The following is a 72,089-nucleotide window of genomic DNA, read 5'->3' on the forward strand; positions in this document are numbered from 1 at the left end:
GTACTTTTAATGACAAATTTATGGATATAGTATAGCAAATTTTTTTCATTAGTATTTTAACAATAAATTCATTGATTAATCCACCAATGCTCATCTAAAATATTTATACTATTTAATTGATAAATTTTGCTAATGATGATTGGTCTAAATATTACTTAATTATCTTAAACAATGTTTGCTTAAATAAAGTAAACTATTAGATTTTGTGAAAATTTTATTAGTATTTTCTCTGTTTTCATTTTAAATTTTATTTAACTACTTATTACTTCACTACATCAACATTTTTACTTGATCTATTATTATTTTAATATTGAGTTCTTCTCTACTTAACTAATTTGCTATTCGAAAGGTTTTAAATTATTTTAATCATAAAATCTTCTCTACTTGATTGATTTGTTACATTATTATGTTTTGCTATTATTTTAATCATAGGTTATTTTTTTAATTATTTATTTATAAAAGAAAAGCAATAAGTACCATTATTGGTCAATGATGGCCCCTAGTGGTTGAAGGATGTGTGATGCCCAATCACTTCCTTGGCAACATTTCTAAGAAGGGAAAATGAAGGGTTAGAAGAGAGAAAAAAAATGGATTTCCTTTGTGTGCATGTTGGGGGTGTCTCCTCATTGCTCGATTGACCAAACCTCTCTCTCTCTCTCTCTCTCTCTATATATATATATATATATATATATATATATATATTGGCACCTCTTCTTGAGGAAGGATGGGGATATACATATATATATAGTGTGTGTGTGTGTGTGTGTGTGTGTGTTGGGGTGGTTTTTTTTCTTTTGGAGGGGGCTCAACATTATCTCCCATGGGGTCTTAAAGACCCTAAAGAGTTGGAATCTGCAGTCCAAATCATACCCGAAAAAAGTAAATGATCATGATTGTTAGTTTTTAAAAAAGTAAACCTAGCCCAATAAGTAAACCCAATCAAATGTGTAAACCTAACTCACCAAAAAGTGATTACCAGGAAATTGTTGCCACGAAATGGCCCACCAAAAAGATAGCTGCTTCAAAATACCTTAAAACTCATCACTTCAAATATGTATATAGTATATGGAGTAATGGTGGAAAGCTCAACTCTTATGTATGATGTTATGGGTTCAAACCCTTCAAACTTTTCTCTTTTTTTTGTTCAAACTCTTTAGAGAAATATACATATTTGAAGTTTAAACCTTTAATTTTGTTCAAACCTTTAGAAGTTTACCTTTTTGGCTTGAAGTCCCCTTCTAAACTTTCAAAGCCTAAACCTATTCTTAAAAATTAAATATTTCTTTAAAAACAATTTATTTCTTACCATTATAAATTCTAGGGAGAAATAAAAACTTAAGGAGACAAAAAAATGAAAGAGAGAAAACTTCAAGGGTTTGAACTAATGACCTCATATGTAAGTGATAAGCTTACCACCATTACTCTATATTCTACACACATGTTTAAAGTAAGGAGTTTTAAGGTATTTCATTGATTGTAAGGTGTACTATTATAAATCCTTGAGGTGCACTCTTGATTATAGCACTTGAATTCTTTGAAGCTAACTAAAGCCCACATGAAAGGGGTTGATTATGCATTGTTGAATTTCTTTTTCCACAAATTGGTTGTTTTCTCTTACTCTCTTCTCTTCTTCTTGTTTTCTTTTCAAGAAAGCACATGCACGCGCGCGTGCATGCACACGCACACACACACACACACACACACTCTCTCTCTCTCTCTCTCAAAACCTCTAATGTGGGGATGTTTCTTAAGGTAACTTGGGATTGTTCTCACCTATTAAAAAACTCTTCTTCTTCTTCTTCTTCTTCTTCTTCTTCTTCTTGTCATGATCTTTTCTTAATGATATTCAACTCAGGACCTCTTGGCCACCATGGATTCAACCCAACAATTAAGCAACGTTTGTTTGGTCACACGTGCACGTGCACACATAGACACACACAATTAGTAATTTTGATTAATTATGAAAAAGAAGATCTAGAGAGGTCGCTTGACCTAGTAAGAGGAATTTACGAGAAAGGAACTAAAGCAAGAGCGACAACCCAAGGATTGGCATGCTCCTTGGTCAAAAGAGATTGGGAGTGAGATATAAAGAGGCGTGCCAACGTAGCATACTCTGCAAGCGGGGAATCTATCTATCTATCTAGGTTTTGTGTGCATGGTATGTATGTGTTGTATAATGTACATGTGATGTGATGTGATGTTGTATTATGTAATGTTGTGTGTGTGTGGTGGGGTTGTTCCTTCGAGGCAATGCAAGCACACTTTGCCATCGGTGGGGATATTTCTCCAAAACCCACACGGCAATCACAAAGCGCGCCTGGCCGCTGACCAGCGGCAGCGGCCTCACCTTTTCGGCTAAGTGGAGGATCTCGCATTGTGAGAGAGGTCCTTCTCAAATCTTTCACAACAGACATTTTTTAAAAATCCCCTTCATTATTCTTCACTTTTTACATACATACTAAAGCACTGGGTTGGTGTCTTTGATCCTCTGAACTGTTGCATATCCTGTCATGCGCACCATGCCTGCATCTTCCCCTAATTATCACTATCCCCATCATGCTCAGACAGCCATTGAGCAGAGCCACCAGCTTGCACATGAATTGCCCCAAAGCCCCTATCTCCACAACCACCATTTCCTCATTGATCACAAGCAGGAGCGGAATGGACTGCTCTCTATGCAAGAATTGCTGCTCCAGCAGCAACAGCACAATTATGCACAAGAGCAGCAGCAACCATATCATCATAGTGAGCAGCAAGAGCATCAGAAGAACAAAAGCCATCCTAGCCAATTGCCTGTAGAGGCAATTGCAGGTTCTGACATACATCCAAAAAGCATTATGACCTCCCATGGTGTAACCGTATGTAATGCGAATTCAGGAAGCATGGTGGCCTCACATAGCATGAGTGGTTGTGATGCAAATCAGTTAAGTAGGATGGCTTGCTATGGCAATGCCAATACTGGGAACATAATTATGCCTTCTCATTTGCTTGCTCCCCTTGGAATGCCTTCATTGAAGAGAGGCAACCCTATCTCTGAGAAAGCACTCTCCCCTAATAAGAAGGCTTGCAGTGAGTATGCTGGCCAGCATGGTAGCAACTCCAGTTTGGGCAATCCTGGATGTGAACAACTTCAAAGTGAACTCCGCCATCAACATTGCAAACAAAAGCAACAGCTGCAACAGAAAGAAGGGGAGAAATCAGGGAAGAAGCAGATCAAATCAACCTGTTCATTTCCAAAAGCCAATTCTCAGCAGCAGCTTCTTGTTTCCACTTCAAAGCGTGGTGCAAGGAGGCTTGACATTAGTACTCATTTCGTGACTGAACGACAGAGAAGGGAATTCCTCAACGAGAAGTATCAGAGCTTGAGGTCCTTGATTCCATGCCCTACAAAGGTAAATGCTTGGATGTTTTGTTTCAATTCTGTACTGTTGTGGCTTGAAAGGTGCTCACTTGTATAATCTAGGCAGTCAAGCTCTACCTATAGCTGCTCTATTTTTCTGCCCTTTACATTGGCAGACTTGAGTGTGCTTCGTGTTAAGAAATTTGAAGGATATTGTTTGCTTGGGATGATCATGTCTTATATGGCCTGTCAAGCTGTTGCAGAATCAATTGGCCTTACCCAAGCTTTATTGATTGATCCTGGCCATTAAGTGTGTTAGTTCTGCCCATTTTTTACAGGAGAATTTCATCTCTATGAGAAGTTATCACAAGAAGTTTTTGACATTTTCCCATGTAGGAAAAGGGCCCTTTTCCCTGGTTTTTACCTCTAGTGTTCAACATTATGAGCTTCTGCTTGGAAGGCACCACATACCTAGCTAGGTGCCGTTGTGGTGGGAATAACTTCTTGTGTACGTAAGCTGCTATGGTGGCATTATTGACAGTCTCACTGTGGTGTGGTGTTTCAGATGGATCGAGCCTCTATTGTGCAAGATGCAATTGATCATGTGAAGGAATTGAAAAAGAGGGTTCAACATTTACTGCATATCAAAGCATTAGGAAAGGCAGTTGCCTCAAAAAGGAGAAGTGTGTGTGTTGATTTTGCATTATCGGACATGCCAAAAAATGAAGATGGGCGACTAGATTTTCCTGAAACAGAGAAGTTTATTACTGAGATTGAATGCATAGACTCCAAACTAAGCTCATCATCAGTGAGAAGCTCAGACCATGGGACACTTGTGGATGTTCGGATCATGGGAGATGAGGCAACCATTAAACTGACCCAGCATCAGGTACCTAACAGTCTTCTTAATGCTGTCTTGGTCTTGCATCAGCTTCAAGTGGAGCTCCTCCATGCCAGTGGTGCAAAGATGGAGGATTATAATGTGTACATTCTCTATGCCAAGGTGAGTCAACGATGTACAAGTTTGCTTTGATATGTTAAGAACATGCTTTATAAGACATAAGTAGCTTACATGCTTGCATTATCTTACGTAGTTTGTACATGCTTGGTTGTGATGTGTTAAGAACATGAATTATAAGACAGGCATCCATAGTAGGCACAACTTTGAGGAAATTGGGTGCATGCTGTTCTTATTCTCCAGCAGACTTGAGGGATAAAATGATTTGAAGGACATGGGGTTGCGATTTTGCAATACTCTGATTCATTTGATAAGCTCCATCAGTGAAGTTGCAACAAATCATATGCAGAGGATGTAGATGATAGCTGCTATTGTTGTAGCGAGCCATGTCAGTATCATTGGACATAATCATCTCGATCTCACCATCCTTGTTTTTGATACACTCGAAATGGGAGAAGAGCTGGAAGACATATTTTAGGAGAAAGGTGAGAGTACATTGCATAAGACTCGCAGCTTGATTATGATGACTTAGGCTGTTTACATTGAGATGTTTAAGCTTCAACAGCTAGATCCTGCTTGGTTTTGGGAAATGAGATCACACATGGCTTGATACTTTGGTTTGTAAATTAGGAAATGGGTACAATTGGGGGTCCAAAACCAGTCTCTCCTCTTTATCTTCTTGTAAGAGTGCTCTGTTTTTTCAAGATTGAGGCAAGGAGAGACTGTTCAAGAGCAAAAAGAAACAGCTTTTGATGTACATACATGGGAAATGTATTGGAAATTCAGCAGGTTGTTTGGTGGTCCATCCATCCACTCTTGCTACTTACTCTAAATATAGGCCTCTACTCTAGGTCACCACCATTACTGCATTGCCTGTTTTGCGTTCATGTTACAGAAGATGGAAACCAGAGCTTACTCTCACATGACATCATACTAGCAGAACCAGTGCCTCCTCAATTCACCAGACTTCAACTCTTGATGCTTCTTACATTCCATGACTCTTTTTGTCCCAACTCATCACAGACCTGAAAAGTTACACCACCTCCTTGGAAAATTTGCAGGCTGCTGCTCTAGATTAATGCCCAAAAGTACGGGACACACTTGGTGTTTCATGTGTGTTGGAGCACCCCTAAAATTTGCAGGCTGCTGCTCTAGATTAATGCCCAAAAGTACGGGACACACTTGGTGTTTCATGTGTGTTGGAGCACCCCTAGCCTTATTGGCTGTTTAATCTTCCTGCATCTGGTTTCCTCTCAACTGGTCGAAAAAACCATGGCTGAAAATTACCTAGCAACTTCTCTAATGCTCAGAGGTCGCATAATTTTGGGCACAAAACATGCGTTCCTGCCGTACCTGCAATAAAACTGCATGTGTCCCTAGATGCATTGCCTTCTGTACCAAGCTTGCAATTGCAGGCAGGAAAGCTTGATGCGTTGGGGGCTAGACAGTGTATCAAGTTGCATTGATGTTGCTCTGGAATGAATATGAATGTGCCCATTCCGGCAAAGTACAAGATAGAATGACACCTTTGAGATTGCTTCAACCTTTGCTTCTTTTCGCTCCCTTCCTCTTCTTGGCTGAGCAAGCTTGCAGTTTCCTTGTCCCCCACAGCGACCTTCCCTCACGGACACACTTCCACTGCTCGCAATGGTAACCTCTGGTGCGCCACTGGTGCAACCATACATTGCACCCTAATAACATCTTTGTGCGTTATTGTTATTTTGGGAGACAATATTGAGAACAGTCTACGGACACTATAAAACTTTTCGCATTTCCCATGTGGGATAAGGGGCTCTTTTCCCCGGTTTTTCCCTACAGTGTTCGACATCATGAGCTTCTCCTGGGGAGGCGCCAGCCATATACCTAGCTAGGTGCAATTAGGAGCAAGGCTGTCGGCCCTCGCCCAATAGAAGCTCATGATGTTTCCATAATTCACAATGCGAGTATGATTGCAGGCTCTCCTGTCCATCCTCGGGTCATTTCAGCCTCCTCATTGGTATATTGCAGATTGCCAAGACCATAGGATATGCTCAGATGTATGGCATGAAAATGAATAAGTGCACAAGAGAGGTACAATAAAAGCGATGATGAAGGGGGCCAATTTTGAAATGTAGAAGCTCATAGGCCTCTCAAACTTAGGTCCATGTTATTGTTGCCATAAGACTATAATTAAATTAATTTCCAATGCTTAATAAGTCATTAAATGTGAAATGATTTTGTATCAATTGAGTATCAAGGCTTACATTGATACCTTTAATCAAGGGGCACCCAAACCTTTGACTACCAACTCAACATGTGGTCCCATTATAACATCCACCTTGGTCACCAAACCAAGTGGAGCCTTAATCACGCTTTATAACATACAGGGTGCCCTTACCACTACTTGTGAGAATGGAGCCCTTCACATTGGGTTTAACACACCATCTCACTACCACTTAAGCTAATGCATCTTGGCAATGGTCAACAAGTTATTGTTACTAGGCAACCAAAGCAACGCCTTCCTTGCTATGATATTGGCCATTAATCAATGAAGTGTACTTAGTTTGTGCAAAATTCTTCAAAGCAAGAGACCACCCATGGATAGACAAAGCCCACCCTTGTGAGTCATGACAAATGACAATGAGCTAGTTGATGATACATATTGGTACGTCCCCACCACTCATAACAAGTTGAACTCGTTCTCGGTGCAAAAGGGGCCCATAATAAAAAACCCCTCCCCCCATAGGAGCCCTATGGATCAATAGCAATTGACTAGACCCACTAGCTCCCCTCTCCCCCACACACCATCATCATTGGTCCCACCTAGTAGAGGTGGCATCACATTGATAACTTCACCTAGATACTAATGCAATTCAAGTCAATGGGCAACTTTGCCTCATCTTTGGTTGCTATGGGCTTCCCTAATAGAACACTTATCTTGCCATAGGAGTTCTTTGTTTAAAGATAGGGATCTTTGTCACTTGCTCAAATAGAGCCTTGGAGATTCCTTTGGAGGTGAGGATCTTTATCGCATGCAAAGCTAGGGACAACAAGGTATGTCTTTTAACTCCCCTCACTAGGTTTCTTTGGGCCAAGCACTCCAACATTTGGTTTGAAAATTTTTGAAGGAAACCATCAAGAGCCATGTGGATGAGCACACATCTAGTGGGTTGGGCACAAAGATTTAGAGCTACTCTCAAAGTAGTGGTCGTCAACATGTATGATTCATCTATCCTCACCTTAGCATCATCATTTTCACCACACACCACAAACAAGTTTCCATGGATATGGCTGAGTGCATGTTACCATAGGTATAGGCCATATGGCATGATAGCAACTCACCTTATGGTGTATGGGCAAACATCGCCCCTTCCGATGCCCTCCTCTTCCTCATCTTCAATCATGGTGATCTAGTTCAACTCACTCAATAATCATCATGACTATTCATTGAGCATCTTAGAACATCAACCTTCACTTTAATGTAGTGTGTGGACGAGCAAGGTGATAGTTTGGCAAGAGCTACAACCAGCCTTGGTGGTGGATGGATTGATCTTAGTTTATTGTGCAAAATGAAATCTCTTACTTGCAAGCCATTCATATTGAGCAATTAATCCTAGGCACATCCTTCGCTTCCTAGGAGTACTTGATTGATACCCATGGCAAAAGTGAAGGATGTACGTCAAGTGGACAATGCCTCATTTGTTGTGTGAGACACCATGAGCCCATAATCAAAATACAAGCTTTTTGGGTTAGGTTACAATTGGAGGTTCTTACATAGGGATCGTCAATATTTATGTGCCAACTGAGGCTAAAACTAAAGTTGCTCTCTAGATTGATATGGTTGCAAACAATGATTGCTTTTTGCATGTGACTTTGTGAGGTACCTCCTCCAACAGACTTGGAAGAGTCCTCTTAGTAGTCGACTAAAATTCATATACATGCACATCACCATCCCGTCTCCCCATGGAAAGCCCTGGACTTAGTTAAACATGGAAATCTCAGTTCTACTTCATAGGGGAATCATGGACAAGTCACCCCTAATAGCAATCTAATGCCCACCTAAGAAAGACCACTTTGTAATCAATAAAAGGCAGGAGTGAGATTAACACCGCACTTGGTTCAAAGAGAGTGAGAGACAAGGGAGAGTGTGACTCAATCCCCCTACCCATAAGCTAAAATCTTAGCTCCAGCCCCCTACAACGTTGTTAAACCTGGTAACGAATCCTACTGGTATTGGAAGGGTCACGATTTAATCAGCTCTATCTAGTGTTGGAAAGTTACCTGACTTATTGGGTCCACCCAGCCATAGGCATCCAATCGTCAGGATCGAAGCCTCCCACTTTCCTCGATGTGTTTGCTTAGTTTTCTAATTAACAAAGCATACTATCACACTGTTTGGACATATAAAATCAGCTTCATTTTATTACACCATTAAACTAGGTTCATTAAACTCAATCTTTAGCAAATAACAAACAATTCAAAAGATCATATACTTTATTTCATAATAGCATCCAAAATCATCACTCCGCGGAGTGGTACAAAACTGTCTTTCTGCAAAAAGACACCGGCCACCTAAGATAGGACCTTCCAATCCCTTGGGAGATTGGGCTGTATGTAATCACATTCCATCTGCGGTCATCAAGGAATTTATTGGCTCCGAGCCCCTCTAAGCTTCCTTGAGCCTCCAGAGCCGTCCTACATAACAGGGGCACTTACCACTCGGTCATTTGCCCTCTCAAGTGCTGGAGGATCAAAAAGCAAAAATACCTATCTCCCTCGGGAGCATAAGACCCCCACCTGTAGGTGAGTTTTTCCAAACTCCGTAAAGTGTTAGGAAGCATTGGGTTGGGGACCCCAATATCCCGAACCACCACAATCCACAACTCATTTGGCCGGTCAAGCTCGGAATGACAAGAACCATAATTCATCATTCACAAATCCAAAAAGCAATCATAACCATAAAACTGTTTTAACGCACTTGTATGCAATGTATAGCATCTATCCTCTTTGTCAGTTTCTGTGTTCCTTCCTAAAAAGCAATTGATAATATTAACATGCTTTTATAAGTTTAAGTAAGTTTTAACTAATTATGATCCTTTTCTTATGTACTAACCTGATTATCTCCGTTCTACCATCCATCGTGATTATGGTTTATGGCCGCAACCATGGTTTGTTGTGAAATAACTAGTCCTTTGGGTTGAATGGGTTTGGGGTTAACTTCCACTTGCACTTCAGTATCATATTGAGTTCCCTCAGCAACGGCCACTTCCTTGCGTTGGGGAGCTCTCTGAGCGTGATCTCGCTCAGCATCTCGACATCTCTTGGGAGCCATGGAAGAAGCTGATGGATTCGAGCAGTACTCCCGCGTAAGTGTGGAGAGAGAGAGAGAGAGAGGTTCGGCTGGTTGCAGCATAGCTTTGTCGTGTTAACCAGCAGAGAGACTTATGCACGGGTTGTTGTTGTATCTGTGTGTGTTCATGACGTGATGCTCTACCCCTATTTATATAGTAATGAGGGGGGAGGGTAAAAAGGAGGATGTTTGCTTTTTAGTGTTTTTGATGGCGTCATCAATGATAAAGAAGGAACACTTTCTTTTAGCATTTTTTGACGACGTCGAGGAGGGGCTCCATTTTCAAGCGCGAGGATACCAATTTAATTTATATACGGGCGAGCACCGCACGTCTTATCATCGGGCGGCGTCACTCCAAGGCTCACGACCAAGGCATAGACCTTGGCATCTTGGCCTTGGCATACTTGGCAACGGGCTATGAAGGCTTCGTTGGTGCCGTTGGCTGCGCATGAGAAGCTTTCACTAGCTTGTAGGAAAATCTCTCGAGACGTCACCCATCTCGACAGTGTCGTCACCCAAGTACACTTAACTGCCAAGTGACTATCCACTAGGCTAGTTCTTTTTGTTGTTCTATACTACAAACATAGTCTTAATAAGCTAGTCCTGGGAGGGTCCCCCAAGTCTTCCTTTCATGAACTAGCATATAATACCTCATTGATAATAACAATTATCTTCATAATGAGAGTCAGTTTCATACTTAGAGTTAGTTTTTAAAAATGTGCAACATAAATCAATTTTCTTTGGAATGTATATGCACATTAAAATAAACTAAGTAATGGGGACATTACAGACTTCAACAATCTAGAAACTTGGAGAATTAGCAAGGAAAATAATAGAGTTTCAAGGTATTTTGGATGGGACTAAGAAGCCAAGAGAGCCTTTCTCTTCACTATCCTTCCACAAGAGAGGATTATTTTGGAGTATTCTTGGGGTGACAAATGTTTGGGATGCAACCTCCTAGAGCACCTTTATAGGTTCTATGTGAGATATTGTACCACTCCATGAGGTGGATAGGTTGGGTAGTTAGCAAGAACCACTCTTGCAGATTCTGCTTCTATTAGTGTAGTTTTTTGTTGGCATAGCTAGATTTGCTTAAGGTGATTGCAAAAGATCTTACTAAATGTTGGCATATAGGCTCATGAACTTCTCTTCTAGTGTAACGTTTGTTGAGAAGCCAAGGGTAATTGGTGCTAGGATCCATAGTAAAATATTGTTTGTTCAACATTAGTCTAACACATGGTAGCTAGATATGATCTAGTCATCCCTAGCATAGTTGGAGAGATCCAATTCAGTTAGAACTCTATGAAGAAAAGGAGGTGGAGTGAATCTAATCAATCTCCCACAATTAGGAGGCAACTATGACCTAGGGTTTGCCAATGAGAGTTTACAAAACCTACAACTCATGTATGTAATGCCTATTGAGAAGAGGCCTTGATTCATGATTAATGTGACTAGAGTGTTCTCTTGTTTAAGCTTTTAGTATCTTCCTTATATATCACTTGCTTCTTGATCATGATCAAGGTTCACACTTTCATCATGGTTTCAAAGCAATATAGATGCTCCTCTAGCCTCTACTATTAAACCCTCTACAAGCTTACATTCAATTTCTAAAATCATCCCTCACAACGAACTTGCAACATAATCTCATTTTCATCTATCTATTATTTCCTCAAGGCAAACCTATCCTTCAAACAATTGTGTTGACATTAAAACCTTTGCACATCAAAATTACCATAAATACTCTAGCAAATTTCATCAACCTATCATCTCATTTACTCTCCAAGACAAATCAATCCTATTGTAGTAGTCATAGTTGTTTGAAGTGAAGCTATGAGAAATAAAGGCTATCCTACTTCACAATGCATCGTATTTAGAGCTTAGTGGCTTAGTATGAGAGATTTATTCATCCCATGGATGGCATTGTCAAGCTACTATTCTACTATTAATTCTCTCAGGCACAATTACACATTTCTTGTCAGTTTGAACATTTTCTAGTAGTCGCCAGCTGCAAGCACTTTATTTCGAGCATGCATAGTGCCACATGGTAAATGGCAGATTTTTTGCATATTATATTGTGCAATCAACTTGATTTAGCTAGCCAACCTGGTCATTTTATTGGCCTATTTTATGTTATTTGTTGGTAGCCTTCAATTATCCCACCTCACTTGTCAATTTGCAGGTGGAGAGAGAGATCGGCTCACAGAGATACTTCCATAACCCATTTGTATATCTGCCTTTTTCATTTCAACATTCATCTATTGCAAATTTCTATGCTCCACTATCTCTTTTCTCTCCCTCTGCTCTTGTGTTCATTTTTTTAAGTCTTGTTCATATGCTTCCACAATTGCTACACTCTAACATGGTATTAGAGCATAGTGAAAGGGTTGATTGATCATGGGTAGACATAAACGAGAAAATTCAAGCAACAAAAGTTAGTGTTTTCAATGTTCCAAGGCTAAGGTAAAGAGGTGAAGCATAAGAAAGGAGGGAAATTGCTATTTTTTCTAGGTTTTTGTTCTTCTTGAAGAAGAAAAGGCTATGTTTTTGGCATTTTGGAGTAAATTTTGAGTTTTGAAACTTGACTAGAAAGGACAAGAAAAGCCAGGAAGAAGGCAACTAAGCATGTCAAGAAGCTGTAGAATGTGGTAAGAAAAGTAGTACTTGAAGAGTTTGAAGATCAGGAGTGGCAAGATAGCCCAAGTCCTGATCAGAAAATTAAGCAACCTGAAGATAGAACTTTAGGAAAGTTGCAAGGAGGAGGTTTCAATGATTTATTTCAAGCTCTAGCAAGATTTTCTCTACAGTTGACCTTGGATGAAATCTTGGGGTTGATCCTTGGGCTCAAGGAAAGGCTTCTCTTGACAATTAAACAGAAGCAACATGAAGTTCTTGAAGGAAAATCCTTGCAGGTGCAAGAAACTCCTAAATGTTAGGCAGTCATACCGACACAAATGGATGTGGTAGATTATGAGGTTTCGACAATTCAAGTTGAATATGCTAGAGAAAAGTTTGATGATGTCCTTCTTGATGGTTGCTCTACAATGAATATTTTGACGGAGGAGACATATTTGGCTAAGAAGCTAGAAAGTCTATGACCTGCACCATTTCAAGTGAAATGGCGAATCAAAGTTGATTACAACCCTTATAAGGCAAAAATTAAGGGACCCCCATGATTTTTAGTTTGTAGATAGGTGGGTAAATGTTTGGTTGATCAATGGTGAAGAGTTTAGAAAATTGGGTGAATGTGGTGAGAAAACCCTATTTTAAAGCTATTCTTGGGTGAATTTTGAGCCAAAATATGTAGTTTTTTATATGTATGGGCTATTTTTTGAGTTTTCAAGATAAAAAATCAGTCCAATGACCAAAAAAACCTCCAAAAAATAGCATTGGGCTAAAATTTTCCCCCTATTTTTTACCTTGAACCCTTTGGAATTTTGAAGAATCAACTAATCAAAGTGGCAGGCGTGAAATTCAAAGTCAGTTTTGTGGTGTTAAGGATGTTAGAAGTTCATGAAGCTTATAGCATGCTGTTGGGAAACAAGCCCTAGTTTAAATTAGCCAGATTAAAGTAAGACTAGGAATGGTATTATGTGTGCATTCCCAAAGGGTCAAAGGAGATCAAGTTGTCTACCGTCAACAAGGTGATCCTGAAGAGCATTGCTAGACCTGTGATGGCTCAAACCATCAACTTGGTAGAAGAAATTAAGGATAATGAGAAAGAACTATTCCTTCAAGAAAATCCATTTGTGGTACTTGTATTTGAGATTGATGTGGAAAGCATCATGGAAGGGTATCAAGAGCACTTTGGATTGGTTGGAAATGCACTTCCTGAACAACAAATTGTCCAACTTACTGATCAAAGCCAGTCAAGAGTACCACATCCTAAAGGTTCTTTTGTAAGACATGAGCAATTAGATTTTCATGGGATAGGTCAAAAAGTGAGAAGTTTAAGATTAATCAAGACCTTGGAACCAGCCATCTTGAATCTGGGCAACAAGGGAAAATTGAAAATCAATAAACTAACCATGAGCAACTTTACAAGGGTAGTTGAAGATGAAGTGCAAGAAGTTAACCTAAATGAGGATAAGGAGGCTAAACCTATCAAGATTGGTATCTATGTGGAGGACAACTTCAAGCAGGATCTCATTAAGCTATGCAAGGAGTTTCAGGATATCTTTGCTTGGGACTATATTGATATGAAGGGGTTTGATCCAGCAGTATGTCAGCACATAATCAACTTGAAAAAGGATGTTAAGCCAATCATTTAGGAGAGGTATAGAATGAACATGAATTATTCTAAGCAGGTCAAAGAAGAGATTGGCATATTGTTGAGGGTTGGTTTCATCAAGCTAGTTAATGAAGTGACCTGGTTATCACCAATTGTGGTAGTACATAAGAAGAATGGGAAGATCAAACTATACAGCTTGGTCTGGGGACAAAAGGGTGATAAAAGGGAAATTATGCAATCATATGCTTGACACAAATGTAAAAGGAAACATTTATTCATATTGTCCTAGTTGTAGGTGCACATGATCTTAGGTGACTCCTCTTGAAGTTTCAACGTAGAATAGTAGCAACTAGAAGCTATCATTCCTCCACCATTGAAGTGCAATCTCCATTTACATCATTGAAGCTAAGAAATATTGTGAAGCTCATGCACAAGCTTAAGGACTATTCATCATAGGACATCAGCAAAATGAAAAGCATTATGCAAGGATTTGATAAACTTGAGAGAATGATGGATCTAGAATGTTAATTGCAAGTCTACCACATGTAATCACAAGGTCTATTACTCAAAATTTTCCAATATAACGTATGAAGTGATGGATCACTCTTGTAGCTAATAAGCTTGGATTAAGAGGGGGACATCATCCAAAGATCAATATACTCATGTAAAACAAGTCACCCTTGTGGGGGGGGAGGGGGGAGGGGAATTGAGAAGCCAAAGTTAAACTATGCTAAATTGGAGAATCCCAATTTGTTCATGCGTCTATAATGAATATCCCACAAACTTAGGAGACAATCACAACCAAGGGTTTGTCCATTAGGGTTTTTGAAGCCTACAATTCATGTATTTGATGCTATTTAATGCCTTGATTAATGTTTGATTGTGGCATTTAGCTTTGATTGTCTTATTTAAGTTCGTGTTCTCTTCACAATGAAGCACTAGCATGTCAACACTTTGATCAATGTTGAGATGAGAGTTATACTAGTTTGTGCCTTTTTACTATTCTTTGCTCCTCACATCGTCTTAGTGCCCCTTGCCAAGTACTATTTATAAGTATATTCAATTGAATTTTTTGGAGTGTTGGAGTTGGTGACCATGTTGTCGCAGAATCTTGATGTATCAATAAATTTAGTTTGGATTTTGTAAGAAATTTTTCAATGAGGCAGATATGGTTGATGGTAAAGAGTAAGGATCCTTGTTCAAAGTCGCTCGGTAGTATAGCAAGTATTAGATTATTGTATAATTGAAGAAGATGGTATAAGAAAGAAGATTATGGATCAATTTGGAGGAGCGAAATAGCATATTTGGCTCTTTCACAACTCCATGAGAACAATTTATAGCTTTTTGCAAGGGATGGGTATGAGTCTTGGTTGGTGCCAAAATAATTCTTTGGATTTTTTTTTGTGTGAATTCCACAATGTATAGGAGTTATTGAATATGATATATTCGCTAGAAATTTCTCATTTTCCAAATCATGGTGGTATAACGATTAATTGCTAGGTCCATCATTTTATCATGTTATAAGGATGTGCTTTTTTTCAACTTACAACATTGATTGTGTGAAAGCTTATGCAGATAAGAATGATACTTCATGCAAGTATGGCATATGCAATATGTGGCATGATCATCTTGGTGATAGCTAGCTTAATTTTTTCATGCATAGATTCTTATCAAAGGTCATTCACATACACGTACACGAATGCATATATGCAAAATTATTGATGCATGTGCACATGTATTTACCCTTTTATTACATATTGACAAACTTAGTTCATAAATATCATGTGCTTTGTTGTTTGTAGATTCCCAAAGGAATGACAATCTATGCAAGTAAATTAGCAATGAATCTACTAGATGGTCTTGATAAGGATGTCTCCCAACAAACTATCCTCTCTCCACTTGAAGCTCTACATTAATAAAAGAGAGGATCACAACATGGAGGAACTCAACATACCATTATTCAAGAACACAAAATCAAATATGTTTAAGGGGTTTACAATTGATAAAAAACACTACTCTCAATAGGGTTGAAAAACCATTGGTATAAGTTAGAGCATTGAAATTTAATGTATATAAGTAATAGTTATCCATCTAGTCATGCCAATGTTATTATCAAGTCTTCTTTTCTCCTCTCTAACATATTCATGCTATTATTACGTACAATGTATACATAACAAAGCTCTCTCTCTCTCTCTCTCTCTCTCTCTCTCTCTCTCTCTCTCTCTCTCTCTCTCTCTCTCTCTCTCTCTCTCTCTCTCTCTCTCTCTCTCTCTCTCTCTCTCTCTCTCTCTCTCTCTACACAAACACACACACATGTGCGTGCATGCGCATGCGTGCATGTGCGTGTGTGTGCAAAACATAACCTAGGTTTTGTATTTATAGAAGTTAAGATTTAATATTAAGTAGATAGAAAAGGTATCACATAATGAGGTGCATAAGGTGATAAATAGGGTCTTACTTTATCTACATCTCAAGTAACAAGGGTACACAAGTGCATGTGACAAGGTCCCTTGGGGTTTTTGCTTGACATGTAAATTATATAGGGTCGTGTCCAATGGGATCTCTAGATAAAGGAACATGGGGTTCAATGGTGACACACAATCACATTTTGTGAAGTAATATAGATATGGAAATTATCCTTCTTGGATAATGTTAAAGTACACAAAAATATTTTCTAGTATTCTAAATGCTAAACAATAATCTTATGACTCATTAATATTATTTTTCCTCGTCTTGCTTCTAGATTTTATATTTGTGTGTGATGTGTGCAAACTCAATCTTAAAAGTTGCACAATGTCAAGGCATAAAAATGTGAGAAAGGGTTGATGCAAACCCAAATAAAAAGCCAGGACAATTAAAAACATTCTAGACACAATAGAACCACACAAAAAAATGCAATACATTCATATAAACTAGAATATTGGACTTCGATATGAGCAAGGTGAAATAGATAACATCCAATATGTGCAATGTAGCAATTTTGTTTGGACTAGAATACTAGACTTTCATATGAGCATGGTGAAGGTAGCTAATATCAAAAGCATATATTATATATATGCCTCTACACATTGATAAGAAATTCAAAGATAGGATTGTGCAATGGATCCATGAATTGATGGAGTTGCATGAAGTGTGGAGAAGGCACACACACAGAGAGAGAGAGAGAGAGAGAGAGAGAGAGAGAGAGAGAGAGAGAACCTTGAGAGAGGTGAGACAATGGCTCTCTTGTGAGCAATATCTTATTACCTTATCACTTAGCACATAAAAAATAAGTGTGTACATGTATAGTTAGGGTTATTGAGTGAGATGGGTGGTCAACCATATTAGCCTTTACCCCAATAGCCTCCCATTTAAAGGACAGCATGTCTTTAAGGGAGACAAAACAACAAAAGAATATGTGAGATATCCTCATCCAATTCCAAACAACTCCTAAAAGTGTGCAAACTTCTCAGAGTGCCAACTCTTAGTGAGAAAATTTGTAGGGCTTTCATCTCTATGCACTTCTTCTATCCCAACATGCTTGTCCTCAAGCACCTGACGAATGAAATGATACTTCTATAATGACCCCCAAGCAATTATTTCTTTCCCCTCATGTACACCCCCTAGGTATATGCACCTCTTGGTGGCAATTTGTTCCCCTATCCCCCCCCCCCCCACCGAGGTATGAACTAATGCCCATCTCGTTGAATTTTTAGACCTCAAGAAAGTTTGCAACTCTCTCAAGATGCATGCAATTTTATTTGCCCATTGTGCCACATGAATGAGAGGGACAAAGGAAAATCAATAAGGTTTCATAACCTTAACAAGAAAGAAGGAAAAGATTAATAAGGGAAAGGAAATGAATAAAGGGGGGAGGCATCTAGATCAAGCCACCACTACAAACAATGCTCCCCAATTATTCATTTTTAAATTAATTAATTGAATAATTTATAATTGTCCCCCTCACTTATAGCCACTATCCTGTCACCCCACGCCACCCCCCCGTCACATTAGCAACATCCCTCCATTATATATATATATATATATCCAATATGTCAATTGAATACCCCCAATATTTTTTAAATATGTATATTATACAATTCTCTCTCTCTCTCTCTCTCTCTCTCTCTCTCTCTCTCTCTCTCTCTCTCTCTCTCTCTCTCTCTCTCTCTCTCTCTCTCTCTCTCTCTCTCTCTCTCTCTCTCTCTCTCTCTCTCTCTCTCTCTCTCTCTCTCTCTCTCTCTCTCTCTCTCTCTCTCTCATTCTGACAAGTCGTGAGGACCCCCCCAAAATTTAATTCAAGTTTTTCTAAAAGATGTAATAGGTGCCCCCTATTATCACAAACAAATAACTAAGCTATGATGGGCCCCCCCCCACCCCCCATTCTTACTCTAAAGTCCAATATATAATCCCTCCCTTCCCCCCACATTTTTTAACACAAGTTATATAGTGTTTTACACACACACAAGCGCGCGCGCACATGCATGCACGCACACATGCACACACACACACACACACACACACACACACACACACACACACACACACACGCACGCACGCACGCACGCACGCACGCGTACATATGAGTTAAAAAATAAGCACCCCCTCTCCTCTTTCTCATGTATTTTATCCCCCCTTGAATTTTTTATCCAAAAAAAAAAAAAATAGGACTCTCAGTCCCCTTGACAGCGGTACCCCTCCCTTTGGTATTTTTTTAAATAACAAAATGGAGTATCAATGTGGCCACTCCTCCCCCTTCAACAACAAAAAAAAATCCAAAAATATGTGGATTTTTTGTACTTCCCCTTCCCCTTTAACTGATATGCCAATGACTTATCTAAATTTTTAATTAGAAATTTGAAAAAAAAGTTTAATAACTCTTCTTCTTCCCCTTGGATTTAATAATCTGCTAATTTTCATTGTGGCAACACATCCCCGATCCCTCTAAAAATATCAAAACATTTTACTACACATGGCAATTTATTGATTAATATAAATTTAGGAAAAGTTTAATAAAATGACACATCAATCCCCCCCCCCCCCCCCAACCCTCCTTTCCGCAAATCTCCTCTCCCATTTCCACCATTGGACACCTCATTATTCCATGACATAGGCTAGTGATCCCCCCCTCCCCCTTCAACTATAAATGAGGGGTAGTTTGTGAAGAGATGGCATGAGAGGTAGACAATAGTAGACCCATGCCAATGCAAGAGTGGAAATTTTGTGTAAGAGTGTGAGCATGGGAGAGCAAAGACATAACTCCTTCAACCTAATGCATCCCAAGGCAAATTATTGTGATGCATATCCCAAGGCAAATAATTGTGAATTCCTATTATCCATATTCTTCTCTTATCCGCCCTTCCATTCTTACAATGCCCCTACGTAAGAAGTTTCACATGGAGGGACCATTTAATGAAGCAGGGCCCTCACACAATGTGGCTAGCCTATCGCGTGAAACAAGGCCTTTCCATGTGGTGCACCCATCTTCAACAACTGTTAATGCGGGGATGAATAAAGCCAACGACACCAACATGTCAAATGCCCATAACTAGGTGTTTTCTGTCATTATTTGACCAACATATTCTCAATTAGAAAAGGGAAACAAATATAACTAAAGTCTTTAAATAATACACAAAAAGATTAGTTGCATTCTATTTCTTTAAAATACTTTTATAAATATATTTATTTATTTAACAATATAGTGTGATCATTAGGTGAAAGCCATGGGATAAGCATGCAAAGATTAGCTACATCTCTTAAAATAATTTCTAAATTTTCTTTTAAAAAAATCATTTAAATTAGCACATTGGTTTCAATGCATGAGGACCAAGAAAGGTATTAGCTCTTTCTTTTCATGAATTCATAAAATAATGTACTCATGGGTTGCAAATTGAAAAAAAGTCTTCCATAAATTAATTTACTCGTAGGTTGCAAACTTTTAAAAAGTCATCCATAAAGCTTACATCATTAAATATAATAGCTGCCACATACAATCTTCTTCATACTTCCTTTCCAAGGCTCATATGTTCGTAGGACCATGTGGGAGCTTTCGCTCAACCGCCAAGACCCACGGATCGCTTACTGCTTCAAGCGTTCCAAGTGAGCTCTCATGGCTATATCTCACCTAGTCGACGGACCATCGATCCTCTCGGGGTGTAGTGAGCTTACCTTGATGCCGAAATGAGTTGCCTCCTCCTTCACACAAGCCAGTAGCTCCACGATCCTAGATGCTAGCTCAAGCATCACCTCAAGCCTCCTCCATCTCCAAGCTCCATCCACCATAGCCACGTGCAAGACAAGAAAAGAGAAGAGAAGAGAGAAGAAGAGAGAGGAGGAGATGGTGAGGAGCCTCACCCTCTTGATCCCTTACTCCCACACACTCACTCACTCACCCTCCCTCAAGAGCACACACAAGCAAGATGAAGAGAAGAAGAGAAGAAGAGAGGACTCTTGTTAGCCACACACCAAAGAATGAGCTTCCATTCACTTTTTGAACTTTATATATACAAACCCTAAAACCCCATGGGCGCCCATCCCTTTTTACATGACCGACCATTGTGGCAAGGTCCCTTTTTCTAATTTCCTCTTCTTGCTTCATGCCCTAAGCCTATACCCGTCTATTCTTGTACAAGTGGCACAGGGGAGAGCCTATCGCTCTTTTACAAGAGTTTTTAGAGTTTTTGAGGCACCTTTCCTTTAAAATTGCTCTTTTTGCCTCAGTTTAGCTTTAGACAATGCCTCTACGCCTTTGCTCTTTTTCCATTCTTTTTTTTCTTTTTCCTCCATTTTTCTGCCATTTCGATTTGAGATTAACATTACCCCTCTCCAAGGCGGGTACCAGTCCCATGGCACGTCGAGCTCTTTGTTGGAGAAGGGTAGGCAGTTGGCAAGTTGTTGGTCAGGCGATGGTAGGGCTATATGTGGGCTGGGCTGCCTTAGAAGCGTGGGCAATGATGTCAAGTGGATGATGGGGCCTCCGAAGTTGATGGTTTGGCACATATTGCAGTATCTGAAAGGAAAAAGTGTGGTGCTCTACCTAAGGGGAGTGTCTGCTTTACTGTGTGGTGCCTTGTGCTCATGTTGGTGAAACGGGGAGCTAGGTCTAACCACAGGTAGGCCTAGGTGTATCTTGCCCTTGGGATGCCCTAAACGTGAAGTGGGGGCGAAAAAGCGCTAGGGGGTTAGGAACGAGGCAATAGGGCCAGCCGACCGATATCACCGGACGCGCCTAACTTAAGGACCCCTAGGTGTAGGGATTTTGAGCCATGTGCCGCGACCTACATGCGGATATGTTTTTCTTTTTTTCTTTTTTTTCTTTTTTTATTGGTTGGGTTTAGTAGTAGGGAACTGTTAGTCCTTGTCCTCAGGAGGGGGTGGCGAAGGAGATTTAATGGAATGGCTCAAAAATCTCCACCTCTGCATGTAATTCTTAAGGTTCAAGCGAACCTGGAGGGGAGTGGTGGAGAGGAAAGGATGGCTGTAGTAAGTGAACCGGCTGTCGCTCATTTCTTCAAGAACAATGAGATAGAAAGAAGGGAGGAGGCTGGCTCATATCATCACGCGGGTCATCGCGCAGCTATCGATTGCGTTAGAATCAAAAAAAAGCAGGGGAAGGCCGCGTTCGGCCAGGGCGGGGTCTTGCCTAAGTAGGCTTTTTAGGAGCCTAAGATAGTTACAAGTGGTGATGAAGGTGGGATCCGAACAGGAGGAGAAATTAGCGATAAAGCGTATCATGGTGGCATCTAAGCTGTCGGAGGTGAAGGTGAGGGCCTAGGCTAAAGTGGTGGTACAAGGGTTGTATATTACAAGGAAGTCGTAACGACCATGGGTGTTTGCATCGAAGTCTACTCCTATTCTTCGAGGGTACGCCATGTAGGTAGGGTTGTTACTCTCCAAAGGGAGAGTGTTACAGAAGGCTATCCATGCGAATACGTTGTCGTCGTAGATGCGCCTTCACCACAGTGGTTGGCACTTGTATCTAGGCACGGACCAAGGCACTTCAAAAACTTTATTCTGCCAGTATTCTGCATCCTCAGTGCCCCAGAGGATGGGATTCTTCTCTCTTTCCTTCAGCCCCACTGTTGGCTTAGTTGGCTTCCGACGTTGATCACCTCGTCCACTATTTTAGTGGGAAGGACTCTGCGCAGGGCATTGGGGATGAGGAAGCTGAAGCTGAAGGGCTGCTTCTCATGTTCTTGTCTCTCCCAGAGTATGAGCTCTGCATGAAAACTGGGAGGCATGTCATTTGGGCATGGTGGGAGGGGTACAGATGGCTAGGCCATAGGGTTAGCCCTTAATCTTTGTCTAGCTTCTTCCACCAGTTTCCTCCTCTTCTCCCTCAAGGTGGTTTTCCTCTCCGCAAATGCGTCTGTTGGCTGCCCTTGCCCTTCAAGATGGGGTGAAGGGGGTTGTGGAACCACTTCTTCTTCGAATCCGCCTAGGTCAATGTGTAGTTCTGTCTCACTCCCTAGGCACTCTTGCTGTTGTATCCCTTCTAGAACCCCAAAGCATCAATTTCCTGGGGGTTTAGGCCGGCCGATAGCAGATACCTACGTTGTTCCTCCAGGCTTAGCCCCATTGTAATGGGTTGGGAGGGCATGTGTAGCCCTACTCGTATGGCTTTGCACGCTATGCTCAGTTTCTTTTTTACTGCCTCCAAGGACTCCCCTTCCTCCTCATGAGTGGCATCCATCAAGGTATTCAGAAAGATTCATTGTTGATTATGGAGGGCCACTTGGGCTGCCTCTGCTCTGCCTTTTGCTAGGATTTTCTCTTTCTCCACCATAGCCAGGTGATGCACCAAGGTCTTCACTCTTTGCTCATTCTGGCCTGCCCACTCTTCAACCCTCTTTATCATTTCTTCCATGCCTTCTCCCTATCTTTGCACCAAGGCTGTGAGCTTCCGCTGCTGATCTTCCAACTCTCTGCTCATTCTCTCATGCTCTTCTCTTTCAAGGCTCAGCCTTTCGGTCATTGTTTCCATTTCTTAGTGATGGTGCTCCTCTTCTTGTTTCCTCCCTTCCTCCCCTGCGGTAAACTCCTTCATGCCATGTTTGATCCGCCCTGTTTTTGCTGCTAGATCCTCATGTTGCATGATCAAAATGTTATATTCTTTTTGCATCTTCTTGAGCTCTTGATTTTCATATATGAACTATCGCTGCCAGCTTTGCTCCTTTTCTTCTTTGGTCCTTAGTTCCCTCTTCAGGTCGAGAATTTCCTTTTGTTGCGTAGCCATTTGCTTTGTCTTTTTGAGCTGGAAGGCTACTACCGCTTCCCTTTTTGCCTCCAACTCAACCACCGCGATCCTCCTTTTCTCCCTTGCCCTTTCTAACTGCGAGAGCAATTCATCAACGTATTCGTCACAATTTGAGTGTGGCATCATAGTGGTGGGAATTGGGGTGGTCGAGGCTTCCATTTTTTGGCATTTTGGCTCTTGCCTAGATACGGCATCTGTAGTTGGCCTTTTCTACCCGATGGTTGTGGCCTCCCCGCTCCTTCCTTGTGCTAGTTCCTTATTGATAAACTATTGCATCCACGCCACAAAACTGTTCACGTCGGTGCTGGTTGGGATGCTTGGGGTGGCAGCGGTGGCTTCGCTGGCGGGTACCAAGGGGGCCGGAATGGGATGGATAGGGGCCTTACCCTTGCCCTCGATGACCATGGATGGCATGGCTTCAGGTACTTGTGCGCTTGATCCAGGTCTATCTTCCCTAGGCAAACTAAAGTCCCTAGGCCATCTAGTCGGCTCTATATTGTTCTATGGACCGGCAAATTGCTTTGGCCATGTCTTCCTCCTCCTATCTTCTCAACTCTGCCTCCTCTTCCATAACTCTTCTTTCTCTCTCTTCTTCTATTTTCCTTGCTTCCTCAGCCAACCTTTCAACTTCTTCCTTCTCCTTCTTTTTCCACTCCATCGCCTCTCTCAGGGATTCCTTTTTTGCTCTTTCTAGATCTTCTTCTTCCTTTTTCCTGCCCGCCTTCTGTTTCTTCTTCTGAGTTGCCTTCCCATTGAACTCCTTTGGTTTTCTTCATCCGGATTGAGCCTCTCACTCCTCCTTTTCTGTCAGTTTCTGTCCAGTCACTTGATTGCTCATCCTTTTGATGGGTCAGCGACCTGTCTGGGCGCTCATCTACTCCTTTGTTTCCTTGTTGAGCCTCTTTCACAGCCTCCTAGATGATGGTTGTCAGTATGCTTCCATACCCAGGCTTTTGAGGAAGGTTTCTTCCTCTCCGTATTCTTAGATGCGAGGGATTCTCCACCTGCCTGTTTGTTGCCCAGGGCTAGTGCTTTGGCCGCTTGGTCTATTGTTTTGCGTACGTAGCCATTCCAGTCCACCTCATCCAAGGTGCAGGCTACCACATTCTCTACCACATGTACATTGATCTGGTGCATGAGGGAATTGTAGCGTTGGATGGAGAAAAGGGCGTGCACCAACTTTGCATACATGAAATCTTAGCATCGGGGATATCTTGTATGCCGATGCCGTCATTTGTCAAAACTTCTTCCCTCTTCATCTTCAGTATAGCATCCACATCCCTCTTACGTTTTTCTCCACCTAGGTTCCAGCCCCAGTGCTTTCTCCACCAAGGCCTGGTTTAGTGGTACCTGCACTTGTCGGGCATTGCCCCCCCTTCCCACCGTCACCATTCTGCATTCTCGATCGGGGTTGTACGTTCTTAAGAACTCTACACACTTCATGTGGTCAGGTTCCTGTGCAAACTTCTCTAGGTACTTGTGGAGGTTGCACTGTTCCACTATTCTCCTTGCGGCCTACTCCTTGGCCACCATCTTCTCAAGATTGTGAATGCTGCACAATTTTAGCTGACTATAAGCTCAATTTTCTAGGTTGATGCCATACTACGCTCTCTCTTCCTCCATGAAGGGGAGTTGGTGGGCACGGTCTTATTGTGACATCTCTCGTTCCTATCATGAATCATACTTCCCATTAGTGCTATAATTAATATATATACAATGATTTATTGAAAAGAAAGATTTTATGTTCGTTGAATGAAAGCATTAAGATCCAATACAGATTTTTTCCTTCAGACTTTTTGTTTTTTATTTCAAATTTTTTGTGACATTCCTCCTACATCACCAGTTTCTTATGTGTTTATTGTGTTTACTTGATCTTGATTGGTTTTAATTTGATTCACCTTCCCCCTACCCTCTTACCCTCTCCCCTTTCAAATTGAGAAGAATCCTTCCTAGGATCGAAGGTTAGGAGATCAAGAGCATTCAGCGTTTAGATACAAGGGTTACTTGTGCATGAGCCAAGTATAGAATTCTAGGTTATATTCCAACTGAGCCTTGGGATCCAGAGCAAAGGGTCAAGTACTTATGTGTGTGATGTAAGTGAGGACATCAGTTAGGAAATCGCCAGAATCGATGCAGCTAGCGATGTGGAGCTCTTCTTCAGTCACGAGACGATCAAGATATGGGTGTCCTTTGACGTGCTCTTCCATGGGTCGGCCACAAAGAGTGGTTAATACTCTACATGAGGTGGGTGTGACATAGGTTGGGTCGTACTCCGATGTCTTGATCCGCGGTGCTGCTCATCATTGGTCATGATTTGACATCCTTCGAGTTCCCACTGCAATCACAGAGTGTACCAGTTTCGTAAAAATGGGGAGTTGGTGTCAACTAACGCTTTCAACTCCTTGATTTCTTTACCAATGATGGAAGAAGTCACACGCTTATTGTAAGACGTAATGAGGTGTTGTTTGATGGCTTATTCTCTTGATATCTCAGTGCATTGCAACTCGGCAAACTGAGTGGGGTGTTCTGACAAATGCAAATTCGAATGTTTCCCAAGAACAAGGCATCGTGTGAACTTCTGTCGCTAAAGGCTCTTGCAGCAGGCCTCAGTCCAAGCAGTCATAACTTAGAGCCAGTGACATGAATGTGGCATCTAAGCATCTAAGACAAGCGATAACATCATCCCTTGTGTCTTCAGCTAGGTCTGCGGCTAGAGTTAAGAATGATTTTCGATCAAAAGATGGCCAAGGAAAAGAGAAACGGAAGACAAAGGCACACAAGGAAAAGCGCAAGTCAAAACTTTTGTAAAAGAGCGCAAGTGCATCATGGTTTAATTCAAGGAGCACCGGGCTCTCACCCGTGCAATTTGTAAATGTAGATGGGCGGTGGAAAGGAAGCTAGGAAGATAGAAGGACAATGGGAAAAAAGGCCTAGGCTATGGCCGGCCATGTAAAAAGGGGAAAAGGGGATGACCGCCCAAAAGGGATTTAGGGCTTTGTATATAAAGTTGAAAAGTGAATGAGAAGTCATTCTTGTGTGTGGCCAAAAGTAGCTCTCCTCTTCTTCTTCTTCTTCTTCTTGTTCTTGCTTGCTTGATCTTGTGCTTGAGAGAGGGAGTGTGAGAGTGTGAGGGAGTGAGTGTGTGAGGGTGAGGGACCGAGGAGGAGAAGCTTTCCATCTTCTCCTCTCTTCTTCTCTTCTCTTCTCTTCTCTTGTCTTGCTCACGGCAATGGAGCTTGGAGCGTGGAGCTTGAAGATGGAGCTTGTTTGAAGCTTGCACTTGGATCATGGAGCTACCGGAGTGCGCGGGAGAGGAGGTAACTCGAACGGCACAGAGGTAAGCTCACTACACCCGTAGATTTGGATGGCGCGTCGGTTATGTGAGAGGTAGCCATTAGTGCTTGGCTTGGAACGCTTGAAACAATAAGCGGTCCATGGATCTTGGCGGTTGAGTGAAAGCTCTCACATTTTGATTCCATGCTAGGACCAACGGATTCAAGCCTTGAGCACTTGCGCGCTTCGAATCGAGCATTGGAGTTGGGTTTTCCCTGAACCGGTGCTTGAGGTAGATAGGTAGGAAGCGAGGGAGTTTGAAGAGGTATTCGATCTCCTTAGCAAGTAGGTTTCTAGTTTTTTGGATTTGGAAAATCATGTTGGAGTAGTGTAGGTGATTGTTTTGTGATTTGTATGCATTTAGGATAGGAAAAAACAAAGAAAAAGGAGCAAACAATAGGGTTTTTTGTTGCTGTATAACAGGCTAAAACAGAAAATAGGGGCACAGATCCTTGGAGTGCCGTTTGATTTGAGCACCATAGTGATTCCAGGAATGTCTTGCATTTCCTTGTAGTGTTTTGTACCTATTTGAAAGGCACTGGACGATTCGGTGTAGTAGACGTCAGCCTAGAGGCATCGCGTGCAACTTGCGGGCCGTCGGCCGCGTAGTCGGACCACCTCGTCCGAGTCTCAGAATCGGACGTCCGATTTTTAGAGTCGGACATTTGGACAACCGTCTGATCGGACCAACCCGTCCGATTTTGGGACTCGGACCACTTGGACGCTTGGGCAACCATCCGATCGGACCATCCTGTCCGATCGAGCCACTCGGACCAATCAGAATCGGACCAGTCCAGAATCGGACCAGTCCAGAATCGGACCACCCTGTCCGATCCGATTCCCAAAATCGGACCACTTTTTTGATCCGACTCCCAGAATCGGATGTGACCAAAATCGAACCACTAGGCCGATTAGACCAACCCAAAATCGGACGTCCTATTCTGATAATCGAACTCCTGAAAATCGGACATCTGAGAATCAGACAAAAAATTGTCAAAATCGGACAGGTATCTAGAACACAAATTTTGACGCATCTAAACCCCGAAATTGACCCCAAAGGCTACGTAGAGCTAAAGGCACATCATAGATCCATCACTAGGCTGAAACTTAGAGCAAGTGGTTTAAAATTTGGCTATAAATGGTCCTCCAAATTGCACATGGTGTTTACCGTAACGGCCTTGTAGGCCGGGGGGGGACTGCCCCCCCTCCCCCCCAGACCCCCACAGAGGGGGCTCTACCCCCTCCGCACCTCCCCCGAGTAGGTTGGAGAGAAAACATGCGCTGTGACAGGTCCTCCAAATTGGACCCCGGTGTAGCAATGGCTCTACACGAGCATGGATTCTCCCTTGCAAAAGAGCAACCAAAAGCCCGTGCCCGAATAGAGACAAACAGAGACCCTAGAACCTCAATGGGCCAATCTAGCCATCAAGGGCAAAAAGGCCACATCACGAGAACACAAAGACATTGTGTTCATACCATGTCTAGTCAGAGCGAAATGCAACATCAGCAAGCTACAAATGCCAAGATGACTAGACATGACACTCTTGACGAGAGATGTACCTTGAGCAACACTGCACAGACAACCCAAGACATTGGTGGAGAATCCACGTCTGGTCATGCAAGTGGGGACTCAAGGGCATCTGTCAAAGGCTTAAATTTACAAGCCAGGACCCGGAAGATGAAGACATAGTACCACCTGCTTATCTTAGGGTCAAACTCACCACGAAAAGAGAGCATACTATCGATGCTCTGATTGATGAAGGAGCAGATTTTAACATCTTGACCTATGAATCATGGACCCTACTAGGCCAACCAGAGCTCACACTGACTAGTGCAACTCTTAGCCCTTATGGGGACACCCACAAGCACTCATAGGGAAGTGCAAAATCCTTGCGACGATTGAAACGGAAAGCTTGCCTATCCTATTTCATGTTCCTCCAAATAGTGCTAGCTGCGGGAAAGAAACCCTCCTAGGAAGACCCTTCAAAAGGGCGACCAAGTGTGAGGCCGATTATGTAGCACAGAGGATACACCTAACACTACCGGGTGTGAGGATAGTCACAACCTTTAGCAAGGGTGACCTCAGGGAACCTCGAGGGACAGGCAAGGAAGGTGCTGACGTAACAGTCAAGCCTATTAACGAGGGCAAGGACTTGTTGGAAGAGTTTATATAAGCACAAGTCGAGCAACAAGAACCAGTGAGTGAGGCCATGCTTGAAACAAAAAGGTTAGGAGACAAGGCCAAGGATGGGGTTTGGACTTACAAATATTGTAGAAGACCACGAAAGAAGCCCAAGCCTTATAGGCGAAGGCATCGATAGAGAGCTAGCACAACGCCACGATGGATATCCAAGGCATTGCTTCGTGCTCAAGGGTATTATGCAGGCAATCAATGGATTTGGGTACCAAAACTCCCTGCTAAGCCACCTCTATAGAAGCCCAAATTATGTCCAAAGCAAAGAGGCGTAAGAGGAAACCTAAACGAAAATCCAAGTCTCGAACCAAAAATATTGGACTGATTGAGCCCCTCGCTATTGAAATCAAGAAACCAAACATGGCCTATCAAAAAGTAGATCCCCAGCTTGGCGTACTTAGCAAGGAGATAGCAGAGGTAACTATGAGCGTGCACAAGGTCCACTAGTGCCCAGGGAGCCTTTGATTTTCCAAGAGGATAATGAGCACCACAGGCATAACATTGCTCAAGATGAGGCTAATTGCTTAACAAAGCTAATGACAGAATCGCCTAACAATCACGAGAAAATCTCCCAACCAGTGTCAAAGCCACTTAGGAGTCCCAAGTCTCCTACATCCTCTTCCCCTAAACGGACACGGGAAGCACAACACTTGTCAAGTGCGGCTACTCGATCCCAATCTCTACCTACATCAGAGCTTCCAAATAACCAAGAGGTGGGACACGACACCCCCCTTAGCTCTCAACCTAAGGATATGCCTGTGCAATCCACCATGGCTAGCTCAACTGATACTCGATCTACGCAAGTGAATGCTCTAAGAGCAACAACCACTTCCAATTTCCCTAAGGACTTGACACCGCAATCCACCAATAGTAGCAAGTCCACTGAACTAGCTACTACTACTGCAAATCAAGGATCACAGCAGTCACAGCCCTTGGCCGTGACAAGGCCCCTTGCGGAACGTGTCCTTAGTGGTTTAGATGTGAAGGAGGTGTCACGACCTACCTCCTTAACAACTCCAGCACTTCCAAAGCGCCTAAAACCTGGGCTGGAGGAGTTAAGCACAAGGGAACAGGCGGAAGAGCTAGACTCCCCCAAAAGGGAGACAGTTGTACCCATGCAACCTGGTGCAACCTGGCAAGGCTACTCCGTAGGCCACCACTAGGTCCCATGAGGACCCTCTAGAGAAGGGAAATGCTGAGGCCTGACCAAGCACATCAATGGTCGATATAGCCCAGGGTCCTGAGATGTTAGATGCACCTACGTTGACCAAGAAAAAGAGGAGGAAATAAGGAAAACAACAACAGTTGCAGGTGGTTGTGGACCCCAAGAGCATTGAGACCAAGAGCGATGGAGAGCTGGGGAATAAAGCATCAAGTCCATCCACCAATGGACCCATTGATGTCTCTCCTAATAGCGGTGAAACCTTAGTCACATCCGTGTGCTCCGACAAATCAAAGCAGTTGTTACCATCAATGGCTGCTTGCGACACTCTATCCACTGACAATAGAACTCGCATTGACAAATCAAGAGTGGATACAATACTGTCACATGACGGGGTGACGAATTCGCACCAGTCACACCCAAGGAGAACCATGACGCAATAACGAAGCCTCAAGAGAAACATGGAAACCCTAAGAGCATGAGCAATCCTAACGTTGACCAATCTTGCTCATATAGGCCTGAACCCCCAGCTATGTTAAAGCCTAGACAAACTCCTAGAACCTTGCATGAGATGGCAACCGAGCAAGCCCTCGTTGAACATAGAAGTATCGCAGAATGCTTAGCTGAGTTGGATGCTAAGCTCAAGGTGTTCACACGATTCTACATCCTTGCGGACGTGGGCACAATCCCCAAGGAGCAGCTTGGAGATTACTTGCCCTTTCCTCTATCCTGAGAAGAGCAATAACATCTTAATGAGCACTACGACAGGCTCCTGCGTGAACGCATGCGACTCATCTCTGACGAGGAAGCCAACGAACTGCGCTTAACTGTCACATTCAATGATGTGCTTTGCCAACCAAATCTCTTAGAGATAGAGCAACTAAAGCGACTAACAGAGGGTCGAAGTCAATTTGAACAGCGTTGGTGTGAGAACCGCGTTGTAATGGCCAAACTAGGGGCTCAGATCATGACAGTCTCTGAGGAGCGATTGGCGAAATGGCGATCCCAAAGGGACCTAACCTATGTGGCACCAACTTCCCTTCGAGTGCTGATTGCCATTCGAGGTACAGACTTGGCTGAACCTAGCCAAGAAAACTCTCTATTTGATAAGGTTATCACTGAGGAGGAGCTACATGTTGCTAGTAGACTCGGACAAGGGTCCATGCTGCTCGATGCGGCAAAATATCTATCGGTACTAAGTAAGCTGCCACGAGTGCTGGATGCATGTGCCACGCTCCAGTACAATCCCGAGTTCTACAATTGGTTCTTATCCTCGTGAAGTGACATGGATTCATAAATATGTATATAAATAAACACTGTTTTTTGTGTCACCATGTATAAACAATATCAACACACACAAGTAATGATAGTCAAGTGCAGGGAGAAGAGTTGGGTCTAACAGGCTAAGCTTCTCAAGTCCTCCTCTCATCACGCATTTAAAAGCCGTGTGACCATCCCTACCTCCAAGTGAAGGGCACGCAACCCACATTACCGCCATAGGAAGCCTTGACCAACAACTCTGATGGTGTAGACAGGGTGGAGTCCCTTTATATACACCTTCTTCCCTTTTCGGTCTATTCTTCTAAGGAGGAGCCCTGCCTAAATCCATGACCGCCAGCTGACGTAACTCAGCGTGAACCAAGATCTGCTAATGACAGGAGGCTAAATATACATCAGGGGGGCCATCCCTCTACAACAACACTGCATGCCCCACCCCTCCCCTTCTCGTCCTATGCACTTGATAACCTGTACTATAATCCCTTACATATGAATGGTCTTATCATGTGACAAATCCTAATCCTTGATTCGCATCTTACAGGCCCCCCGCGAGGAAAACATGGAGAACCAAGGGCAGCTAGCTTGCAAGGACGCTCTCCGCAGTCGACGAGAACATGCAGCACATGCCCCTCCGTCGGTGCGCTACGTGCCCACTCTTAAAAGGTACGCCAAGAAACGCAGCCCCAAGCGACACCGTCTCGGACAAAGGCCGAAGAATCTGTGGGTTAGGGGAGCGGACGCTCAAGGAGGCGCACACAATGTGGCAACACCAGTGGCACAAACCCCCAATGTATGCTCGAGCACCAGGTGCTCAAAGGCAGGAAAGGCAGAGCGGGACAGGCAAGAATTTAATGAACTGTTCAAAGGTATTTTGGAAACGATGGCGGGCCGAGACTACACCATTCATGTCCCGGCCGACATGTTCCCTGCCCAACCCCATGGGAGCCCCACACCAGCAGAGCCCCAGTCGCCCGACCACCCAGACTCGCCCCGCCTCGTACAAATAGAGTAGCCCCATGTTGTATAAAGGCTTATCAAATGCTACCTGGCCAGGACTTTTTTCCTTTAAATGGTTCAGTGTCGACATGTTCCCCAATTGTATGAACTTTTCATATCTGCGTTTAATGTCTTGTAGCTCCCTCACCCACGGTCGTGGCGTCGTGTTGTAGCGCGTTGATAGCTCCACCCACCCACCGTGACATAGTCCCTTGCTGAGCCCCGGTGATCATGTAAATGCTTTCTATATATGAATATGACGTGAAGCCCTCAAGATGGGCCCTTGGGAAAACCATGTGCCGTGTTATGTGCCGTGTCTCGTTCCGTGACGTGTTGGGGTGCCCCGTGACATGTTGAGGGGTCGAAATGGCAAACTTGTGGAATGGGTCTAGTGCTGCCCCGGGGCCTAGATGGGGTCCCCAGGGGGTCCCGAGCGGGTCTCTGAGAGTTGGACCATCACACTTCACGTCTTTAGCAAAAGAAAAAGCTAATCGCAGGTGATAAATATCTAAGTCAACACCATAGAATTCAGATAAGTGATGTCTCCTTGCGTTGCACTGGTTTATTATAGTTACGGCATATACCATGCATGTACTCTCATGAAGTGACAAGTGGATGCAGGATGATACAAGTCTTTATGCGTAAGTGTTCAATGCCCGATCACCGCAAGACCATCAACCCCACAAAGAGCCACGGCAAAGCCACGCTGCCGAAAGCAAAAATCACCCTTCCCGACCGCCCACATCGCATGGCCCAAATCATATTCATGGGCTACGCTCTCTTTCTGGGTCAAGCTCTATAGTTGGCTCACGGCAGTCGTTACCTCAATTGTACCAACATCACGTGTGTCGCAAGGGGGTTTGCAATATCTCAAGTGTATCTCCCCATCTCAACAACTCCTTCTCTAACAACGAGGATAGGGCACAATCATCACTGTAATATCCATTTCCTGAGGCTTCGAAGCTTGACATTTTCCAACCTATTGAAAGGCTGATAGCCTCAACATATTGTAATGGTTGTACTCAGGCAAGTCCAAAAAAAAAAAGAACAGAACGAAAGAAAGAAAAGAAAGAAAAAATCACAAGAAAAAGAAACAAAAAAAAGAAGAAAGAAAGAAAGAAAAAAAAAGGAAGAAATGAACGAAAAGATAAGAAGCACCCACGATCATAGCACAGCACCTCGGGGTCCTCAAATTAGGTACGTCCAGTGACCTTGGTCAACTGGCTCTGTCCCTAGTCCCCTAGCCCTTTAGCATCACCCACAATTGTTCAAGGCACATCAAGGGCAGGACATACCTAGAGCTTGTCTTGCCTATGGTTAGACCTGTCACCCTGACCCACTTGCACAATTGTCTCTTGCAGTCTGCCTTAGTACCATTGGAATCAGTGGTGGTAAGCAACGCACGATTGGCCATGAAAAGTACACTGTCCTCATCAAGCAAGTCCAATAGCTTCCAGCTACCAAAAGTGCGGTGTCCCTGTTTTCAATTATGCTACATCGTGCAGTCACAATGCAAAGGATATCTCATATACATTCATGTGTACTTCTTCTCAACATGGACAACTTTGCTTCATCCACACATTGTTACAAGAAACTAGCCCATGGTCTTCTAACTACGTAATATCTAAGTATGCACGAGCACTTACATAGTATCTACACCGAAGTATATACACAATTTGGGTCCTCAAGTGCAGGACAATACTCTCAGCTTGCTTAGAGTTCGACCTGTCTCCCAAACTAATCAAATATGTCTTGTGCACGATAAGAAGACTAGCACTACCCCTTAGGGAGAGACCACACGACAGGTTTTCAAATTGCAGGTATTGAAGCCTCCAACGAAATTTCAATCGCTCTTTAGCGACACCCAACTCTGAATGCTTATCCCTTACCATCCGACAAGCCCGCAAAGAATCATCATGTGCAGAATTCCCAACAAACCTACACTTGTGCTGGCCATCAATGCAATCCCCAACACAGAACAGCCCTACCACCAACTCCAACAACCCTTCCACTAGCCACCTTGGCCACCAACAGGCCCCTAGGACCTTCTTTCACACCACCACCAACACTCCTCCACGGAAGCCACAGGCGTCCTTGTCACCCACGTCTTTGGTACATGCTACAGCCTGCTACCTGCAAAGGGTGAGTGCCATGGGACTGGCACTCATCTAGGAGGGGGGTAATGTTAACCCTCAAATGAACGAAGGTGGAAAATCCGGAAAAGCTAAAGCAGAAGATAAAGACAAAGACCAAGGAAAAGAGAAACAGAAAACAAAGGCGCACGAGGAAAAGCGCAAGTCAAAACTTTTGTAAAAGAATGCAAGTGCATCATGGTTTAATTCAAGGAGCGCCGGGCTCTCATCCATGCAATTTGTAAATGTAGATGGACAGTGGCCCGTGCCGGCAAAGTAAAAAGGGGAAAAGGGGATGACCGCCCAAAAGGGATTTAGGGTTTTGTATATAAAGTTGAAAAGTGAATGAGAAGCTCATTCTTGTGTGTGGCCAAAAGTAGCTCTCCTCTTCTTCTTCTTCTTCTTGCTTGCTTGAGCTTGTGCTTGAGAGAGGGAGTGTGAGAGTGTGAGGGAGTGAGTGTGTGAGGGTGAGGGACCGAGGAGGAGAAGCTCTCCATCTTCTCCTCTCTTCTTCTCTTCTCTTCTCTTCTCTTGTCTTGCTCACGGCAATGGAGCTTGGAGCGTGGAGCTTGAGGATGGAGCTTGCTTGAAGCTTGCACTTAGATCATGGAGCTACCGGAGTGCGCGGGAGAGGAGGTGACTCGAACGGCACGGAGGTAAGCTCACTACACCCGTAGATATGGATGGCGTGTCGGTTATGTGAGAGGTAAGCCATTAATGCTCAACTTGGAACGCTTGAAACAATAAGTGGTCCGTGGGTCTTGGCGGTTGAGTGAAAGCTCCCACACTTCCTCATTTGGCTCCTCCATGTAGTGGACCGGAGCATCACTTGGTGGATGAGTCACATAGGGACCAGGCGGTCTAGGTATACATGTAGGGTTTATATCCATTATAGGAACGGCTGATTTAACATTGTTAGGCACAGGAAGGGCCAATGGGGCCCCCCTTCCAAAGATTTGTTGGAGTCTGCTTGCTAGATATGACTGGCCATAGGGTTGTGAGTACGGGAGTCTTCTCGGTAATCTACAATGCGCAACGTCATGACCGAATCTACCGCAATTAGCACAAGGTCCTGACCTAGGATCTTGACACTCGGTTGGCAAGTAATTTCTGCCACAGTACACACATTGGACATGTGGGCCCATTGGTCGTCTCAACATATCCTGCACTTTGGCTATCTCCATTTTTACCTCAGTCAAATCTTGGTTTGTCTCAGTGGCTTTCCCTTTGTCCTGGGCTATTGGACCTGATCGTTCACTAGAGGCTAACGCTCTCTCTGAACTCCGCGAGTTGGTCTCTTCTGAATTTGAGCTCCTGGAGCTCCGCTCTTTCAGCTAGTCTACTCGAATGGCCTATTCAAACACCCTAGCTACCGAGTCTCGCTGCAAGCTCAAGTTGCCTGCCAAGGGCTTATACAGCTCCTTACTCCGTATTCCACTAATAAATATGGTGGACATTGCTCTTTCGGTAGGCCGTTCACCCACAGGGATTCTCTTGAGGGTGACATAGTTACGGATGTCCTCTTTCTCTTTCTGCTTGACATTCATCAGTCTCATTAGTAGATTGTCAGAGTATCCAAGCTCTGAGAATCTCTAGATGAAGAATTTGGAAAAATCCTGACTCGGCCCAACTCATCCAAGTTGCAGGGGCCAAGTGTGTCACTCGAACGGGCTGAGGGCCAAATGCAATTGTGGGCTGAGGAGATTCCCTCGGACGGCCGAGGGCCGAATAGTAACTAGTCCGAGTGGGATTGGACGGAGGGCCGAGTGGCCGAATAGTGACTAGTCCAAGTGGGGTTGGGCTGAGGGCTGAATGGGAAAGGGCCGAGTGGGTAGAATTGCAAATTGTGGGACGAGGGCCGATTCTGGGACTCGGCCCAGAATCACCGTCATTCGGATGGGCCGAGCCGTGCACGACAACGGCCGCGTCATGGATGATTTCGTTGAATCTAACAATCCGCACAACCACCAAGCGCACCACCTTCCAAATCACAACAAATACATAGCAGGGAGGTCCTAATGTACCTGAATCGCGTGAAGAACTCCCCAATGGCAAGGTCGAATCGAATCAATGCTAGAAACACACTCTCGCTCTCTCTCTCTCTCAATGTCAGGGTATAAAATGAGCTCTTCCTTGACCTATTGGCTCTTAAATCCCTTTTTGAGTAAGCTTTTGATGTCCCCAATCACTCACTTGCAGACATTAACATCCCAAGCATTCTTTTTTTCCATTTTTGCATGACTTGTGCCATGTTTTTTCCATTTTTGCATGACTTGTGCCATGTTTTGCCCTGTTTTGCCATGTTTTACAACAGCAAACCCTACACTTTTCCTATCCGGATTCCTAATTCTAACCTACTCTAAATGCAACAAAGGTCGAAGGCAAAAAATTGAAATGATTTCTCCATCTTTTCCAATCATCAAACCAACAAAATAACCCAAAATACTTACTTGTTTCAAAGATCAGAAACTCCAAACTTCCTACCTACCTCAAGCTCCGGTTCATGGATGAATCCCTTACTTCGAGGCTCGATATAAGGCATGCGAGTGCTCAAGCTTGAATCCATTGGTCCCGACAACAAAATCAAAATGTAGGAGCTTTCGCTCAACCGCCAAGACCCAGAACCGCTAGCGTTCCAAGCGAGCTCTCATGGCTATCTCTCACCTAGCCGATGCATCATCGATCCTCTCATGGTGTAGTGAGCTTACCTTGATGCCGAAATGAGTTGCCTCCTCCTTCACACAAGCCGATAGTTCAAGCATCCTAGATGCTAGCTCAAGCCTCCTCCATCTCCAAGCTCCATCCACCATAGCCGCGTGCGAGACAAGAGAAGAGAAGAAAAGAGAGAAGAAGAGAGAGGAGGAGATGGTGAGGAACCTCACCCTCTTGATCCCTCACTCCCACACACTCACTCACTCTCCCTCCCTCAAGAGCACACATAAGCGAGATGAAGAGAAGAAGACAAGAAGAGAGGACTCTTGTTAGCCACACACCAAAGAATGAGCTTCCATTTACTTTTTCAACTTTATATATACAAACCTTAAAACCCCATGGGCGCCCATCCATTTTTACATAATCGGCCATTGTGGCAAGGTCCCTTTTTCTAATTCCCTCTTCTTGCTTCATGCCCTAAGCCTATACCCATCTATTCTTTTACAAGTGGCACAAGAGGGAGCCTGTACTCTTTTACAAGAGTTTTTAGAGTTTTTGAGGCTCCTTTCCTTTAAAATTGCTCTTTTTGCCTCAGTTTAGCTTTAGAGGTTGCCTCTACACCTTTGCTCTTTTTCCTCTTTTTTTTCGCTTTTTCCTTCATTTTTCCACCATTTCAATTTGAGGTTGACATACCATAAGATAAATCAATGACAATAGTTGTAACTTTAGGAATGCCATAGTTTCACATTACACATGAATGGCTATACCATGTGCAATCATAGGTGCAAAGAGAAATCCACATAAAATTTTGTAATTAAACTCATACATGATAGATGGACACATGGTTTCGACCATCCATTGGTTAAATAAGCTAAGGCCTAAACATCTTACACTTATTATCCAACCTGTGTAATAAGTAGAACCAAGAAAAAGATCAAGATTATTTGCACGTGACAAAGTGCATACAATGGTAAAAGCATATAATTCTAGCTAGTGGTGTGTTGCAATTTTATATAAGAATTGAATCAAAAAAAAATTATTGGCCAAATGCAATCACTAAAATTTGAAGAGCGGGATCATACAAAAAGTACAAATATTATTTCTTATGAAACCAATAAAATAATATTTAAGAATGACTAATTGATTACCACCTTGGATTGGCAATGTATTTATGAAATGCATCCAAAATTTTATAAAAACTTTGATTATGCCCAAATGATGGGTAAGATTGAGTAGTTCAATTTTGTTCCACCTAAGGCTTGAGCTACTAAGGCTCAATTTAAGTCAATTTTGTTCCACCTACAAGTGCCTAAGTAGCATTTGGGTAGGAATGTCTCATGCAAAAGATTCCCTCTTATGGCAACATGTAACAAGGGGGTCTCTAGTTAAGAAAGGATAATTACATAGTTGGTCCTATGATGGAGAAGAAATCCATACGAGTACAATGTGACAAGCATCGAGGGCCTAGAAATTATGGGCTAGTTATTGCTCTAAAGAACAGAGCAATAATTGAGTAGGAATCCAATGTAAAAAGTAGTAATTAGTAATATAAATGTTTTGAAAGGACTGTGTTTGTTGCTTTCATGTTATGCTTAAAGAAGACATAAAACGAATCTAGTGATAAGGATTAAGGAAGTTTCTTTTAAATGTCAATAGTGTATTAGAATATTATGTTTAGAAAACCAAAGTAAACCACATTCAAATGGAAAGCGAGTGATCTTCTTTCAATGGAAAATGATCAATGGCTAGGTGGATCCTATAAGTCTTGCACTTTTCTCATATGGAAATTTTAGAATAAGAGTTGAACGCCAACTTTTTCTACGGTTTGGTCTTAAATCCCGATTATGCTCCATTTTAGGGGAATGGAGATGAGATTTTTCCTTACATGCAAAGGGATAGAGTTCAACTCTCATTTGTCTCTTACTCATCATGAACCAAGTGCAATGATTGGCCCACTCTTTGTCTCAATGGATTACAATGTGATCGTCCTAAGTGACTGAGTGCTAGAATATTGTTAGAGATTGTTAGGTATTTAGGAACCTTCAGGTCAATCCTCATGGATTGAGGCCAAATGCTTCACTACAAGGTAGATTCAATGTTGCCCAATCAAATCAAAATTTGATTATTCCTATGGAGTGTAGACAACGATAATAGGCATAGATCCTAAAAGACTACCAAGTGTTACATTCCCTAATCAAGTGGTGGCTATGTATACTTGGTATCAGAGTGATATCTAATATTCATACAATAAAGTATTGACAAATTTATAGAAACTAAATTAACAAAAAAATTTAACTTAAGAAACCAAGTTATACTACTAAAAGTCTATTAGACTACCAATAGGGTTCATGTTGTTCTTGGACATGATCCTAGAAGAAATACGGGTTATGCACTATTGTAAGAGTGATTCTTTATACATAGATAGGATCAAGGGACAGATTGATGCAATAATAACTCAAGGGTAATCGATCATCGATAAATAAATTGGTTATTAGCTTTGTATTGAGGATCTCAAAAGAGTTATGTTGCTTACTACTAGAAGTGTGTGTAGATGGAGCTGGGAGCGATCCCAGAGCTACTTCCTATAGTCTGGCGAGTAGGAAATCAATGTAACATCTTCTTAAGGGAGGAAATTTTCCACACTATGGAAAATATCTTTCTTCTTTGAGCTTATCAATTCAACCTGAGCGTTGGACCTTATACCAAGGATGGGTATGGTCATCAACTTATTTCTTTATCTATGCCAATCATACAAGCAGCCTAGAGAATACAATCTATGGAGGTTGTGCTTGGTAGAGATGCTTAATTTAGTCAGGCTTTACATATTTCATTGAAGTAGCCAAAATCAAATGGTTCACATTGAAGGCAAAACGATGACCCTAAACCAATGGATTTATTGTTGTATCACCAAGGTCATCAAACCAATTCATGTTATTGCGGCTTGCCAATCTTGTATAAATAATTATGGGATTGAAGAACTCCCCAACCTTCATGATAGTTATCTAGCCCTAAACACATAGAAGAAACCTTCTACATACACCACTAGAACATTAGCTCCAATCCATGACTGAGGATATATAAATATCCAAGAAAATTCATTGTCAAAAAAGTTGAAATCTTGTACAAACTTCCTCTTTGAAATTGTAGTATGAGACGGCCTTGTAATTCTACCATATTGGCAGCAATGATGTTATGCTAAAATAAATCAAATAGTTGATGCATATAATGAAGCTCTCCATGAAAGCAAACACCTTCGATTATGAATATGGTTCTTTTAGGTTCCTTCAATCAATCTTTTAGGTTCCTTTGATCGAAATACCCTTAGTGGCTACCCCACCTGTCACCACTAGCTTGTCACTGCCTACAGTATTAAACATCACCAATGCTAAATAATAACATCTAATGCCAAGTCATTTTCTAGTCTCATAGAACCTATCATGCTACAATAGGAATGAAACCAATCCCTATGTAGGATAACGCATAAATAAGCCCCCAAATCAAGTAGTCAACACTGAAAAAGTAGACAAGGCATCACCCAACTGATAGCATCAAGAGAAGAAGCTACCAAGATGTAATCATCATCAAAATCAAGCTCCACAGCATTTATCTCCTCAATTTTCATGCTAGAATTACTAGGAACAATTCTACGATCATCAAACCTTTTCTACACTTTACCCTTGTCTTTCTCTTTCATCGCAAATCTTATGGCATTATAGCCGAATATAATCTTGCTTCCAACAATAATGACATGTGAGAGAGGCCTTACAACCACATGACTTACTGTGAGTCTACCATAGTGGTCATTTGAAAACAAACAAAAGGGGAGAGAGGTAAAGAAACTAAGAGCACACACACAAAGGCAATGGAGACTTGAGCACACAAAGAGATAAGGCTAAAATCTTCTTCTCCTTGTCCTTTTTTCTTCTTATCTCACACAAAAGAACTAATTATACAACATGATAAAAGACTAATATGAAAGTACCATAACATATGTACATGCTATCACTAGTGTGAACCTGCTGTGAAGGAAAGAAGAGGTGGCATAATGAATGTTCCATAACCAAGGATAGATTACATGGGTGTAATCTAGCATTAGAATCGCTAGTGTATGCTCATATTGGTCTTCTAACATGCTATGAATAATATCATTCCATATCACCAAGATACGTAGTGGATGCCAGCTCATGTAGAGCTCAATATCTCATCATTACTGCTCTTACCATCATGTCAGCCCCTAATAGTCAATGCATGAGATGTAGGGACTATATCCATAGTCTTTCTATTTATCTCTTTTGTGCTTAAGGCACCCTCAACATCTTGGAGCTTTAAACCATCCTTAGGCATATTAGCACACATGGCAATTTAGAAAGTGTTCCATGACTTGAGAAGTGTCACAAGCAAGAACAAGGGAGGGAGATTATCCTTGAACTCAATGCCCTGTTGAAATCAACTAGTTGAAAATCGAGTGGAACTTATTCAAATGTGTGGTCACACTAATCCCTTTCTTTATGCAAAGGTCCATGAGATGTTTTAATCAATACATCTATGAAGCATGACTTTACTTGTTATAAAGATAGCATAACTTTTCCCATAATTGCCAAGCATTAACTTCAGGTGCTATAACATTGAAATAAAACTGTTTAGACGATGATAATATAAAAGTGAATTTACGTAGCTCATCCAACTCATCCCAAGTATCCCGATCAATGCCTTCGGGCTTTACACTATTAGTTTTCAAAGGGCTAGCTTGCTTCTTTTGAACCAATGCTTTTCCTATCTACATCTTCCAATAGGTGAAATTTGTGCAATCAAGCTTCTCAATATTGAAAATAGCACTCTCATTCAAAGAACTAGCCACCATAATAACAGTGTACTAATGTAAAATCAAAGAGAATGGGCTGTTGTAAATAACTACAAATCTTCCCCCAAAACTTAGTCAAAACAAGGGGAAAACAAGAGGAAATACCAAAGTATAGAGCTGTCTACGAATTGCAAGCAATAGACTACCAAAGTATAATGACTACTCTCTAACACAATATTGAAAACTGTAATTACAACAATGTTGAAATAAAGACAATAGTATATGTCAATCCAACTATGGGCAAATAGCCAAGAAAGCAAGCTCCCACTACCAAGGATGTCTACAAAGAGTGCACCTAATAGTGACTAAGCATAGACCACTGGTACCAAAGACTATTGTGAATTCAAAGTGTCAATACACCATACATCCCATAAGCATATAATCATTGACAAACTACTCACATAGAGGAAGGTGCCAATGTCCAAAGCATACAAAATCAAATCAGCCCACAAGCAGAGGTAATTGCATCCAATAGTATAGAAAAGAGCATATACATGAACCAAGGGTCCCATTATCTCAACAAACCAAATTCTGTTAAGTAAGTATAAGTATCTCCCACTAGAAGCAAATCCCAAATGCAAAGTAAGCAAGGCAAGCTCAAGACATATACATCAAAGCATTCAAGAAGCCCAAGTGTATCATAAATACATCCTGGAGCATAAGTGTCCAATGAAGCTTCAATGCCTGTAAGTGAGTAAAAATGGAAGCTCAAAGCAACTAACCAAACCCCAAATACATCAAATGTAGCTTAAATCCAAGTTTCAAAGTATGTCATAACCATATCCATGCTCATACATCAATGCTAGATATTACCATAGACATGTAGCATACCCAAAATACCATTGTAAACGCCCCGAACAACGTAGTATGCTTAACAATTATGATATTCGCTTGTTTTCAAGATTTAATACAAAAGAGAATGAACACTTAAAGCTGAAAATAAAAATTGCTCACAAAATTACAGCCATGAAAATGTAAAAGTAATGGAGACAAAATTGAGGATTGAAGATGGGCAACCCCCCCCCCCCCCCCCCGAAGGAATGTATTTCTGCTCAACCCAAGTCCCTTAGGGAAGAGCTCAGTTACAATCAACCTGAGAGTGAGAAGAAGTAATTCTCACTCTCACAAGATCATGCAAAGATGTACAAACACACATGCATTATCTATTATGCAATGATAAGAACTGATTTCTTTACAGTATGAGAGAAGAAAAAGGGGAATTCAGCCTTTCTCCATCGTTGATCAGCAGTACATGGATAGAGCTTACTTCTTGTAGCTAAAATGGAAGAAAGAGCTCAAGAAGGAGGTGCTGTAATGAATTTACAGGCTTGCTATCTTGTAAAACAACAGTGATAGAAGAGGGAATATGGAGGAATTTGATAATGGAGAAGTGGGGGATGATGATGGGGATGGATGGGGCCAGTTTCTGGCTATCTGTGGGTGCTGTACATGATTTTACAGCAAAGAAAAATGATGATGAATGAAGAAAAACGAGCTCTTATTTATAGGAGAGGGGAGAGCTAGTACAAAAGGGGAAAGTGGAGTAGCACAAGACAAGTGTCCAGCCACATGTCATGAGATGTGACAAGTGGTGGGACACTTGGAAACTTGTGTGACAAGTGTCTTGACACTTGTCTCTTCTCTATGGCCTTCCTTTTTGGGTTGAATACTGTCAAGAATAGAAACAACCAAATTTAGTAAGCATAGTCAGAGTACAGAACTTATTATTTTTAGAATGACATCCCTATTTTTTAGGACTAGTATTTTTAGGCTAATTCGAGGCTCCTAAAATTTAGGAACCTCCTAAAATTTAGGGACCCCCCCAATATGGGTATCATATGAAAGCTTTTTCCGTGTACATCGCAAAAATGGTATCCGAATCTTCATGTGACTTTCCTATGCAAAGAAATGTGCATTTCAAGCTTTCAGCCCACACATGCACATTATACAAGCATTTCATGATCATGCCATCTTGTTGATTGTAACTGTCTGTTCTGGTGGATCTAGTCCACACTTCAAGGCATCAATCCTTTCTATGTGCGAGTCTAACCCTGATATGCGTGAGTTCTAGTCACAGGCGCCCAATCGGGTCATATAGGTGGAAGTGTGAACTATCTTTTCTCTAACCCACCGCGTGGGTCCACCATAACCTGTGACCACTCATCAGTGGCCAGCTCCAATGCACTTTTCTTTATATCTAATTAGTGCAAAGGAAATAAATTTAATAAATCATTATATAGACAAATTAATGCAAAAGGATACAAATTCTGTTTCTATAGAGTTGTGACAGCCCTCTGGCTTTTATTCAGCTGTCCTCAGCTGAAAAGCTTCTTGATATTGCTGTAGAATATTTGGGTAATCCTTCATGAATTTTTCATCTACCCACTGTGCATCTGTTGTGGGTAGATTCTTGAATTTTAGTAAGAATTTTCTTGTCACAAGGCCACTTCTCGTGGTTCAATCCTTGAGAAACAAAATCTTTTCAGGTTCCAAGAGTTGCTCTGTTTCTTCAACTTCTGGGGGATCTTCAGTAATGGGTTCCTTTGGTTCTGGTCCTATGTAAGGTTTTAGCAAACTTACATGAAAAGCGTTGTGTATTTTCCAATGAGCAGGAAGCTCAAGTCGATAAGAAACTTCATTTATTTTCTCAATCACTTTGAAGGGTCCAAAATATCTACTGGAGAGCTTTGGAAAAGATGAATTTTGACCAGAACCTTGTTTGAGCCTGCTTTTATCAAACTTTAGCAAGACATATTGACCTTTTTCAAAAGCCAAAGGTCTTCTTCGTTTATCTGCTTGCTTCTTTTGTCGCTCTTGAGCAACTTTGATAGTGGCTCGAACTTGATCCATTGTGGTTTTTAAATCTGAAGCAAACTCATCAGCAGCAAAAATCTTATCTTTAGTGCGAATAATTGGAGGAGGAATCACTTTACCCTGTACTATTTCATTTGGAGCTTTCCCTGTGGATGAGTGCACTGTATTGTTGTAAGCAAACTCCAATAATGGAAGATATTTCTCCCATTGTGACTTATGTTCACTAACATAAGCTTTCAACATATCCAAAAGAGTGAGATTCATCACCTCTGTTTGGCCGTCAGTTTGAGGATGAAAAGCTGAGGAGAACTTTAAAGTGGTTCCCATATTCTCAAATAAAGCACGCCAAAAGTTACTTGTGAATTTGGAGTCTCTATCTAAAATTATCTCAGAAGGCATACCATGTAATCTGAAGATATGTTGGATGAAAAGTCTTGCAGCTTGTGCGGATTTCAATGTTTTATGACATGGAATAAAATGTGATTGTTTGCTGAATCTATCAATTATGACCCAAATCATATCATGACCTTGAGGTGTTTTTGGAATACCTGAGATGAAATCCATTGTGATAGATTCCCATGGATCTTTAGGCACTGGAAGAGGTTGCAACAATCCTGGAATCTTCTGCCTATCATATTTGGATTTTTGGCATACCAGACAAGCCTCAATGAAGTTATGTGTATCTTTTCGTAATGTTGGCCAATAAAAGTAGCGCTCAATTGCACTTAGAGTGGCTACCCTCCCTCTATGCCCTGCATAAGGGGGTTCATGACTTTCTTTAAGCACCTTTTGTCGAACAGGAAGAGTGACACAAAGGCGATTGTTCATGAGAAGGTAACCGTCCTTGATGGAATAATCTGGATGAGAACCTCCTTGCTGTAAATTTGACCAAATTGCTGCAAAATCAGTATCTTCATCATAAGTATTCTTCATCGTTTGAAAATCTTCATGATGAGCCACTGTAATAGTTGCAATGCGAGGCACTCTAGAAAGTGCATCAGCAACTACATTTTGTTTCCCTGGAGTGTACATAATTTGAAAATGAAACATAGACAAGAAATTTTCCCATCTTGCATGTTTCTCCTGCAAATGCTTTTGAGTCTTGAAATACTTCAAGCTTTGATGATCGGTTTTAATAAGGAATTCATTGCCTAAAAGATAATGTTTCCATATCTTTAAAGCATGAACCACTGCTAAGAGCTCCTTTTCATAAATGTCATACCTTTTCTCCACATCATTTAGACGGCGGCTTTCAAAGGCTACAACATGGCCTTCTTGATTTAGCACTGCACCAATACAATCACCGCAAGCATCTGCTTCCACCACAAATGGTTTTACCAGATCTGGAATGATAAGAACAGGTCCAGAAGTAAGAGCTGCTTTCAGCCTTGTGAAGGCTGCCTTCTCTTTTTCCTTCCATTGGAAAGAGATCTTCTTCTTTGTAAGGTCATGAAGTGGAGAAGCCATATGTGCAAAATGCTTGATGAAGCGGCGGTAATAAGAACATAAGCCAAGAAACGATCTCACCTCATGTACATCACGAAGATGAGGCCATTCTTGGATTATCCTGATCTTTTCAGGATCCATCTGAATCCCTTCAGAAGAGATGACATGCCCAAGGTAATTTATTTTATGCATGAAAAATTCACTCTTTTTACCATTTACCAAGAGTTGATTTTGTTGTAGTAATTGTAGAACAATTTCCAAGTGTTGATGATGCTCCTCTTCATTCTTGCTAAAGACAAGAATATCATCAAAGAAAGTACCGACATATTGTCGATGCTCTCTAAAGATGCGCTCCATCATTCGATTAAAGGTGGCTGGTGCATTGGTTAATCCGAAAGGAACCACCAAGAATTCATAAAGACCGTATGAAGTGCGGAAAGTAGTTTTGTGTACATCTTGTGGTATTACCCTAATTTGATGATAACCACTCTTTAGATCAATGCGGCTGAAAACCTTTGAGCCTCCAAGACGATCCAAAATGTCGTCAATTCTAGGAATAGGAAACCGATTCTTCACAGTGATTTTGTTGAGGGCTCGATAATCAATGCACATCCTGAATGTGCCATCTTTCTTTTGAACAAGAAGAACTGGTGAACAAAATGGTGAGCTACTTGGCCTAATTAGCCCACGGTTGAGTAGGTCTTCGACACTTGCTTTCTGATTTCTTCTTGTTGAGGACGGCTCACACGGTATGGTGCTATATTAGGAGGAGAACTGCCCGGGATAATATCAATATGATGGTCTTCTGGCCTTTCTGGGGGAAGCTGATAAGGAAGATCTTCCGAAAAACAATCTTTATACTTTTCCAAGAGCTGAAGTTGCTCTTGGTTTTCAGCATTCATATTATCTTTTACATCAGTGACATAAAGCAGACAACATTGAACACAATCCTTAATTGCTCTAGAGACTTGCATATGGCTTACCATAGGTATGGTGTCTCCAGAAACTCCAGCTTGGATCTCGTACTTCTTGCCTTTGTTGGTGAGTTCTACCTTCTTTTTCTGAGAGAAGATGGTTGAATCTACTCTATGATTCCAGGGCATGCCAAGAATCACATCGCAACCATCAAGGTCTCCGATACAGAAGGTATCTTCGTCACTGTAGCCTTGAATTTGAAACTTGAGCTTGCCAATGTAGGGTATCACAGTCTTTACTGTGTCACCTTCATCAGCATTTAAAGCTTGGCGAACTTCTGCCGGAGTGTCCATCTCTTCATTCTTTAATCCAAGCTCTTTAGCTAATTGCAAGGAAATGATATTTTCATTCGCCCCAAGATCTATCAAGCATAGTGCTTGCTTACCTTGTAACTGTCCCCAAGCTTTTAATAATTTGTGCGTCTCTGGAGTGTGAGTTGTGTTTGCAACTACATCACTGATCGCATTGATTTTCACTGGCGACTTAGGCTTGTTGTCAGAAACCTTGCTTTGTCCCTTGTTTGGACATTGCTTCGCTATGTGGCCTATTTGTCCACATTTAAAGCACTTCCCTTCTTTCATGAAGCGTTGCTTTTCTTCTTCGGAAAATTGCTTTGCTTGTGGGTATAGATTGGAGCGAAATTGAGGAGCATTAGGAGGTGCATAGGGCTTCATCTTCTTTTGATTTGATGGTGGCTGCTTTTACCACTGTTTTTGTCCTTCATTTGGGGCTGAATACTCCTCATCATCAGCTACTCTCTTCTTATCATTCTTTTGGAATGATTTGTTGCCATTGTGCTCCATTTCCCATGTCTCAGCATGGTCAATGAGTTCCCTAAGACTAGAACAATGATAATGATTAAGAGCAGTACGAAGTTTAAAATGCAAACCTCCTTGAAACTTCCTAAGCTTTTCCGAACTGCTAATCTTCTTGAAATGTTGGACCTTCAAAAGTAGCTCCCAAAATCTCTTGGTATAGTCACCAAGTGACTCATTTTTCCTTTGCCAAAGCCGATCCCATTCCATTTTTACATCTCTTTTGAAATGAACAGGAAGAAATTGGCTTTGTATCAGGCGAACAAAGGACCGCCATGATTTTGGGGTAGCATGATCATATTCCAACCCCGTCCACCAAGTATGGGCTAAGTCGGTTAAATGTAAAGCTGCAAACTTAATCTTTTCTTTTTCTTTATACTTGTCACGACCATACAAAATTTGAAATTGACGAATAAACTTCAGAAGAAGATCAGGATTTCGGGAACCATCATACATACTGAACTTTATCTTCTTTTCAAGTTGAGATAGTGACTTAGTCTTCTTCTTCTTCTTATGCCTTCGTCCATGCTCGGATCTTGAGGTTGAAGATGATGAAGTGCTTGATGGGGATGGAGATGGAGACGAGGGTGAAGAATGTCGACGCCTTTGACGATGATGAGGTCTTCCACGAGAAGGGTGTGACTCTTCATTACTAGAAGAGGATCCATCAGAATAGGCGCCAGATGACTTTGAAGAAGAGGATGAGCTTCGACGCGATCTCTTTCTTTGTCTTGAAGTAGAATGGGACTGCCTCTTAGAAGTAGTTGGACTTCTTGATCGGCTCCTTTCATTGGTATGGCTTTGTCTCCTTGAAGTAGAGGGGCTTCTTTCCTTGAATTCTTTGGGATTCTCAACTTTTTCTAGTTTGAGAAGTTGCTCACGAATTTGCTGATTCTCCTCTCTAAGACTTTGAATGGCTTGAAGGATAGCACTCGATTGATCCATTGAGACTAAAGAAAAAAAATATATGCTCAAGCACTCAATGCAAGGGCTGAAAACAAACAAACTTATAGTTGTAAGCACTACCAGTGTTGGGGGTGAGGACCGAGCCAAAGCTCTGATACCACTGTAAACGCCCCGAACAACGTAGTATGCTTAACAATTATGATATTCGCTTGTTTTCGAGATTTAATATAAAAGAGAATGAACACTTAAAGCTGAAAATAAAAATTGCTCACAAAATTACAGCCATGAAAATGTAAAAGTAATGGAGACAAAATTGAGGATTGAAGATGGGCAACCCCCCCCCCCCCCCCCGAAGGAATGTATTTCTGCTCAACCCAAGTCCCTTAGGGAAGAGCTCAGTTACAATCAACCTGAGAGTGAGAAGAAGTAATTCTCACTCTCACAAGATCATGCAAAGATGTACAAACACACATGCATTATCTATTATGCAATGATAAGAACTGATTTCTTTACAGTATGAGAGAAGAAAAAGGGGAATTCAGCCTTTCTCCATCGTTGATCAGCAGTACATGGATAGAGCTTGCTTCTTGTAGCTAAAATGGAAGAAAGAGCTCAAGAAGGAGGTGCTGTAATGAATTTACAGGCTTGCTATCTTGTAAAACAACAGTGATAGAAGAGGGAATATGGAGGAATTTGATAATGGAGAAGTGGGGGATGATGATGGGGATGGATGGGGCCAGTTTCTGGCTATCTGTGGGTGCTGTACATGATTTTACAGCAAAGAAAAATGATGATGAATGAAGAAAAACGAGCTCTTATTTATAGGAGAGGGGAGAGCTAGTACAAAAGGGGAAAGTGGAGTAGCACAAGACAAGTGTCCAGCCACATGTCATGAGATGTGACAAGTGGTGGGACACTTGGAAACTTGTGTGACAAGTGTCTTGACACTTGTCTCTTCTCTATGGCCTTCCTTTTTGGGTTGAATACTGTCAAGAATAGAAACAACCAAATTTAGTAAGCACAGTCAGAGTACAGAACTTACTATTTTTAGAATGACATCCCTATTTTTTAGGACTAGTATTTTTAGGCTAATTCGAGGCTCCTAAAATTTAGGGACCTCCTAAAATTTAGGGACCCCCCCAATATGGGTATCATATGAAAGCTTTTTCCGTGTACATCGCAAAAATGGTATCCGAATCTTCATGTGACTTTCCTATGCAAAGAAATGTGCATTTCAAGCTTTCAGCCCACACATGCACATTATACAAGCATTTCATGATCATGCCATCTTGTTGATTGTAACTGTCTGTTCTGGTGGATCTAGCCCACACTTCAAGGCATCAATCCTTTCTATGTGCGAGTCTAACCCTGATATGCGTGAGTTCTAGTCACAGGCGCCCAATCGGGTCATATAGGTGGAAGTGTGAACTATCTTTTCTCTAACCCACCGCGTGGGTCCACCATAACCTGTGACCACTCATCAGTGGCCAGCTCCAATGCACTTTTCTTTATATCTAATTAGTGCAAAGGAAATAAATTTAATAAATCATTATATAGACAAATTAATGCAAAAGGATACAAATTCTGTTTCTATAGAGTTGTGACAACCATATAGGCACAATATGTAGTCAAAGCACGAAGCTCATTGTTGTATGCTTGTCGTACAAACAGTTATGACAGCAATAAACCTCTACAAAACTAAGCTAATCAAGCCCTAAACAATCCAAGTAACATCCCAAATCATAATCATAACATTCTATCACCAAAATAGCATCCTCAAAGCACCAAAGATGCATTATGGAATTTATTATTTGTTGTCCAAACTAGAACTATTTTGTTTAGTGTAAAAAAAGAGTTGGGAAATGCATAGAATCAACACACTAAGTACTCAAATCTATAGCTCTGATTGCACTCTTCATTTTTAGCTATAGGAAACCTAAATCCGATATCATATACGAAAGTTATGGCCAAAATATAAAAGTGTTATTAAGTTGCCATAGCTATCCATGACTTTTATAGCATGCTCTATATCCACTCAAAATGGATAGAATGGTTGCTCCTCAACTCAATAAGTACTCAACAAGGCTCAAATGAGCCTTGGGAAGCTCCTTGACAAGCGGCAAGCAAGCTAGAATAAGCAAGAAGAAAAGACTCAATGCATACCTTGGAAGGAAAAAATATTAGCCGCCATGAAACTTTAAGTTGAAGCTTTAAATCCGAGCTAAAGAAAAGGATGAAGAAGCTCCTTGAATGGTTGGCTCTCATACTAGTTGAAAGATAGAGCCTAAGTGGAAGCAAACAAGTGAAAGCATGAGCAAAGCAAGAGCTATGGCAAATGGAACAAGAGAGAAACAATCACAATGTGTGACCGAGGCCTTCCCTTATTCAATAGTCACTAAAAGAATAAAAAATAAAGTGACAATGATGGGTGCTCGCCACTTACAATGTACAGGTGTGCATATCCCACCATCTGCAATGTATAGGTGTGCAAGTACTGTAAGTGTAGTGAATATATAGGTAATATATAGGTAGCATGGGCACATGAGCCTTTACCCCCAACAATCTCTTGATTTGACTATCCCCTCGAGATCGTGAGTGACCAAGGTATGCACTTTATCAATGAAGTGATCACTCATCTATTAACCACATTCATGATCATTCATTGAAAGTCATCTTCTTACTATCATCAGGTAAATGGTCAAGCGAAAGCTGTGAATAGAAGCTCAAACAACGTAAAAATATGACTTTCAATGAATGACTATGAATGTGGGCAATAGATGAGTGATCGCTTCATTGATAAAGTGCATCAAGTAAATAGTCAAGTAAAAATTTTGAATAAAATCTCATCTATTGTCCACATTCATGGGGTCATTCCATTGAAAGTCTTCTTATTATCATTAGGAAGCTGGCCAAGCTAAAGCTGTGAATAAATGACTAATAAAAAGTCTAGTTGTTACAAGCATGTCAAACAATGAGACTTTGAGAAGGGTGACCTAGTGTTGCTCTACTCCATTAAGGGCCATAAACAAACAAAATGAAGTTTAGTGGTCTTGAACCCTTCTTGTGTACAACAAATTGACAAAGCAAGTAATGTGGACCTTGAGACACTAGAAGAAGGTGAAGGCATTGGATTTTTAAATGGAAGTCATATCAAAAAATACTATCTGCTAGTGCACCCTCTGCATGAACCACGAATGATGCTACCACCGATCACCGTACATGCTGTGAAAATCACAAAAATTGACCCCAAAGTTGATGAACGTGTATCACTAACTTACCTTAGGGTCAAGCTTGTTGCTAAAAGAGAACATGCCATTGATGCTCTAATAGATGAGAGGGTTGATTGCAGTATCATGACACATGAAAATTGGAATAAAATTAGACAACTCCACAAAAATTGACCATTGTAAAAGCCAATATATATGAGGGCACACCTTACACCCTCCTAGGAAAATACAAAGTTGTGATAACTATTGAGATTGAGAACCTTCCCACAATATTATAAACCACTTGTCCCATGTTGAATGCCATGAGTGATGGGACTACTGTACTAGAGGTTATAGCTCCTCCCCAGATAGGTGCACTTGACATGTCTCCTCTTCCATCAAAATCCACTCCATACTTGAAAAGCTCATCCACCTTTGTGAGCATTATCAAGGCTTCTCCTTCATGAGGCCTGTGGAAATTTACCATCTGCTTCAAAGAGTACTCACTGATGATATCGTAGTTGAGAACAACGAATGGATCCCCTAACCCATCTACAAGTTTGTCTCTAGCTAATAGCAAAGGGCATGTTGTGTCCATGGGCTCATATTTGTCGTCATTCATGTAATGAATGCCTCTCCAAAAAAAATTTAAGTGTTATTTTTCTTGTACCACAATGATCAAAATGTTCCAACCGAGGTCATCAAGGAACCCCATATCTTCACTAAAGACATATGGCCATTCCTTTGATCCTTGAGTCTTCAAAAATATTTTTCCATGTTCAAACATATATGCTTTGTTGCAATGCAAAGTGTCCTAGCAAGAATATGCTTTGCTATAGAACTTTGTGCCCAACCATACATAATTTGAGAGAATATGCAATGTTGGATCCATGCTATACAACCAATCAAGCAATGTTTCCATATCAAAATATGGATGCACTGGAGAAATTGTGCCTAGCCTATCTATATGTGCTCATGCATCATGCAAAATGCAAACACGGTTCCTTGATTAGAATCAATCCTTAACCTCACCTCTCAACACATAGTGAGAAAATGTCATATTTAGTTCCACCCACCCTAAATCTCTCTATTGCTCAAGAAAAATGATGATCCTCAAGATGTTGACCAAGAAAATAACCCTTCTCACAACTAGCTGCATCCTTCACAACCCTCAAACTCACCCAACCACCTTTCCCACTCAACAAGAGGTTGGTGATGAATTTCCCAACTCTCATGCGTGCAAAAAGTGTGTGTGTACAATGAAATGTACTCTCTCAAGTGCACATGCATCTAAGATTTACTACATATAGCTACAATAGGCCTCATGTTGTGCTAGTGCTCAACAATGGTGCAAAACATGCATAAACCCAACCTATGGCATGGAAGTATTTTAAAAAATGAAGAGATGACCCCCAAGTGTAGTGAATCAAGAAGTGCAACATGAAGTTCTTGTGAACCCAAAATCCCCTGTGATGTGTAAAAGAGCCGACAAGAAAATTGACTTGTTCTACGATGTCTAGTAACTACTAGTAAACTCTAGCTCTAACCTGTCCAAACAAACTCCAATCTCGACCAAGGCTGTCAAGTTTCCACACTCAACAAGTCAAACAAAATAAGAAAAACAAAACCTAAGCTAGACAAACACAAAAAATCCAATTACAAATCAATAAAACAATCAATCACACATACAACCAAGCTAACAAGAATCAAACCTAACTATAGTTTTTCTAGGGGCTTCGCATTTTCGCAAAAACGCTTGACATATTTAGCCCTCCCCCTAGTCTACAAACATTCATGTGCAGCACTTGTTCTCATAAAATGATGTGACATTTATGAGCCAATCAAAAATCGAATCCAACACTTCATCCTTGAGTTCTTTAAACTCAAAAATCAAAAAATTCAATGGCACATCATTCTCAAACAACTCCTCAGTGAACACATAAAAGTCATCTAGAAATTTCTTTTTAAAATCCACAAATTTTTCAAATCCAAAGTTCTCTAAATAACTCACACTGTCAATGCAAAACATCACATCACCCACAACAATCCAGATACCCCTCCCATCCTCCCAAGAGGAAACCATGACAAATCTCAAGTTTTGGAACATGGTTATAACCCTTTCTATGTTGCTAGAGACATCAAGAAAATCCTTTAAAAATGCTAGAAAAACATCCTCCATCACTACAAAATATCCAAATACACTATCATCCACAAAAAACTGAAATTCATCAAAACAAGAAACCTCTCTAAGACTACCATCTAAGCAACAAGACTTCATCTCTTCAAAAAAACAAGCATCCGACTCTTCAACTCCACAAACATAACAGTCAACCTTTTCCATAGCATTCTCACAAACAATCTCAAGAGGCTTTTCACAAATAGAAACCTCAAGCAACACATTAGGGCCATAGTCCTCATCCAAACACCAAATATAACAATCAACCTTTTCCATAGCATTCTCACGAACAATCTCGAGAGGATTTTCACAAACAAAAACCTTAAACAACACATTAGGGTCATAGTCCTCATCCAAACACCAAATTGTCAAATCCTCTTCAACTTCAACCTCATTGACTTTTTCAAACTCTTTGACCTGAGTTTTAGATTTCTTTTCCCTCAACTTTTCAATCCTTTCCATAGCCTTACTCAAATTCCTTTTCACATCCTCATCAATGTCACTCATAGGGTCCTCAAAACCCTAATCAGAATCCTCACAAACATAATTACAAACTCTAGGAGAACTCAAAGAAACCACAATACTATCAAATGAAGTTTTCTCTTCATCATTGTTGCCTAAATCAACCAAACAATCATCCACATAACTATCAAGAAGCATGAGGTTAGTCTACTCCAACCAAGATCACAAACAAAATCCTCTCCAGCAGGGCTACTCAAACCATCACCAAACAACTCACAAGACTCATCGAAGTAAACAACACCAATACCAAAATCACAACATGAGTTAGAACCCATAACCTGAAAACTCTCTTAATCAACACCAATATCCAAAAACTCACTAAAAATCTCAACAAACTCACTAGGCAAAAAATTTGAACCCTTAACTTCATCAATCAATCTTATAGTTTTGAGCCCTCCCCCTCATGATCTTCTAACAAACTCAAAAAGTCCTCTTCAATACTCTCTTCATCTCTCAAACACTCAGTTCTACTATTAGGATTTCCTCGACTTTCTTGTCTCTCCCCATTTCTCTTCAGATTTACTAACTCAATTGCAATAGATGACACCTCTCGATCAAAATCACTATATGAACTTTCATCCTCACTATCATCTTCCTCATAATCACTCTCTTTATTATCTTCTTCTTCCTCTACATTGTCATCCTCATTCACCAATTATTTTCTCAACGACATGTCAAATTTCTTTGCTACTCCCTTTTGATCATAAATTTTTATGATTCCTTTTCCCCAATCTTGAATTGCTCTTGCTTTCCTAAGCCAAGGTCTACCCAATATAAGCGGAAAAGCTCCTGATCTTATTGGCAAAACATGACAATCAATTTTTATTGACACGCCATAAACCTTCACTTTCAAATTTTGAATAATACCTAAGCACCTAACTTTAGCATGATTAGCAAGCATGATTTGAAACTTTGACCCTTCAATAATTCGAAGTCCAAACTGCTCAACACAAGCATGAGTAATCACATTGATTTGTGCTCCTCCATCAATATATGCTTCATCTATGTTTTGATTCTTATACCAAGCATCAACAATGGAACAAATATCAAGCAATTCTTCTACACTCAAAACTCTCACTGTTCCTTTCTTTTTTTCCTTATACTTCGGACTCACTAATTTCTTCCTATGTTCTCTCATCTTAGGGCACAACTACATCAGCTGGGCAAAAGATATATGTGCTTTCTTACCCATCATATCCCTTTCAAGGTCATAATCACATTCACCTTCCCCTAATGGAATATCAGCAACAGCAGCAGATAATGTTTTCTCGGCACTCTCGATTTATTTTCTTCTTTCTTCTCTCTCTTTTCTCCTCTCTTTGTTTTTCTTCCTCTTTTCTCACTAGCCTTACTAGTTCCAAGTTCATCTCTCTCAGCATCTCTCCTTCTTTTTATTGCAAGCATTACATCAACAGTTTTATTTTTCTAATTTTGATTTTCTAGAAGAATATGATTAATGACACTTTTTCCTTTCTCCTCTTCACTCAACCTAGGATCTTGAGATGTAGAATCATTTTTTGTTTCTATCCCAAAATCATTATGTCTGTTAGGCAAGTTTTGAGGTAAAGGATACATGTCCACTCTTGCTCTAGGTGGATAAGAACAATTTCTGCTTACATGATCTATCTCTCCACAAGAAAAACAAGTCACCATCGATCTTCGAAAATATCCTCTCCCATTTCCTCCCCTTCCACTTCTGATGTTTTCCTAACTGGTTTGTCCCATAGGTCCTCCACTTCCTCTTCCCCAAGGTCTTCCTCTCAAAGCTCCTAATCTCATATTTTGCATTTTTCTTGACAATTGATTCTCAATCTCCGATGCTAATTGAGCATTTTGTCTCATTAAAATCTGAAACTTTTGTCCATCCCCTTGCCAATTTTGGCCTTTGTTTTCAACATTAGATGTTCTAAATGACTCTCTCTTTCTAATTTTCTCCATTTTTCTTTCTTTTTCTATGGCAATCATTACAGCTTCCTCAAAAGTACTCGGTTCCTTAATTTTCACTTTTGTTCTCAGCTCTCCTTGCAATTTTTTGACAGAATGTTTTCTTTTCAAAAATTTTGAGGCTCCCTCTCCTGGACCTAGAGATACATTCCATTGATCTCAAAGTATAGTATACTCTATGGCAAAGAATTCTATGGTGTGGTCTTCTTTTTTCTAACAAGGTTCTATTTTTTCTCCAAAGGTCCTGGGAAGTTTTGATTTCCTTAAAATGGTTAAGAAACGCCTGCTTGGTAGTTTCATATTCCATAGGAACAGGGGGATTTCTCAATCTGAGAGTTTTCTCATAATCTTAAGACTTTAAGGAGACTAGGTTTATTGACTTTGTTGATGAACAACACAAACATTAAAAAATTTTGAACTTTTGCAAACACCACACAAAGCACACATAAAACCAAACAACACACAATGCCTCTTATAGCTCGAAAATATCAAAAACACAATTCTAGCAGTGCATCACACACCTTGCACAATTTTTGAAAACACAAACTTCGAAAAAAAGATCAATTTTACTAAATTCTTGTACCTTGAAAAAACCTTGATACAACACTTGGCACTCCAGCTTCCAAATTCTCGATCACTTTGATCTCCATGACAAGATTCCACTCTCACACATGCGATTCTCCACTCTCCTCACTCAAGTTACAAGTTGAATGCAAGGAGTAGGGGGCCCCCCAAACTCTTCCCTCATCCTCCTTTAGATAGATTTCTATACACACGTTGGTCTTTTTGAAATATTTTGCTTTCTAATCGTTTAAAGCTTTAACATTGAGGATGCTTTTAGTAAAGCCTAAGGCTATTCAATCGTTTTGGGAAATAAGCTTTAAAATATTATATTCTTGTTGTCGTTGAAAGAACCTAAGGCTCAAAAGCTTAAGCTATTCAAAAACTTGTAAAAGCTTTTCTGATTATTAGCCATCCTGCAATCGTCACAACGGCAACCGCCGTCTCTATCTGCGTTTTAGAAAGCTGTCGTCTTGCCAAGCTTTGCCTTCGCCTTCGATATGATGACACTAAAAAAACTTCGGTATTGTTAGAATAAATATCATCATCATCATCTTAATTATTCGCAGTCCCCTCAAATCTATCACTAGCCCCTCCATTTGACTCAATTTTTAAATTCTATAGTCGCATGCATCATGCAAAATGCAAACATAGTTCCATGATTAGAATTAATCATTAACCTCGCCTCTCAACACATAGCGAGAAAATGTTGTACTCCGCTCCACCCACCCAAAATCTCTCTATCACTCAGGAAAAACGATGGCCCTCAAGATGTTGACCAGGAAAACAACCCTTCTCACAACTAGCGGCATCTTTGACGACCCTCAAACTCACGCAACCACCTTTTCCACTCAACGAGAGGTTCCTAATTTGGTGATGAATTTCCCTAATCTCGTGTGTGCAAGAAACTATGCATGCACAATGAAATGTGCTCTCTCAAGTGCGTTTGCATCTAAGATTTATTGCATATAGCTACAGTAGGCCTTATGCCGTGCTGGTGCTCAACGATGGTGCAAAATGTGCATAAACCCAACCCATGGCATGCAAGTATTTGATAGAATCAGGAGATGACCCGCGAGTGCAGTGTATCAACAAGTGCAACGAGAAGTGCTCATGAACCCAAAATCACCTATGATGTGCAAAAGTGTCGACAAGAAACTTACTTGTTCTATGATGTCCAACAACTACCAATAAACTCTAGTTCCAACCTGTCCAAACAAACTCCAATCTTGACCAAGGCTATCAAGTTTCCATACTCAAAAAAAAAAAACAAAAACAAATCCTCAGCTAGACAAACACAAAAAATCCAATTACGAATCAACAAAACAATCTATCACGCAAACAACTAAGCTAACAAAAATCAAACCTAACTACAGTTTTTCTCAGGGTTTTGCGTTTTTGTGAAAATGCTTGATAGCATGTGACCATACAATATGGATCATTATGCATCACTTGAATATAATCCTTATGAGAGCGGAGTTTTGATACCGATAAGTGCTTAAAAATAGCTAAAAATTACGAATATCAAGGGAAAAATATTCAACATCGAAGGCGGCGACTCCAGCTACTTAAGCACCAAGTGAAATACGACTTTTAAAAGGCGCCCGAGCGACACTTGTTGATTTTTGATAATTTTTTAGACTATCGTGTGGGTTATCAAGAGTTTTCGACCAATGTGGGATGTCAAGCCAGACGCGCAAAAATTTACAGCACTCGATTTGGACACCGGACGAGGAAATGGCCAACAAATGGGCAAGATTTGAAAGGGTGGACTTCTTTTTGGCCAAATGGTCATGACCTTTGGGAGGGGGGTGGGGGAGGGGGGGGGGAGCATTTTATGTACATGAAATCCTGGGCATCAAGAAGATGAAAAAAAACATGAGAATATGGCGCCTGCATCACGCCGTTTTTTTCGCCATGATCTTGGGCAATGCATCCTCCTACCTGTGAGCAACCCCCTCAAGTGATCATGGGGCTTGATTCCCTCCTGTATGCTGATCATATCGCCGCCTCTCACTCACGCAATGATGGCATGGATGAAGATTTCTGATTTTAGTATTTCTCTCTCCTCCCTCTCTCTCCCTTAAGGGGTTGTTCTTGTGTGGAAGAAGACAATGAAGAATGGTGGAGGAAAGCTTGTCCGGATGAGATCGGCTTGCTTCCGGATGGATGAAGACATGAAGAGTGATGTTCTTGAAGATGCTGAGCATTAAATGTATGCTAGAAATCGGTCCCGTAATCAAGACCAAGAAACCGAGACCTGAAAATAAGCGGTAATGCTATTTTTACAAAGAAAAATGATCTTTTTATGCTATTTGCTTTATGAAACCTTGTTCATATGGGATGAAAGTTCATTATAAAAAACACGCGTTTTAAGGGTAAAATTGGGGGTTTTGCTATCTAAATGAGAAATATGATATGTCACACCAACTAAATCTGAGTTTTTGCTGTCAACAAACCTAAGGGCCACAACCCACAATCAACTTGCATTTTCAGTCACTATTTATTAAAGAAAATAGGAGAAAATGTCCAAAAATGGAAAAAATGGGTTTAGAATTAGGAAAAAATAGAAAACGGGCTGAGGAAAATTAGGGAAAATTATATCTATGTTTGTGCAATGTATAACGATGGCAAAGCATGAGGTTGGCCTCGGTTTGTCCCCATTTCTATGTTTTGTGTGTATTTATTGTTCTTTTAAAAGGGAAAAATGCACATGAACCCTATCTAACCGATCAATGATACAAAATGCTAAGAGTTGGATGAAGAGGGGCTGAAACACTGAAAGATAAAGAAAAGATTTGATTTATGCATTGCACTTGGCATATAGGAAACGGTTTAAATAAAGAGGATGGTAGCATGAGTATATGGCTCAGTGCCTCCTTTCAACGCAGCATGCACTAGTAAAATTCATGGAAAGAATGCTTTATGCACCATGCACGATGATGATCTTTATTTTGTCTAAGCACATAGCCATACACGATTTGCATTAAGCATAATAATTAAAAGGTATCAAAAAAACCTCTTGGATGCATGGCACCTGTCTTCCTTAGGTTGTGACCAACGATGACCGTGAGAGGATGTCCTAAGCTGTAGGTTAGCCATTGGGTCCTAAGGGGAAATTATAGTGAGGAATGGTACATCCTGGAACATAAAATATTGGTACCTTGAGAGGAGTTTATGCTCGTTTGTGTTATATGTTTAGCAGCGCATCAAAGGGCTAATCCCTGCGATGTAGGAGAGCTGCAGTGGGGCTCCGACTATTAGTCGATGGAGTGCCTCCTATGTGTGTGTGATGTGGCATTGCCAATGTGTAAGGGTTCTCCCTTTGAGGAGTTTTAGGGAAACGTTGGACTACAAAATGATAAAAACTATAAACGCATGAATTAAGCTTTAGGGCATATTGTCCTTTAGCATTGGATTGATGCTCTTGGTCCGCGAGGCCGTGAGGGTGTTTGTGTGTCATGAGCATGAGGTCCAGCTAGTGCTATAGCCAGTGCCGGCCCATTTTAGGTCCCATCAGTGGTGCGTTTGTCGGGAGCCGCTTATAAGTAGTGGTTTTTAGATCTAGGGTTTCTAGGGACCAAAAGAAAGTTGGTTTATGTCCTCTGACAAGGACCGTCAAGCCAAAATACAAAAACCAGAACGTGCTGAGAGGGCTAGACGGCGGTTAGAGATTGTAAGTCGTTATTCTCCTCAAAGGAGTAGCCCAGTACGTATAAGAGGCAGTGGTCTTAGTCACCCAACTGCTCTACATAGTCCGTTAGGTGCAGGAGGAAGCATAAGTTCTTCCTCTTTTCCACCAAGTCTACCCACTTCAAGTGGGGGGGTGAATTCACCCGTTCAAGCTCCTATTGATAATTTGATTGTCACTATGGCACAACCTATTGCAATTCCTGTAGGGACGCCAGATTTACCAACCTTAGGAGTTTCCTTGCCCATTTTTAATGGGTTAGCAGAAGAGGATGCAGAATTTCACATTTGTGAGTTCCAAAGATTGATGTTCAATTATCGCATCCAAGATGAGGGACATCTCATGATGTTCTTTAATATGACGTTAAAAGGAAGGGCTGCGGGATGGTATCACATCATAGAGTCTCGGACCATAACCACAATTGATCAATTCTATATAGTTTTCCAAGGAGAATATGCCCCTAAAAGAGGTGGCCAATATTGGTTGCGGGTCTTGAATGTAACATGCCAAGACCCTCATGAGAATGTGAAAGCTTATGCCAAGAAGCTGAAGGAAGTATTCGGTAAGTTACAAACTTACATTCCCATTCCGCCGGCTGCCCAATTGCAATACTTTTTGCATGGGTTGGATTTTAATATCCAAGTACAACTGAGCAGTGTGGCCTTGGCAGATATAGACACCGCTATTACGCGGGCAGAGGGAGTAGAAGCATGATTACAAATGGCCTACTCCTCTCGAATGAATGTTAATGGGGGTTTAGTACCTGGAGGCAATCTACCATTGACGAATGGACGTCAAGGGATGCATATGACTAACCCTACTGGGAGGGGGAGCGTGGTTCAGAATGTACCATTACTGCCAGCTTCTCCCAGTGTGACTATGCCTATGGCAAGTCAGTTGGCTCCACCAAATGTTGGAGGCTAAGTTTCGAATTCTAATGTTGTTCCGGTGGGTCAACAACCAATGCCAAATCAGATTGTTAGGCCACTGGAACGACGAGTCAACGACCGAGACTATGAGTCGAATGCATCTAATTTCCTTGGCGAAGTCAAGGATATGATGAAGCATGATACCGATATGATTTCCGAACAATATCGACAAATAGCCGTCGATGTTAATTTCTTGAAGAAGCAGCAGAATCTGATAGGGAGTCGACGCCCTGAAGAGGGTGGACCCTCAAGATTCAGTTGTAAGTGGTGTGGTGGATAGCATTTCCCTAGAAACTGTCCAAATGTAAAATGTGACATTTGTGGGAAGTCGGGCCATTTAGCTACTACCTGTTGGAGTAAGATTAGTTCTCTCCAACAAGGGAGTAAACAGTCGGGCCCAATGAATTATAGAGCGCAAGGAAATAACTTGCAACAGAATGATGCACCAAGACAAATATTGCAGAGGGGAAAAACAACTATAGAAGAGTTGCCACAAGGCAATGGAGTCAGCCTTATTGAGGCTATACAATTCAATGATGTCGAAACCTCTAACTCAAGAGCCGTGACAAGAGGCCAAAAGGCTAAAGAGGTTAACAAAGATAATGCAAAACCGGGCAAGGGGATAAGGGGATGCAAGTCCAGAGTCCTAGCATGGAAGGGGGACCTCTAAGGCCCGTTGACAGGAAAGGTGATCCTAAGAGGGATGAGGAAGTGCCAAGAAATAAGGCAAGAGCTAAGAAAGAAGCACCAAAACCGGTCCAAAGACCAAAACAGAGGATGGTTTGGTGAGAAAAGAGAGCTTTAGCTACCTATCATAATTTTGATTTAGCAAGTTCTCTTTGCGAAGTCAAACCAGATGTGAACCTCTTGCAATTGATTAAATTATCTCCAGGAGTACACAAGGAATTTAAGAAGATTCTATGTATTGGGTATATTGTAGAACCTTTGGGCATAGCACGAGTAGGGGAAGATTGGTTTGACCATGCTGAAAAGAACTGCCCTAGGGTTCCAGCTTATGTGGATGGAATATTGGTGGAACATGCCATTGTAGACACTGGATCCTCCGTCAATATCATGAGTTCAGAATTGATGGAGAGGTTGGGTCTAGGCATGCAGAAAGACAGCTCCACCCTTCTGAGAATGGCTGATGATAGTCTAAGACAACCAGAAGGTTGCGTTACTAGAGTCCATGTTACAATGGCAAGTGTAGAATGCTTCTTGGACTTTAGGGTAATAAGATTTGTAGGACGTCCTAGCTATCGAGTCTTGCTAGGTAGGCCTTGGATCTTACGAACGGACTGTCAAGTCGATATACCCGCCGGTCGAGTGGTTCTAGGTAGAGGTGCTAATCGAGTAATAGTCGATGCTTATCCTGAGTCTCCTCAAAGTGAGAGAGCTCCTTTATCTTCTACTGAATTAGAGACAGCAGACGATCCATCTGGTAGTGAAACATCATCCAACGATGAATCTAAAGAGGGGTCCACTACAGAGGATATTTATCAGATAACGCTAAATGAGCCGATAGAGCCGCAAGATAGGATAAGAGATGTGGATGTGATTGAGTTGGACCTTGGCACGCCAAATGACTCGCGGCCAATTAAATTAGGTTCCATGCTCAGTTCAGCAGAAAGGGAGGACTATGTGTCCTTGATTCAAGAATTCAACGATATATTTGCTTGGAGTTATGATGAGCTGAGAGGCATTCCTCCCAGCCTGGCTGTTCATACTATTCCTATAAAAGAAGGCAATCGTCCTGTGCGTCAGAAAGTAAGGCGTATGCCTTTTGAATTGAGGGACGGGCTGTTTGAAGAGTTACAGAAGTTATGAAAAGCTAGTTTAATCTTCCCTGTTCAGCACACAGAATGGTGTCCACCAGTTGTTATCAGGAAGAAGAAAAACAACCAGATCCGATTATGTGTAGATTTTAGAGAGTTGAATAAGCAGGCAGTTAAGGATTACTACCCGTTGCCATTTATTGACCAGATTTTGGATCAATTGGCAGGTAGGGAAATATATTCGTTTATGGATTGCTTTGCAGGATATAACCAGATGGCAATTGCAGAAGAGGACAAGTTGAAAACGACTTTTATTACTGTCTTTGGTACTTTTGTGTACCATGTGATGGCCTTTGGTTTGTGCAATGCACCTGGATCGTGGCAACGAACATCATACAAGACCTTTGGTGACATCTCCCCAGACGAGCTGAAAGTATTTATTGATGACCTGGGGGTAGCCATAGTAAGGGAAAGGATGTTGGTTATCTTAAGAAAGTGTTTTGAGCGCTACAGACAATTTTGTATCGCTCTTAACCCACGAAAGTGTGTCTTTGGAGTGCCTTATGGGTTATTGCTAGGCCATGTGGTCAATTCAGTAGGAATAGCAACTAACCCTAAGAATATCAAGGTTATAGTTGCTATGAGTTCACCACGCACTCCGAAAGAGGTTCATAGCTTTATGTCGTCGATAGGGTACTATAAGATATTTATAAATGCCTTGGCAGAAAGGACGTTGCCATTAACAAACTTATTATCCTTTAGCTATCTATTTGAATGGAGCGACCCTTGTAAGATAGCTTTCGAGAATGTGAAACAGGAGCTAGTAAAAGCACCCGTTTTAAAAGCACCTAAAAGAGGCGAGGTGTTCTATATATTTTCAACAGCCACCATGCATAGTATCAGCTGCTGTTTAGCCCAAATCTGGGAGAAAAAGTGGTATCATCCAATAGCTTTTGCTAGTCGAAAATTGGGCATTTCAGAGATTAATTATACCTACATGGAGAAGTTGTGTCTTGCGATGGTCTTCGAGACTAAAAAATTCAGGCACTACATCCTCTATGAAAAGGTAGTGTCCTATACGAAGGCGAAGGGCTTAGATTGCTTATGAACAAGCTACAGCTGCCTAATCGATTGGCAAAGTGGTTAACCACTTTGCAAGAGTTTGATTATGAGATTAAGAGTAAGCTACCGAGGTTGCAGGGTATTGTGGAATGCCTTGTGGATTTCGAGGAGCCGAAAGAGATTTTGGTTGAAAGAAGTGATATTGAAGAAATGTTTAAAATTGATACGGCTTCTATCCCATCTTGGTATGCTGCTATTACGCATTATCTATCAACAGGAGAGACTGGAGCTAGTTTGTCAAAATCAGAAAAGAGGAAAATCAAACAACAGGCTTTGAAGTTCTCCTTGATCGCAGGGACGCTATATCGGCAAGGTGTTGATGATATTTACCGCCAATGTGTGATGCCTGATGAGGTTCCTTTCATCTTGGAGGAGTGTCATGACTCTACATGTGGAGGGCACTTTGCTGGACGGTTGATGGCGCAGAAAGCTTTAAGAGCTGGATATTGGTGGCCGTCCATCTTCCAAGATTCTTTTGAGTATGTGAAGAGATGTGATACCTATCAAAGATATGATAGAGAGAGAATAGGAAACGCCCACTTACGCCTATTATGGCTATCCTTCCATTTGAGAAGTGGGGCATTGATTTTGTGGATCCTATTACCCCGTCGTCTACTACTCACAAGAGGTATATTATAGTAGCAACTGATTATTTTACAAAATGGCCAGAAGCGTGGGCGACGAGGCAGGACAATGCAAAAGAGACTGCAAGTTTCCTTTTAGAGCATATTATCTACTGTTTCGGTCCACCGAAGGAACTAGTGTTGGACCGTGGAACCCATTTTTTGAACAAAGTGATCAAAAGCTTGACTGAAGCTTGGCAAATCAAGCATAATAAAACGACTCCTTATAATCTGCAAGCAAATGGGCAAGTTGAAAGTACTAATAAACAGCTTGTGGGGATCTTGTCTAAAATAGTCTCTGAGAAGAAACGAGACTGGGACAGGAAGTTGTATGTGGCAGTATGGGCATATAATACAACGTTCAAGCGCGCTACCGGCCATACTCCATTTAAATTGGTTTATGGGGAAGAGTGTGTGTTACCCCTTGAAATTGAGTTGCCAACCATACTGTTTGCAATTAACCACTCCTTGGGAGATGAGGATTCCCTTTTTGAACGTTTCACAACCATAGCCCACCTGGATGAACTGAAGTTGCAGAGCTTATTACACCAGGAGGTAGCCAAACGTCGCATGAAGTAGTTGCACGACCTTAGAGCGAAGAAGTATACCTTTAAGAAATGGCAATTAGTCCTATATTATGATGCGCGTAGGGAGCTGTTTCCAGGGAAGCTGGAACCTAAATGGGATGGCCCCTACAAGATTGTAAGGTTAGGGAAAAATAGGTCTACGGCTCTATTAGCTAATCTACAGGGAGTAGAGTTTAAAAATAAGGTTAATCTTAATAAGATTAAACCTTATTATTTCTAAGTATGCTAATACAAAGAAAATGCATTGAGGTCCATGCTGGGGATGATTTGAGACCTGCAAAAGAGCTTTAAAGCCGGTTGATGGGGTGGTTAATTCCTTATTTGGAGCACCCATATCTAGAGCAGAGATACCATCAGGGGAAACTCATCTGGTGGAGCAAAGGATACAAAGTGATTGAGCAAGAAGACGGGACCTTTGTGTGGGAGATCAAAGTCTTCTGCCATCACTGCTTACGACTGTTGACGAGTATCTCTGTTGAGTTCAATGAAGAAGGTGGGATGGAACCATCAGTTCAACCAACATGCTAAACTTTGATGACCATAATTACGAATAGAGGAGTTCGTGATGGCAGGCTGTGTAAACCCATTGTGGACGTACACATTATATTTTGACGGAGCGTCCAGGGGCCCTAATAAAAAAGGAAGTGTTGGAGTAGTAATCCGAGATCCCCGACGTAGAGTTACGATGAAGTTAGCTGCTTATCTTGGGGTAGGATTCACTAACAATATGGCGGAGTATAAAGCCTTGATTATGGGACTGCATATTGCCAAGCAAGGTGGTATTCATCGATTGTTAGTAAAAGGGGATTCCCAGTTGATCCTGAATCAGCTAGATGGGACATACACAGTGCGGAATCCCATTCTCTGAATGTATCATCGAACTGCTATGACCCTACTTGAGGAGTTTGAGAGAGTGTATTTTCAGCTTATTCCACGTTACTGGAATCAGTTTGCGGATTCACTGGCAAGTCTTGCTTATGAAGAAGACCTCTTCTTTAATTGTGATCCTAGTTTGGATATTGTTATCACTAATGAAACAGGACTTGGTCGCTTGTGGGGAATGTTATCAGAGCATGCAATATATGGCAGACGATGGTTGATATGGGTGATGCAAAGAGTAGCCGAGACCAATCTACCGTTATTATCCTGGACCCATGGGCTGATTAGACAACATGTTATGCGTACGCCTCTTGCTATATATGCAGGAGGGATGGGTCATAACCTTATGCATTTAGTTTAGGGCTGCGAGCCCTATGTTTTTCTCCTTGGAAAGGAGCTTATTATTGTATATATGTGCTATTTCAGGGAAGGATTTGTAGGTGCTATTATGTTTTATTTCGTTAGGCCAAGAGGGTTGATTCAGTTTTGTAGTGAAGTGCTTTATTTCATTAGGCCAAGAGGGCCAGTCGTCTGTTTAGTGCAGGTGCGGTTAATGGTTTCTTGTTTTAGTTTTGTGCTAGACAGGTTCAGCAGAAGAGCTTGGAAGGAGCCTTTTGTTGCGCGGAAGCTTCTTGTGGCCCTATCCAGGTGATATCTCTCCTTTATGAGTACCGTGTTTTATGCTATATATATCTGTGTACTTGTTAAGGGGTTTTTCTTTTCTTATTGGGAACCGAAAACCAAGGCATGAAGTCCTAGGTTTAGGTTCAGTATGTCTGAGGGAGGTCTGAGTAGTCGTTGCCTCCTGTAAAGACATTGCCAGATATTGAAAGACCTATTTTAGAAAGTAGTTCTAGTGACCCTGTTCTGCTAGCCTGCTAGGCAGCCGTTCTAGGAGTTCTTGTTAGTTGTGAGGTAGTTAGAGAAGCTTGCCAAAGGAAAAATAATGATAATAGAAGGAAAGAAACCATGAATATCTTAAAGGCGATAAATATATACAGAGGTGTGTAAAAAGGGGTTCTAACCCCTATAAAAATAGAAAAGAAAGAAAGGAAAGTTTATAAGCAGTTGATCATCGCCTAGCGAAGGCCTAGTAAGTTCCTGGGGATGAGTCAAACCCGGGGCCGATGCCTTGTCTTCCTAGGGGTGGCATCTTGCTAGAAAAAAAGAAAGTAAGGAAGGTTGGAGCGAAAATAAAAGTGAGCATCAGAAAAGGATTAAGTGTCGCCTTGCGAGGGCTTGGTAGGTTCTTGGGTATCGAGACAGGTCCTGAGGCCGATGCCCTATTCTCCTTGGGTCACTACGCTCAGCTCCCTCCTTTTTACATGCCCGAGTATGAAACATAAAACCCTAAAAGCAGAAATGTGCTATAAGCAAGTACTTCTTGATCAGGCTATAGGAGTCCTCGCCTAGTAGGAGCTCCTAGTTATGCTGTCCTTAGTTAGGTAGGTAGTTCAGACCACCACTTAGGGCAACCTCTTTGATAGTTCTTTTAGTTTGGCCGTGTTGGAGTAGTCGGTTAGTGACTAGCTGCGGATCTTTTTTCAGAGTATGCTAGGCCTACTCCTTGTGGATGTCATGCCTTAGTTTTGTCAAGGGGTAGGGTGAGCGTTGTGCTGGGTTTAGTATGTATCTATTTTGTATCAGCTTGATGCTTCCTTTGGTTGTTTTGTGCAGATCTATTGTGGGATTCGACGGGCTGAGTTGCCCTATCCCGTGGTCGCCAATGAGAGGGGAGTTTTGATGTCGAGAAGTGCTTAAAAATAGCCAAAAATTACGAATATCAAGGGAAAAATATTCAACGTCGAAGGCAGCAGCTTCAGCTAGAACGATTTTAAGCACCAAGTGAAATATGACTTTTAAAAGGCGTCCGAGCAACACTTGTTGATTTTTGATAATTTTTCAAACTACCGTGCGGGTTTTCAGGAGTTTCCGACCAATGTAGGATGTCAATTCGGACGCGCAGAAATTTACAGCACTCGATTTGGACACCGAACGGGAAAATGGCCAACAAATGGGCAAGATTTGAAAGGGTGGACTTCTTTTTTGCCAAATGGTCATGACCTTTGGGGGGGGTGGAGCATTTTATGTAGCATGAAATTGTGGGCATCAAGAAGATGAAAAAAAATGTGAGAATATGGTGTCTGCATCACGCCGTTTTCTTCGCCATGATCTTGGGCAATGCATCCTCCTGCTTGTGAGCAACCCCCTCAAGTGATCATGGGACTTGATTCCCTCCTGTATGCTGATCATATCACCGCCTCTTGCTCGCGCAATGATGGCCTCGATGAAGATTTCTGATTTTAGTCTTTCTCTCTCCTCCCTCTCTCTCCCTTAAGGGGTTGTTCTTGTGTGGAAGAAGACAATGAAGAATGGTGGAGGAAAGCTTGTCCGGATGAGACCGGATTGCTTCCGGATGGATGAAGACATGAAGAGTGCTGTTTTTGAAGATGTCGAGCATTAAATGCATGTTGGAAATCAGTCCTGTAATCAAGACCAAGAAACCGAGACCTAAAAATAAGCGGTAATGCTATTTTTACAAAGAAAAATGATCTTTTTATGCTATTTGCTTTATGAAACCTTGTTCATATGGGATGAAAATTCATTATGACATTGTTTTCCATGAGTTTCAACTGTTTGCAACCTGAAAATCTGAAAATATAAGGCTACATAGCCGGAAGTAGTGTTAAAATACATGAAAAACACGCGTTTTAAGGGTAAAATTGGGGGTTTTGCTATATAAATGAGAAATATGATATGTCACACCAACTAAATCTGAGTTTTTGCTGTTAATGAACCTAAGGGCCATAGCTCACAATCAACTTGCATTTTCAATCATTATTTATTAAAGAAAAAAGGGAAAAATGCCCAAAAATGAAAAAAATGGGTTTAAAATTAGGAAAAAATAGAAAACGGGCTGAGAAAAATTAGAAAAAATTATATCTATGTTTGTGAAATGTATAATGATGGCAAAGCACGAGGTTGGCCTCGGTTTATTCCCGTTTCTATGTTTTGTGTGTATTTATTGTTCTTTTAAAAGGGAAAAATGCATAGGAACCCTATCTAACCGATCAATGATACAAAATGCTAAGAGTTGGATGAAGAGGGGCTGAAACACTGAAAGATAAAGAAAAGATTTGATTTATGCATTGCACTTGACATATAGGAAATGGTTTAAATAAAGAGGATGGTAGCATGAGCATATGGCTCAGTGCCTCCTTTCAACGCAGCACGCACTAGCAAAATTCATGGAAAGAATGCTTTATGCACCATGCACGATGCTGATCTTTCTTTTGTCTAAGCACATAGCCATACACGATTTTCATTAAGCATAATAATTAAAAGATATCAGAAAAACCTCCTGGATGCATGGCACCTGTCTTCCTTAAGTTGTGACCAACGATGAGCGTGAGAGGATGTCCTAAGCTATAGGTTAGCCATTGGGTCCTAAGGGGAAATTATAGTGAGGAATGGTACATCCTGGAACGTAAAATATTGGTACCTTGAGAGGAGTTTATGCTCGTTTGTGTTATATGTTTAGCAGTGCATCAAAGGGCTAATCCCTGCGATGTAGAAGAGATACAGTGGGGCTCCGATTATTAGTCGGTGGAGTGCCTCCTATGTGTGTGTGGCGTAGCATTGCCAATGTGTAAGGGTTCTCCCTTTGAGGAGTTTTAGGGAAACGTTGGACTACAAAATGATAAAAACTATAAACGGATAAATTAAGCTTTAGGGCATGATGTCCTTTAGCATTGGATTGACGCTCCTGGTCTGCGAGGCCGTGAGGGTGTTTGTGTGTCATGAGCATGAGGTTCGGCTAGTGCTATAGCCAGTGCCGGCCCATTTTAGGTCCCATCACCTTACTTCTTCACATGGTTGATATAAGATTTGAATTCTATAAAATAAATAAACTCTCATTCTAATGTGCATAAATAAGCACCCATCCCCTTCCTTTTTACTTTGTGTCTATGGCCAAGTTCATTAGGCACTCACTAGAATATCGAGGGTCCTTCATTGTGGAGCCACTTACAAAGGTCGAGGGAGGACTACAAAGGCCCCCAAGAATACTAATGGAGCAAAGAAGTAAGCTTCAACATAATGATGTATGGGTCTACACTCACCAGAGAGATACATGCTACTTCACACAACGAGATTGGTAAAAAACACAAAATATAGCCCAATCGAAAGGAGTGCAACCATTGTTATTGCATATGATAATATTGTGCATGATAGGAACGAGACACAAGAGGGTAAAGCTCAATAGGAAAATATATACCAAAACGAAGGAAAAGATCCAAAGAAGTAGAATGTGAGACTGATACATGGATGGATGACAATAGAGAAAGAAAAAAGGGAGAAGAGGACAAAGACACGATGGTCCAAGCAAGGAGAGCCTAATCTCACACAAACCATAAAGGAGGCTCTAAAAAATCTACAACAAGAACAAGCAGCATGCTTGAAGGAGTATGAAGATCTCCTCACAAGCATGCATATGTCTTACTAAGAAGACTTGCATAAAAGAGAGGAAGAATTGCTTGAAAAGAATGAAGACGTGTGCAAGATTTTGTGGAGAAAGCTACCTCTCAAGGGGATGAGCATAAACTAAATGATTATGAAACTAGCACTCACAAGAGTAAGGTAGCAAATCGTTATACATAGGAGGAAACCTATCATCACTGGAACAACTATGTAAGAAGCTTAAGAGGGAGAAGACTCAGGTAGTCAAGGATAACATAAAATTACAAGCCAAGCTAGACAAGGTGATGGAGAGCTACAAAGAGCATTTGAAGTGGGCCACACAATAGTAAGAGGACCTCCAAAACCAATTAGAAACTAAAGACAACAATCTAAAGAGTAAGGGAAAAGAACTAGAAGCATTGAAGGTTCAAATCCAAGGCCTAAAAGAGGTGCAGAAGTAAGAAGATGAAGCCAAAGTGCAATTATTTTTCATTTTGGGAGGCTCGTGTCTTCAAAACATTAAGAAATTTGGCCTACTCTATGAGAGGACAAAATGTTGCTTTTGATGCCCTCTTCAAACTTTGTGAGATGGCCTTCAACTAAATTCCAGTATATTTAGCCACAATTTAAGCTCAAAGAAAAGTCATGTTCCTATATGTTGAAAATTTTTTGACAAAAAATGTACCGTTATATTAATTTTCCCACGCTCAAAATGACCTAAAAATCACTTCTAAACACTATTTATACACATGTTATGAAAAATTTTAGTATGACTTTATTAGGGCATGTCGTACATTCTTAATTCTCTCTACACCAATAACAAATTAAGTCTTGATAGCAATTCCATTGTTACTCCTCTCAATACTCCATTGTTACCATCCCACCCACAAATGGTACTACCCACATTGTAGAGTGCCATGGGACCAGCATCATCTAGGAGGGAGTAATGTTAACCCATTGTA

General features: G+C 41.3%; 1 protein-coding gene across 1 annotated transcript; it reads left to right on the forward strand.

Moving 5' to 3' along the window:
* The first annotated feature begins 2,292 nt into the window (after window positions 1-2,292).
* Window positions 2,293-16,032, forward strand: LOC148033543 (uncharacterized). Its single transcript, XM_087681486.1, has 3 exons — window positions 2,293-3,392; window positions 3,906-4,343; window positions 15,658-16,032. Exons 1-3 carry the CDS (start codon window positions 2,511-2,513, stop codon window positions 15,769-15,771), a joined length of 1,434 nt encoding a protein of 477 aa, XP_087537612.1. The 5' UTR covers window positions 2,293-2,510; the 3' UTR covers window positions 15,772-16,032.
* The last annotated feature ends 56,057 nt before the right edge of the window (window positions 16,033-72,089 follow it).

Source organism: Lygodium microphyllum, chromosome 7 (genome assembly GCF_053477565.2).
Source record: "Lygodium microphyllum isolate KBCC chromosome 7, Lygodium_microphyllum_v1.1.10, whole genome shotgun sequence".
Lineage (NCBI taxonomy): Eukaryota > Viridiplantae > Streptophyta > Polypodiopsida > Schizaeales > Lygodiaceae > Lygodium > Lygodium microphyllum.

Coding starts and splice junctions, on each gene's coding strand:
- LOC148033543 (XM_087681486.1), top strand. CDS start 2,511: ATGCGCACCATGCCTGCATCTTCCCCTAATTATCACTATCCCCATCAT. Junction 3,393..3,905: donor TGATTCCATGCCCTACAAAG/GTAAATGCTTGG, acceptor GTGGTGTTTCAG/ATGGATCGAGCCTCTATTGT. Junction 4,344..15,657: donor TGTACATTCTCTATGCCAAG/GTGAGTCAACGA, acceptor TGTTGTTTGTAG/ATTCCCAAAGGAATGACAAT.